Source organism: Orcinus orca, chromosome 3 (assembly GCF_937001465.1).
Source record: "Orcinus orca chromosome 3, mOrcOrc1.1, whole genome shotgun sequence".
NCBI classification, from domain to species: domain Eukaryota; kingdom Metazoa; phylum Chordata; class Mammalia; order Artiodactyla; family Delphinidae; genus Orcinus; species Orcinus orca.
The window spans coordinates 18,666,203-18,738,291 of NC_064561.1; the positions used below are offsets into that span (position 1 = coordinate 18,666,203).

At 40.2% G+C, this 72,089-nt stretch overlaps 1 protein-coding gene and 1 long non-coding RNA gene across 8 annotated transcripts; one reads left to right on the plus strand and one right to left on the minus strand.

The window, feature by feature from the left end:
- The first annotated feature begins 26,915 nt into the window (after positions 1 to 26,915).
- ZNF354A (zinc finger protein 354A) lies at positions 26,916 to 56,260 on the plus strand. Of its 7 annotated transcripts, none has more exons than XM_004284782.4 (5): positions 26,922 to 27,061; positions 28,118 to 28,205; positions 32,088 to 32,214; positions 33,128 to 33,223; positions 54,120 to 56,260. In XM_004284782.4, exons 2-5 carry the CDS (start codon positions 28,173 to 28,175, stop codon positions 55,682 to 55,684), a joined length of 1,821 nt encoding a protein of 606 aa, XP_004284830.1. In that variant the 5' UTR covers positions 26,922 to 27,061; positions 28,118 to 28,172; the 3' UTR covers positions 55,685 to 56,260. The 7 variants fall into 7 exon arrangements, with proteins under 7 accessions (XP_049563160.1, XP_004284830.1, XP_049563161.1 ...); XM_049707205.1 differs by lacking the exons at positions 26,922 to 27,061; positions 28,118 to 28,205 and adding exons at positions 32,383 to 32,469; positions 46,717 to 46,781 and having other exon boundaries at positions 32,085 to 32,214; XM_049707203.1 differs by lacking the exon at positions 28,118 to 28,205 and having other exon boundaries at positions 26,916 to 27,061.
- LOC125963797 (uncharacterized) lies at positions 52,440 to 53,025 on the minus strand. Its single transcript, XR_007476206.1, has 2 exons — positions 52,833 to 53,025; positions 52,440 to 52,584 (listed from the first exon to the last, which is right to left on the minus strand). It is a non-coding gene; the product is annotated as an uncharacterized LOC125963797 (long non-coding RNA).
- Positions 56,261 to 72,089: the final 15,829 nt, after the last annotated feature.

Consider the following 72,089-nt stretch of genomic DNA (forward strand, 5'->3'; position numbering starts at 1 on the left):
TACCAGATGCAGTGAAGAAGCAGTAATAAGAGGGAAATTGATAGCTGTAAAATCTATATTAAAAAAGAAAGATTTCAAATCAATAATCTAATGATACACCTTAAAGAACTAGAAAAAGAAGAGCAAATTAAATCCAAAGCTAGCAGAAGGGAGAAAATAACAAAGATTATAGGAAAATAAAGAAATTAAAAATGATAAAGGAAATCAACAAAAGCAACAGTTGGTTCTTTGAAAAGATCAAAAAAATTGACAATGTAAACAAACAAGTGAGCTTTTTGCCCACTCTGCTATGGAAAGACCAAGTACTCAGGCAATGGTCTTGAAAAGAGACTTTATTGCAGGACAGCCAAGCAAGGAGACAGGAGGCAATGCTGTGACCTGTCTTCCTGATCAGCTGTTAGTAAGATATTTATAGTGAAAGTAGAGAGCAAGAGGGGGAGGGGCTCAGAAATGACTAGGGGAGAGCAATTTATAAGTTTCAAGAATTCTCTGTATACGCTTGACTGTACTTCATGCCTCTTCATGGGTCACATGTACAATTCTGGGGGTTGTATATGTTGCGTGTGGTGGATTTTGGGCCTGTGATGTCTGAAGTTCACTATCAGTCATCCTAGTCTCTGAATGAGCCTGCATGATGCTCAGGGGAAAGGGCTATCAGCAAGTTGTTTCCATATCTGCAGTTTCCTTGGTACTCTGCAAAACAAGTTTGGTGTTCTTGATGTATCATTTTGTTGCTATTTTTTTTCCTACCTCATGGACCTTCAGTGTGTAAGGTACAGGGCATGGTTTCAACAAATCTTTAGTTAGATTGACAAAGATAAATCATTAAAAGGACACAAATTACTAAAATCAGAAGTGAAAATGGGGACACTATGACCAATTTTACAGATATAAAAGAGATTATCATAGAATAGTATGAAATATTGAATGCCAACAAAGTGGACGTAGATGAAGTGAACAAATTCCTAGAAACACACAAACTAGTAAAACTGCCTCAAAAAGAAATAGAAAATCTGAATAGATCTATACCAAGCAAGGAGATTAATCAGAATTCAGAAACTTCCAGAAAAGAAAAGCCCAGAATCATATAGCTTCACTGGTGAATTGTACCAATTATTTAAAGAAGAATTAACACAAATCCTTCTCAGACTCTTCCAAAATACTGAAGAAAAAAAATGTTCTATTTCATTCTATGTGGCCCTGATACTGATGACAAAGACTCAATAAGAAAACTACAGACAAATGTTTTTATGAGTATAGATGTAGAAATTCTCAATAAAATGCTAGCAAACTAATACCACAACATATAAAAATGATTATACACCATGATCAATTGAGATTTATCCTCTCAATGCTAGGGTAGTTCAACACATAAAAACCAATCAATGTAAAATAGCACATTAATATAATGAAGGGGAAAAATGAAACACATGTTCATTTCAATTGTTTCAGAAAAAAACTGACAAAATCCAATACATTTTCCTGGAAAAAAATACTAAAAACACTAAGAATAAAAGAGAAATTCTTCAACATTAAAAAGCCATATATGAAAACCCTACAGATAACATCATTCTCAATAAAGACTAAAATGTTTTCTCCTAAGATCAGGAATAATACAAGGATACCACTTTCACCACTGTATATTAGAAGTTCTAGCGAGAGCAATTAGGCAAGAAAAAGAAATAAATGTCATCCAAATCATAAAAAAAGAGGTAAAATTATCTTTGATGATAAATAACATGATCTTATATGCAGATATCTCGAAAGAATCCACAAAACACTGCTAGAGATAGTAAATGAATTCAGCAAAGTTGCAGGATACAAAATTAACACTAAAAATCAGTTTTATTTCTATACTTTAGCAATGAACAGTCTGAAAAGAAAATAAAATTATATCCAATAGCATCAAAAAGAATAAAATGCTTAGGAATAAATTTAACCAAGGAGGGGAAAGACTTGTACACTGAAAACTATAAGACATATCTGAAATATTAAAGAAGAGTTAAATGGAAAGATATCCTGTGTTCATGAATTGAGAGACTTAATATTGTAACAGAGAAGAACAAACCTGACTCCATATTGGATCTATTCCTTCAGCTCTAACCTTTGTGCTGTTGCCTATGCTTAGTCACGCTGGCTCTGCACCTTTGTAAAGGAATGTTGCCTATAGCCTGAAATATACATAATGGACCTTTCTCAAGGCTTTGCCTCCCAGGCTTGACCTTTAAAGCCATAACACTTTCTTATTCATATAGAGATAAAAAGTTGCAGAACAGAAAATAACATATGTCTTTGGAGGTTTACAGGAACATCATGAGCAGACCACATTCCCTTCTGGGTGACACCAAGAAGTCTGCAACAACCAGCCACAACCCCTCCCCTTTTAGTATAAAAAAAAGCCTGGATTCTAACTCAGGTGAGATGGTTCTTTGGACACTAGTTCACCATCTTCTCAGTCTGCTGGCTTTCCAAATAAAGTCACTATTCCTTGCTCCAACACCTGTCTCTTGATTTATTGGCCTGTCATGCAACAAACAACAGTAAGAGCTTGGACTTGGTAACAAGTGCCCAGAAATAAACCCTTATAAAAGTAGTCAATTGATTTTTACTTTTAAAATTTTTTGCCTTCTGCACCCAATCACTCTCCTGGGCCACTGCCTCCTCAGCAACTTGTACGTCTCCCATCAGACTACTTACCCCTATCAGACCCACACGGCTGCCATGGTATAGCAGCCAAAATAAGGCTGGCCCTTTTTGCCCTTCTCTAGAACCTGCCTATAGTCAATTGATTTTTTTTTGTTTTTTTACAAGGGTTCCAAGAATGAGGAAATAACAGACTTTTTCAATAAATGATGGCTATATATTCATATGTCAAAGAAATAAATTGGACCCTTACCTTCTACCAAATCAACTGAAAAACAATCAAAGACATAACTATGCATTCATCAAAAACCTAGAGAATATACAACACAAACAGTGAACCTTACCGTTATGGGCTGAATTGTGCCCATCCTCCAAATTCATATGTTAAAGTTTTAACACCCAGTACCTCAGAATGTGAGTGTATTTAGACATAAGGCCTTTAGAGAGGTAATTAAGGTAAAATGAGGACATATAGGTGGGCCCTAATACAATATGCCTGGTGTCCTTATAAGAAAAGATTAGGACACAGGTGTGCGCATTCACAGAGGAAAGATCACAAGAAAAGAAAGGGAAAAGATGGCCATTTATAAGCCAAGGAGAGAGGCCTGAGAATGGAACTTCTAACTTCCAGAACTTAAGCCACCTTGTCTGTAGTATTTGTTATGGCAGTCCTAGCAAAAAATAAAATACACTTACGGGCTTCCCTGGTGGCGCAGTAGTTGAGAGTCCGCCTGCCGATGCAGGGGACGCGGGTTCGTGCCCCGGTCTGGGAGGATCCTGCGTGCCGCAGAGCAGCTGGGCCCGTGAGCTATGGCCGCTGAGCCTGCGCATCCGGAGCCTGTGCTCCGCAACGGGAGAGGCCACAACAGTGAGGGACCCGTGTACCGCAAAAAAAAAAAAAAATACACTTACTATATGTAAGTATGTTTTTAAAAAAATAACCAGAACGACAGAGGATTCCAGGATGGAATGCAGACTCTGACATGTGAATCTCAGTGTTTTACATATATATGATATAACCTCACTGAAGAGAGATGAGACAAAGAGCTGTCATAAGTAAATTTGGAAAAAAGTATTTTAACTGGATATTATAACACTAAAGACAAAGGATTTGTACATTAGCACTGAATTGCAAATAGTAAATTTGTTTCTTACAGGGTGACAGTTTAGCAATTCTGAAACTACTTTACACATATATTTGGCTTGAACAATAAGTAAATTAATTATAGATAATGGAAATAAGGTTTCTCACTGTCAAAGAAGTTATAAATAAACAGACATTGAGAGAAGGCTAGAATAAACATTATAGTGCTGGATTAAAATAGAGATGCCAGCATGAACTCACATTAATTTAAATTTAGATAGATGGATAGATAACATTGGTTAGTATACATACATTTATTTCCTTGTTCAGTCTACTAATAGGGTCTAGAAGCAGTGACATTCCAGTATCAGTAAGCATATCCAGTGCTCAGATATTGGTTTCTAAATCCTGTTCTCCTTGGAAAAATGGCTGATTCTAGGGGTAGGGCAAGAAAAATAGATGATCAGCCTGAAGCATCTTGTAGTGCCACAAAGTATAGAAATGCAAAAAAAAAAAAAAAAAAAATGTATGGAGCATGTCAAAAGGATATAGGAGCCAGCTGAAATAGTTCACAATGGCCAAAGCTGGAACAATTTGAGCCACAAGATGATTAATGACAGAATTAGATTATAAGCCTAAAATAAATATTCATGATTATATACTGGTATTAATAAATCATTAAATAAAAAATGAATTGGGAAGAAGGAACCAATCTTCCTTATGAAGAATTCCCAATAATATGTTTAGATACTATCCTCCTCAGGGAGGTGAAGTTTAACTCTTCTCCCCTTGAATGTCAAATGGATTTAGTCAAATGGATTCCACTTGCAAAGAATAAAGTATGCACAGAAAGAAATAGTAACTTTACAGTGGAGAAACCTAGCAGACACTACTTTAACCAAGTGATCAATGTTAACATCATGAGTGATAAGTCAGGTTGATATTCTATACCGTTTATATGCTGTGCTGAAAAAGGGATCTTACTTCCATGGTGCTCTTCCTCAAAAATTTATAACTACCATCTGATCATGAGAAAACATCAGACAAACTGAAATTGTGGGACATTTTACAAAATACTTGACTACTTGAGTTAAGCACAAAATACTTGACTAAAAACTGTCAAAACAAAACAAAATGAAAAGGACATTTGTGGGAAAACTGGTCTTTGGTTTAATTAATAATATTGGATCAATGAGAATTTCTTATCTTTAACAAATGTACAGTAGTTATGTAAGATGTTAACATTAGGGAAGTTGGTTGAGAGGTATATAGGAACTCTGGACTATATACTGTATATAGTCCAGTCTGGACTATATAAAAGGACTACCTTTTCAAATTTCTGTAAATCTAAAATTATCCTAATTTTTTAAAAAACAAACTACAGTGGTTATGTTAATATCAGACAAATTAGATTTAAGATTAAAGAATATTGTCAGGGTAAAGAATTTTATTTCAGGGCTTCCCTGGTGGCGCAGTGGTTGAGAGTCCGCCTGCCGATGCAGGGGACGTGGGTTCGTGCCCCGGTCTGGGAAGATCCCACATGCTGCGGAGCGGCTGGGCCTGTGGGCCATGGCCGCTGGGCCTGCGCATCCGGAGCTTGTGCTCCGGGGCAGGAGAGGCCACAACAGTGAGAGGCCCATGTACCGCAAAAAAAAAAAAAAAAAAAAAAAAGAATTTTATTTCATAATGATAAAAGTACCAGTTAATCCAGAATACAAGAAGATATTAAAGTATTATATATCTAATGAAGCAAAAATTGGTAGATCTGCAAATAGAACTAGACAAATCCATATATATAGTCAGAGATTTCAATACTCCTCTCTCAATAATTGATAGAATATGTAGGCAGAAAATTAATAAGGATATAGAACATTTAGACAGCAAATATCAATCAACTAGACCTAATTGACATTCATAGGAAACTCCATCGAAAAAGCAGAATACACATTCTTTTCAAGTGCATATGAAACATTTACTAAGATAGACCGTATTCTGGGCCATAAAATCATTCTCAAATTTTAAAGGATTCATGCCATACAAATTCTGATCTTTAACTACAATGGAATTGAATTAGAAATCAATAGCATGATGATATCTTAAATATCCCCATGTATTTGAAAACAAAATAACATACTTTTAAATAACCCATAGGTCACCGAAAAAAATCAAACAGAAAATAGCAGTTCCTAAAGGGAAAGTTATGGCACTAGATACTTCTAATAGAAAAGAAGAAAGGGGTCATATCAATGACTGACCTCAACTTCTACCTTAAGAAACTAGAAAATCTAAGCTGATTAATCAGAATAAAGAGGAAAAGACACAAATTAACAATATCCAGAACAAGAGAGGCTGTTACTGCAGATTCTACAGACAGTAAAAGGATAATCACATAGTATTATGAACAACTTTATACCAATAAATTTAACTTACATCACATGATAAACCTCTTAAAAGACACAAACTACTATAATTTACTCAAGAAAAAACTTAAAGTCCAAATAAATTACCTTCATAGTTAAAATCCTTCTCATTAAGAAAACTTCAATCCCATATGGATTCACTGGTGAATTCTACCAAACATTTAAGGAAGAAATAACATCAATAAACTCTTCCAGAAAATTAGAGAAGATGGAGTACTTCACAACTCATTCTATGAGGTCAACATTACTCTGATGCCAAAAGCAGATAAAGATACTAGAAGAAAAGTAAAGTAGACCCCAATGTCCCTCCTGGACATAGATATAAACATTCTTAGCAATATTTTGAAAAGCCCACAGCTAACATCATACTTAATGGGACAGACTGAATGCTTTTTCCCTAAGATCAGGAATGAGGCAAATACATCCACTTACATCTTTTCTATTCAACATTGTACTAGATATTCTAGCCAGTTCATTAAGGAAAGGACAAGAAATAAAATTCAGCCAGATTGGAAGAGAAGAACTAAAATTGTCTTCTTTTCATAAATGACAATCACCGACATGAAAAAGACTATGGAATCTACAAAAAACAAAAACAGTACTAGAACTTAGCAATGTCATGTGGGACACAAGATTAATATTTTAAAAATCAATTGTATAGACCAACAACAAATAATTGGAAAGTGAAATTAAAAAATGGGACAATTTACAATAGCATAAAAAGTATGAAATACATAGGGATGTATCTGGCAAAAGATGCATAAGACCTGTAAACTGCAGACTAATGCCAAGAGAAATTTAAGATTTACGTAAAGAGATATACTGTTTTCATGATTAGGAAGACTCATTATTGTTAAGATGTCAATTCTCCCCAATTTATTTATAGGTTCAATGCAATCATAATAAAAATTCCAACAGTTTTTTTGTGGGATTTGACAAGCTAATTCTAAAATGGATATAGAAACGTAGAAGGGCCAAAAGAAAAAATTTGCAGGATTAACAATATCTGACTTCAAGGCTTACACTAATGCAAAAACACAGTATGGTATGGGCATGAAGAGAGACAGATGCATAAATGAAACAGAACAGAGTCCAGAAAAAAAGCTCACACATATAAGAGCAATTGTTTTTTTAACAAAGCTGTAAAGGCAATTCAGTGTAGAAAGGATAGCTTTTGCCACAAATGGTACAGGAACAATTGAATACCCATAAGGCAAAAAAAATTTTTTTAAAGTATTTCCATCTATATTTCATACCACATATGAAAATTAACTTAAAATGGACTACAGATCTAAATGTAAAACCTAAAATTATAAAACTTCTAGAAGAAACATAGGAGTAAATCTTTGTTGCCTTAATTTAGACCAGGTTTGAGGAGGTATGGGCTACTGACCAAATATAGCTATGGCCTGTTTTTGTACAGTCTGTGAGCAAAGAATTGTTCTTACATTATTAAAGGGTTGTAAAAGCAAATAAAAACAAAACGAAAAATGAAAAAAATGCAACATGTAACAGACACAACATTGTATATGTGGCCCTTTACAAAAATATTTTCCAACCACTGGGTTAGACATGACACCAAAATCATAATCCAAAATAAAAGTCAAAAACAAGGAGAAGTTTGTTTCCAAATCACCCACCTGACAAAGGACTTGTATACACAATGTATGAGAAAATCTCAAATCTCAGGAGTAAGAAAACAAACAGCTCAATAAAACCAGGCAAAAGATTTGAAAATACACTTTCCTGAAGAAGATACTTGGATGGCAAATAAGCACATTAAAACATGTGCATTATTAGTTAATAGGGAAATATAAATTAAATCTAGGATGAGCTACTACTAAAATGTCTAAAACAAGAAACAAAAAACCCAGGAATACCGGGCTTCCCTGGTGGCGCAGTAGTTGAGAGTCCGCCTGCCGATGCAGGGGACACAGGTTCATGCCCCGGTCTGGGAAGATCCCACATGCCACGGAGCGGCTGGGCCCGTCAGCCATGGCTGCTGAGCTTGCACGTCCGGAGTCTGTGCTCCGCAACGGGAGAGGCCACAACAGTGAGAGGCCCGTGTACCGCAAAAAACAAAAAACAAAAAACAAAAAACAAACAAAAAACCCAGCAATACCAAGTGCTGGCTAAGATGTAGAGCAAATGGAGCTCTCACATGTTGCTTGTGGAGATGCAAAATGGTACAGCCACTCTGGAAAAGTATTTAGCAGTTTCCTATAAAGTTAAACATGGGGGCAGAGGGGAAGATGGCGGAAGAGTAAGACGAGGAGATCACCTTCCTCTGCACAGATATACCAGAAATACATCTACACGTGGAGCAACTCCTACAGAACACCTAATGAATGCTGGCAGAAGACCTCAGACCTCCCAAAAGGCAAGAAACTCCCCACGTACCTGGGTAGGGCAAAAGAAAAAAAGAAAAAACAGAGACAAAAGAATAGGGATGGGACCTGCACCAGTGGGAGGGAGCTGTGAAGGAGGAAAGGTTTCCACACACTAGGAAGCCCCTTCGTGGGCGGAGACTGCAGGGGGCGGAGTGGGGAGCTTCGGAGCCGCGGAGGAGAGCACAGCAACAGGGGTGCAGAGGGTAAAGCGGAGAGATTCCCTCACAGAGGATCGGTGCCGACCTGCACTCACCAGCCCGAGAGGCTTGTCTGCTCACCCGCCAGGGCTGGCGGGGCTGCGAGCTGAGGCTTGGGCTTTGGTCGGAGCGCAGGGAGAGGACTGGGGTTGGAGGCGTGAACACAGCCTGCAGGGGTTAGTGCACCTCGGCTAGCCGGGAGGGAGTCCGGGAAAAGGTCGGGAGCTGCCGAAGAGGCAAGAGACTTTTTCTTCCCTCTTTGTTTCCTGGTGCGCAAGGAGAGGGGATTAAGAGCGCTGCTTAAAGGAACTCCAGAGACGGGCGCGAGCCGCAGCTAAAAGCGCAGACTCCAGAGACGGGTGCGAGCCGCGGCTAAAAGCGCGGACCCCAGAGACGGGCGCGAGCCGTGGCTAAAAGCATGGACCCCCAGAGACGGGCGGGAGACGCTAAGGCAGCTGTCGCCACCAAGGGGCCTGTGTGCGAGCACAGGTCACTATCCACACCCCTCTTCCAGGGAGCCTGTGCAGCCCGCCACTGCCAGGTTCCCAGGATCCAGGGACAACTTCCCCGGAAGAACGCACGGTGCGCCTCAGGCTGGTGCAACATCACGCCGGCCTCTGACGCTGCAGGCTCGCCCCGCACTCCGCGCCCCTCCCTCCCCCCCGGCCTGAGTGAGCCAGAGCCCCCGAATCAGGGGCTCCTTTAACCCCGTCCTGTCTGAGCAAAAAACAGACGCCCTGCAGTGACCTACACGCAGAGGTGGGGCCAAATCCAAAGCTGAGCCCCTGGGAGCTGTGAGAAAAAAGAAGAGAAAGGGAAATCTCTCCCAGCAGCCTCAGAAGCAGCGGATTAAAGCTCCACAATCAACTTGATGTACCCTGCATCTGTGGAATACATGAATAGACAGCGAATCATCCCAAATGGAGGAGGTGGACTTTGAGAGCAAGATTTCTTATTTTTTTTCCCCTTTTTCTCTTTTTGTGAGGGTGTATGTGTATGCTTCTGTGTGAGATTTTGTCTGTATAGCTTTGCTTCTACCATTTGTCCTAAGGTTCTATCCTTCCTTTTTTTTTTCTAAATAATTATTTTTTTAATTTAATAACTTTATTATATTTTACTTTATTTTATTATACTGTATCTTCTTTCTTTCTTTTTCCCTTCCTTCCCTCCTTCCTTCCTTCTTTCCTTCCTCCCTCCCTCCTTTCTTTCTTTCCTTCTTTGCTTTCTTTCTTTCTTCCTTTTTTCCTTCCTTCCTTCCCTCTTTTCTTTCTTTCTCTTTCTTTCTTTCTTTCTTTCTTTTCTTTCTTTCTTTCTTTCTTTCTTTCTTTCTTTCTTTCTTTCTTTCTTTCTTTCTTTCTTTCTTCCTTCCTTCCTTCCTTCCTACCTCTACTAATTCTTTCTCTAATTTTTCTCCCTTTTATTCTGAGCCTTGTGGATGAAAAGCTCTTGGTGTTGCAGCCAGGAGTCAGTGCTGTGCCTCTGAGGTGCGAGAGCCAACTTCAGGACACTGGTCAACAAGAGACCTCCCAGCTCCACATAATATTAAATGGCGAAAATCTCCCAGAGATCTCCATCTCAACACCAGCACCCAGCTTCACTCAACGACCAGCAAGCTACAGTCCTGGACAATCTATGCCAAACAACTAGCAAAACAGGAACACAACCCCACCCATTAGCAGAGAGGCTGCCTAAAATCATAATAAGTTCACAGACACCCCAATACACACCACCAGATGTGGACCTGCCCACCAGAGAGACAAGATCCAGCCTCATCCACCAGAACACAGGCACTAGTCCCCTCCACCAGGAAGCCTACACAACCCACTGAACCAACTTTAGCCACTGGGGACAGACACCAAAAACAACGGGAACTATGAACCTGCAGGCTGCAAAAAGGAGACCCTAAACACAGTAAGATAAGCAAAATAAGAAGACAGAAAAACAAACAGCAGATGAAGGAGCAAGATAAAAACCCACCAGACCTATCAAATGAAGAGGAAATAGGCAGTCTACCTGAAAAAGAATTCAGAATAATCATAGTAAAGATGATCCAAAATCTTGGAAATAGAATAGACAAAATGCAAGAAACATTTAACAAGGACCTAGAAGAACTAAAGATGAAATAAGCAACGATGAACACAATAAATGAAATTAAAAATACTCTAGATGGGATCAATAGCAGAATAACTGAGGCAGAAGAACGGATAAGTGACCTGGAAGATAAAATAGTGGCAATAACTACTGCAGAGCAGAATAAAGAAAAAAGAATGAAAAGAACTGAGGACAGTCTCAGAGACCTCTGGGACAACATTAAACACACCAATATTCGAATTATAGGGGTTCCAGAAGAAGAAGAGAAAAAGAAAGGGACTGAGAAAATATTTGAAGAGATTATAGTTGAAAACTTCCCTAATATGGGAAAGGAAATACTTAATCAAGTCCAGGAAGCACAGAGAGTCCCATACAGGATAAATCCAAGGAGAAATACGCCAAGACACATATTAATCAAACTGTCGAAAATTAAATACAAAGAAAACATATTAAAAGCAACAAGGGAAAAACAACAAATAACACACAAGGGAATCCCCATAAGGTTAACAGCTGATCTTTCAGCAGAAACTCTGCAAGCCAGAAGGGGCTGGCAGGATATACTGTAAATGATGAAGGAGAAAAACCTGCAACCAAGATTACTCTACCCAGCAAGGATCTCATTCACATTTGATGGAGAAATTAAAACGTTTACAGACAAGCAAAAACTGAGAGAGTTCAGCACCACCAAACCACCTTTACAACAAATGCTAAAGGAACTTCTCTAGGCAAGAAACACAAGAGAAGGAAAAGACCTATAAAAACAAACCCAAAACAATTTAGAAAATGGGAATAGGAACATACATATCGATAATTACCTTAAATGTAAATGAACTAAATGCTCCCACCAAAAGACACAGACTGGCTGAATAGATACAAAAACAAGACCCATATATATGCTGTCTACAAGAGACCCACTTCAGACCTAGAGACAAATACAGACTGAAAGTAAGGGGATGGAAAAAGATATTCCATGAAAATGGAAACCAAAAGAAAGCTGGAGTAACAATTCTCATATCAGACAAAATAGACTTTAAAATAAAAACTATTAGAAGAGACAAAGAAGGACACTACATACTGATCAAGGGATTGATCCAAGAAGAAGATATAACAATTGTAAATATTTATGCACCCAACATAGGAGCACCTCAATACATAAGGCAAATACCAACAGCCATAGAAGGGGAAATCGACAGTAACACATTCATAGCAGGGGACTTTAACACCCCACTTTCACCAATGGACAGATCATCCAAAATGAAAATAAATAAGGAAACACAAGCTTTAAATGATAAATTAAACAAGATGGACTTAATATTTATAGGACACTCCATCCAAAAACAACAGAATACACATTTTTCTCAAGTGCTCATGGAACATTCTCCAGGATAGATAATACCTTGGGTCACAAATCAAGCCTTGGTAAATTTAAGAAAATTGAAATTGTATCAAGTATCTTTTCTGACCACAACCCCATGAGACTAGATATCAATTACAGGAAAAGATCTGTAAAAAATACAAACTTATGGAAGCTAAATAATACACAACTTAATAACGAAGTGATCACTGAAGAAATCAAAGAGGAAATAAAAAATACCTAGAAACAAATGACAATGGAGACACGACGACCCAAAACCAATGGGATGCAGCAAAAACAGTTCTAAGGGGGAAGTTTATAGCAATACAAGTCCACCTTAAGAAACAGGAAAAATCTCGAATAAACAAGCTAACCTTGCACCTAAAGCAATTAGAGAAAGAAGAACAAAAAAACCCCAACGTTAGCAGAAGGAAAGAAATCATAAAAATCAGATCAGAAATAAATGAAAAAGAAATGAAGGAAACAATACCAAAGATCAATAAAACTAAAAGCTGGTTCTTTGAGAAGATAAATAAAATAGATAAACCATTAGCCAGACTCATCAAGAAAAAAAGGGAGGAGACTCATATCAATAGAATTAGAAATGAAAAAGAAGTAACAATTGACACTGCAAAAATAAAAAAGATCATGAGATATCACTACAAGCAACTCTATGCCAATAAAATGGACAACCTGGAAGAAATGGACAACTTCTTAGAAATGCACAACATGCCAAGTCTGAATCAGGAAGAAATAGAAAATATGAACAGACCAATCACAAACACTGAAATTGAAACTGTGATTAAAAATCTTCCAACAAACAAAACCCCAGGACCAGATGGCTTCACAGGCGAATTCTATCAAACATTTAGAGAAGAGCTGACACCTATCCTTCTCAAACTCTTCCCAAATATAGCAGAGGGAGGAACACTCCCAAACTCATTCTACGAGGCCCCCATAACCCTGATACCAAAACCAGACAAGGATGTCACAAAGAAAGAAAACTACAGGCCAATATCACTGATGAACATAGATGCAAAAATCCTCAACAAAATACTAGCAAACAGAATCCAAGAGCACATTAAAAGGATCATACACCATGAGCAAGTGGGGTTTATTCCAGGAATGCAAGGATTCTTCAATATAGGCAAATCAATCAATGTGATATACCATATTAACAAATTGAAGGAGAAAAACCATATGATCAGCTCAATAGATGCAGAGAAAGCTTTTGACGAAATTCAACACCCATTTATGATAAAAAAAAAAAACCCTGCAGGGCTTCCCTGGTGGCGCAGTGGTTGAGAGTCCACCTGCCGATGCAGGGGACATGGGTTCGTGCCCCGGTCCGGGAAGATCCCACATGCCGCGGAGCGACTGGGCCCATGAGCCATGGCCGCTGAGCCTGCGCGTCCGGAGCCTGTGCTCTGCAACGGGAGAGGCCACAACGGTGAGAGGCCGGCGTACCGCAAAAAAAAAAAAAACAAAAAAACCCCCCCAAAAACCCTGCAGAAAGTAGGCATAGAGGGAACTTTCCTCAACATAATAAAGGCCATATATGACAAACCCACAGCCAACATCGTCCTCAATGATGAAAAACTGAAAGCATTTCCACTAAGATCAGGAACAAGACTAGGTTGCCCACTCTCACTACTCTTATTCAATATAGTTTTGAAAGTTTTAGCCACAGCATTCAGAGAAGAAAAGGAAATAAAAGGAATCCAAATTGGAAAAGAAGAAGTAAAGCTGCCACTGTTTGCAGATGACATGATACTATACATAGAGAATCCTAAAGATGCCACCAGAAAATTAGAGCTAATCAATGAATTTGGTAAAGTTGCAGGATACAAAATTAATGCACAGAAATCTCTTGCATTCTTATACACTAATGATGAAAAATCTGAAAGTGAAATCAAGAAAACACTCCCATTTACCATTGCAACAAAAAATAAAATATCTAGGAATAAACCTACCTAAGGAGACAAAAGACCTGTATGCAGAAAAATTATAAGATACTGATGAAAGAAATTAAAGATGATACAAATAGATAGAGCAATATACCATGTTCTTGGACTGGAAGAATGAACATTGTGAAAATGACTCTACTACCCAAAGCAATCTACAGATTCAATGCAATCCCTATCAAACTACCACTGGCATTTTTCACAGAACTAGAACAAAAAATTTCACAATTTGTATGGAAACATAAAAGACCCCGAATAGCCAAAGCAATCTTGAGAACGAAAAACGGAGCTGGAGGAATCAGGCTCCCTGACTTCAGACTATACTACAAAGCTACAGTAATCAAGACAGTATGGTACTGGCACAAAAACAGAAAGATCAATGGAACAGGATAGAAAGCCCAGAGATAAACCCATGCACATATGGTCACCTTATCTTTGATAAAGGTGGCAGGAATGTACAGTGGAGAAAAGACAGACTCTTCAATAAGTGGTGCTGGGAAAACTGGACAGGTACATGTAAAAGTATGAGATTAGATCACTCCCTAACAGCATACACAAAAATAAGCTCAAAATGGATTAAAGACCTAAATGTAAGGCCAGAAACTATCAAACTCTTAGAGGAAAACATAGGCAGAACACTGTATGACATAAATCACAGCAAGATCCTTTTTGACCCACCTCCTACAGAAATGGAAATAAAAACAAAAATAAAGAAATGGGACCTAATGAAACTTCAAAGCTTTTAGAGAGCAAGGGAAACCATAAACAAGACCAAAAGACAACCCTCAGAATGGGAGAAAATATTTGCAAATGAAGCAACTGACAAAGGATTAATTTCCAAAATTTATAAGCAGCTCATGCAGCTCAATAACAAAAAAACAAACAACCCAATCCAAAAATGGGCAGAAGACCTAAACAGACATTTCTCCATAGAAGATATACAGATTGCCAACAAACACATGAAAGAATGCTCAATATCATTAATCATTAGGGAAATGCAAATCAAAACTACAGTGAGATATCATCTCACACCAGTCAGAATGGCCATCACCAAAAAATCTAGAAACAATAAACGCTGGAGAGGGTGTGGAGAAAAGGGAACACTCTTCCATTGCTGGTGGGAATGTGAATTGGTACAGCCACTGTGGAGAACCGTATGGAGGTTCCTTAAAAAACTACAAATAGAACTACCATATGACCCAGCAATCCCACTACTGGGCATATACCCTGAGAAAACCACAATTCAAAAAGAATCATTCAAAATGTTCATTGCAGCTCTATTTACAATAGCCCAGAGATGGAAACAACCTAAGTGTCCATTATCGGATGAATGGATAAAGAAGATGTGGCACATGTATACAATGGAATATTACTCAGCCATAAAAAGAAACGAAATTGAGCTATTTGTAATGAGGTGGATAGACCTAGAGTCTGTCCTACAGAGTGAAGTAAGTCAGAAAGAGAAAAACAAATACCGTATGCTAACACATATATATGGAATTTAAGGGAAAAAAATGTCATGAAGGACCTGGGGTAAGACAGGAATAAAGACACAGACGTACTAGAGAACGGACTTGAGGATATGGGGAGGGGAAAGGGCGAGCTGTGACAAAGCGAGAGAGAGACATGGACATATGTACACTAACAAACGTAAGGTAAATAGCTAGTGGGAAGCAGCCTCATAGCACAGGGATATCAGCTTGGTGCTTTGTGACCGCCTGGAGGGGTGGGAAAGGGAGGGTGGGAGGGAGGAGACACAGAGGGAAGAGATATGGGAACATATGTATATGTATAACTGATTCACTTTGTTATAAAGCAGAAACTAATACACCATTGTAAAAGCAATTATACTTCAATAAAGATGTAAAAGAAATTAAAAAAAAAACTAAACATAGAATTACCATATGACCCAGTAATCCCACTACTGGGCACATACCCTGAGAAAACCGTAATCAAAAAGACACATGCACCCCAATGTTCACTGCAGCACTATTTACAATAGCCAGGTCATGGAAGCAACCTAAATGCCCATCGACTGATGAATGGATAAAGAAGATGTGGTACATATATACAATGGAATATTACTCATCTATAAAAAGGAACGTAATTGGGTCGTTTGTTGAGACGTGGATGAATCTAAAGATTGTCATACAGAGTGAAGTAAGTCAGAAAAGAAAAACAAATATTGCATATTAACACATGTATGTGGAACCTAGAAAAATGGTACAGATGAACCGGTTTGCAGGGCTGAAATTGAGACACAGATGTAGAGAACAGACGTATGGACACCAAGGGAGGAAAGTGGCAGGGGGCAGGGGTAGTGTGACGAACTGGGAGATTGAGATTGACATGTATACACTGATGTGTATAAAATGGATGACTAATAAGAACCTGCAGTATATATAAAAAAAAATTGTGGTGGAAGCTGTGTATGTGGGTAAGGTAGGAGGTGTATGGGAGCTCTCTGTACCTTCCACTCAGTTTTGCTGTGAACCTAACACTGATCTAAAAAAATAAAGTCTGCTAAAAATGTTGGTAAAACTGGTTTGGGAGAGAAGATAAAACATCCAATTTAAAACATACTAAGTTTGAGATACCTAAAAGAGACACTTGCTGAGAGGATGAAAGAGATACTATTAACTCTGTGACATAACACTACGTTTGATGTGTTAAATACTGTCATACTATTATTTGGTAGAAAATTTCCTATAAAAATATTATGGATACTAAGAAGTCATTTTGATCAAAAAATCACCTAATTATTGAATAAATAAATTGGTTGTTAACGGCCTATTTTACAATATAAGTCCTGGTGACCAAGTATATACTAACTTGTCTTCTTTTCTGTATTAAAAAAGCTAACAAGCACATTATTGTACTATAGTTTTGCAAGATGTTGCCACTGGGGAAACGGTAAAGTATACACAGGAGCCCTGTGTGTTATTTCTGACAAGCGCATGTGAATCAGTAATGATCTCAAAATACAGTTTAATGAAAAAAAAATTAACCAAAGAACAAGGGGACAGGTGATAGGTAATAAGATAAGGAAATCCTTTCTTTTCTCTGTGAAAGAATTTGACCTTGGAATAGCATTTTAGCTCTGTTCCCCTGGTAACCACCCAAGAAAGTATGTCAACTGTGTTTCTGAACAATCTTATTTATGGTTCTGACTGCCCTGGTAACATGCTCAAAAGATCCATCGGCTGCATAATGAGGCAACATTGCTTAAGATAAAAATGACTCCTGATTGGTAACGTGTATTTACACTGGCCAAGTCCCTTGGAAACTAAGCTATTCTCATAGGCTGTTACAAGATACATTAGATCTGATAGGGCCTAGGGCTTCAAAGCCATCATGAGTCTTGCTTCCCTGTACCTGAGCTATCATCTGAAACATCTGAGGAGACAACTGCTGAATAGTTGTATGCACCTCTGAAAAGACCACTCCCACTGAAGGGAAATAACTGACAAAGACCAGCTGGCACACTGCACTCCTTCAAAACATAAATGAAACAATTAAATGGTGTGAAGCCAGCTGAAATTATGGCTGCTGGGCCAGAAGATACTTCTGGACACTTGGAAGATGTGGAGGATAATGGCCCAAAAGTTACACCTATCTAATCTTAGCTACATATTCTTGAATAGAAGGTATAAGATCTAAATTTTTCTGTATGTTAAGATGTATGGGTACGTTTATTAATCATAATTTTTTACCTTTCCCTTTTGGGACAGAAAATGTGCACTTCAACTTAAAGATTATTCTCAGGTTTGTCCTTCTGTGTGGGCCATTGTTACCTGGTGTCTGGAGGCCTTGAGAACACAAAGAATCACATGCCTTATGAGCATAGTGCTTTAGACACAGGAGGATATCTGTAAGGGGTATCTTGAAATCTTTACAAAATATATTCTATGGTAGCAAGAGATTAATATGCCACAATTTGCTGCTACTTGATGTTTGCTAAACAAGTTATTGCTACTTGATTTTTGTGAAGGGGGCTCTTAGGATTCTTGTGAATTTTTCTTCTTTAAGATATTGTTCTGCCACCCATAAGATTATTAGAGGTGATTTACGACTAGAATTGTTTGCTGATATTTGCACCACTAAGTCACATTTCTTGGGCTGATGTATTGCTGAGCCAAGAAATGAAAGAAAGTATTAATGTAATGTCATAAATAATGTGAGTGAGAATAGAATAAGTGTGGATTACTTGTTAGAACTGGATCAATTTCAAATGTTTCAAAATATGTGCTCCTTAAACCTAGCCAGTGATTTTAGTCCTATAGGACAAGATAAGATTTGGGTTTCAATGTTATTAATTGGTATAGGTATAATGATATGCAGTACTGATTACACATACATGTTATTATGTATTAGACAATTCATTAATTAAACCTCTTATAGGAAAAATTTTAAAGATGATGTAAGGATTGGAACCATGGGGATGACAGGCAGTGTGACCCCTTAAAGTCTACTGGTGGTAGAGCAAGCAGTGTGCTTCCAACTGGGGTCATCTGAAGACACAAAACTTTGCCACAGCTCCGGTACACAGCTGAGCAATGATGAACATAGCATATAGCGAGAATGTAGAGTCTGTGCTCAGGATAAAAGTTCTTTTTAAAAAAATTTATTTATTTTATTTTATTTATTTTTGGCTGTGCTGGGTCTTCATTGCTGTGTGTGGGCTTTCTCTAGTTGTGGCGACTGGAGGCTACTCTTCATGGCAGTGCCCTGGCTTCTCATTGCAGTGGTTTCTCTTGTTGTGGAGCACGGGCTCTAGGCACATGGGCTTCAGTAGTTGTGGCTTGTGGGCTCTAGAGTGCAGGCTCAGTAGTTGTGGCGTACAGGCTTAGTTGCTTCGTGGCCTGTGGGATCTTCCCGGACCAGGGCTGGAACCTGTGTCCCTTGCATTGGCAGGCGGATTCTTAACCACTGTGCTACCAGGGAAGTCCAGGATAAAAGTTCTTAACAGCATGAAATAACTGAACTGAGTTTCATATCAGTTTTGATATGAATTTTATCAATTTAAGTTTGATAAAATTCAGCCAGTCCTTCCAGAGGCACTCCCTACCTACAGAACCATTGTTTGACACAACTAAATTCACCAAGGAATGTTTAAGAGCAGCTAAATTAAGTTACTGTGACCAAAAGGCTAAGGGACAGTTTACAGCATCTAGAGGTTTAGTAAAAGTTAATTTATGGCTGGGAGAATAAGAAAAATAGTTCTGATGGAGGACATCCCACATCACTGAAATTCCTGACTCCCTTCAGATCTGCTTGTACCCTTTGGTACCAAGTAAATCATATTTCACAGAGAACTTGAAAACTGTGATAGTGACTTGAAAGAAACTTGAGCTGATACTTCACAAAAGAACATATACAAATGGCCCATGAGCACCTGAAAAGGGGCTCAAAATCATTAGTCTTCAGGGAAATACGAATTGAAAGTACAAAGTACAATGAGATGCCATTATACACTCAATAAAAGGCTAAAATGAAAGAGATGACAGTACCAAGAGTTAGTGAACATGTGGGAATTCTCCTACATTGCTCCTGGGAGTGTAAAATGATAAAACCAATTTGGAAAGCCATTTAATAGTTTGTTATAAAGTTAAACGTCACCTACTGTTATGGACTGAATGATTGTGTTCCTCCCAAAATGCATATGTTGAAGTCCTAACCCCCAGTGGATGGTATTTGAAAATGAGGCCTTTGGGAAGTAATCAGGGCTAGTTGAGGTCATGAGGGTGGGGCCCTCCTGATGGGATTAGGGCCCTTATAAAATGAGACACCAGGGATCTTGCTCTCTCTCTCTCTCTCTTTCCTGCACTCATAAAGAGATCGTGTGAGCACACAGCAATACAGCAGCTGCCTACAAGCCAAGAGAAGAGGCCTCAGAATAAACCCTACCTTGCTGGTGCCTTAATCTTACACTTCTCAGATCAGAACTTCCCAGGACTTTTTAGCCTCAAGAACAGTGAGAAATAAATTTCTGTTGTTTAAACCACCCAGTCTGTGTATTTTGTATTACTCTGCAGCCCAAGCAGAGTAATACACTTACCCCACAATCAGTTGTTCTAGTCTTAGGTATTTACCCAAGAGAAATAAATCTATGCCCACCAAAAGATTTGTGCACCAATGTTCATGGCAGCTTTATTCATAATAACTTAGAAACAATCCAAACGTCCATCAACAGGTGAATGCATAAACACTGTTGTACATTTGTGCAATGAAATACTACACAGTGGGACTTTCCTGGTGGTCTAGTGGTTAAGAATCCACCTTCCAATGCAGGAGACGTGGGTTTGATCCCTGGATGGAGAACTAAGATTCCATATTCAGCAGGGCAACTAAGCCCGTGCAGTGCAACTACTGAGCCTGCACGCCACAACTAAGAGAGCCTGTGCACAGCAACTAGAGAGAAGCCCACATACCACAATGAAGAGCCCACGTGCCACAACTAAGACCCGATGCAGCAAAAAATAAAATTAAATAAAGTATCGATACACAGACCATAATAAATTAATCTCATAAATAATATGATGAGGGAGAGAAGTGAGACACAAAAAAGTACATACTATAAGATTCCATTTATATGAAGTTTTAGAACTGGCAAAACTAATTTATAGCAAAAGATATCAGAACAGTGGTTGCTTCTGGATGGGTGGTTTTGAGTGGGAAGTAGTTTGAGGGAACTTTCTGGGATAATGAAAATGTTCCATGTTTTATTTGGGGTCAAACAAATTTATCAAAATTGACGAAAATGTACACTTAAAAATCTGCATTTAAAAAAGAGAATAAATAAAAAGACAAGAAGCATCATTAACATGACTGTTTCAAGTTGCTGTTTTGGCCAGTTTGTGATATTGTGATTTATAACAATATATATATGATCTTCAACCAGTTTCTGGCACAGAGCTCCCCAAACCCTTGGGATTTCCTAAGTGGTAAGAGTGATAAATGTGTCTTTTGATATTCATAACAAGCTCTTTTCAACCACACCAGACCTTATGTTAATGAAATAATTTTTGGAAAACACCTAGGATGGGGGCAGGTTGCCAGGGAACAAACCATGTTATTAGAGGGTTGAAGTAGCCCCATCCCCACTCCCCAATATCAGGGAGGGAAGAGGGGCTGGAAAGCTGGAGATTGAGTTCAATCATCAATCATCATTTAATCAATCATGCCTATGTAATGAAGCCTCTATAAAATCTCAAAATGACTGGGGTTCAGAGCATCCAGGTTGGTGAACTTGTGGAGGTGCTGGGAGAGAGGTGCTCAGAGAAAGCAAGAAAACTCTGCATCCTTTCCCCATACCTTGTCCTATGCATCTCTTCCATTGGGCTGTTTCTGTATTATATCCTTTTATAGTAAACTGGTGATTTTGTAAGCAAAATGTTATCCTGAATTCTGTGAGCTTCTCTAGAATATTAATCAAACTTGAGGAGGGGGTGCATAAATCTCTGATTTATAGCCAGTAGGTCAGAGTCACAGGTAACAATCTGAACTTGAGATTGGTGTCTGAAGTGGGGGTGGGATTTGGGGTGGTGGACAGTCTTGTGGGACTGAAGCCTTAACTTGTGGCCTCTGATATCATCTCCAGGTAAACTGTGTCACATTCAGTTAACAGCTTGGTGGTGTTAGATAAAATACAGGTTGGACATTTAATGCGCCCTCCTGTGGATGAATATGGAGCAGAGCTGAAGACAAAGTTGACACATCAGTGAGTAAGCCCATTAAGTTTCTCCAGTTGGCATCCATTTTGAAATACTTTTCACATCATCTCTTGCAGAATGGTGCTTGCTTTAAAAAAAAAAAATGTGTGTGTGTGTGTGTGTGTGTGCCATTTTAATCATTCAATATTTTCTTTACCAGAGCCCTAATTGCATTGTTCTCACCATACACTCTTTCTCGAAAGCAGTACATTATTTGACAGATTGTTGACTAGATGATAAGGGACAGTTAAACTACCACGACTCTCAAATGGTTGAAGTATCTGGTCTCAGAGCCTGCTAAGGGCCTATGTATCCCATTTCTAACAGAAATGTTACTAAAGACAGGGAAGCCCCATGTGTGGGGTCTTTCATTAATCAGAAAAGAAGTCTTCCTAGAAAAGACTCATTTCAGTAGTCCTAGACTGTGGTACTCCAGAGAGTTTGACACCATTGGGCACTGCACCATTTTAAGAGTCCTCTGGTGAGTGGGAAGAGGGTTATTTGAAGGGAATGAAAAGAGGAGAGAACCTTCCTTGCTCAGGAGAACACAAATGGAAATTGTGGCCTAGACATTCATTCCCTTACAACTATCAGTAACTATGCACTCCTGGAAAAGTCTTAATTATTCACAGGTATCTGCAAACTCTAGAAAAGCTCATGTGAAGAGGTACATCAGCATGTACAGAATATTTATAGCAGCATTTTTTCCCAAGAAATTTTATTGTGGTAAAATACACATAAAATTTACCATCTTAGCCATTTTCAAGTGTACAGTTCAGTGGTATTAAATATATCCACAGTGTTGTGCAACAATCACCACCATCCATCTCCAGAACTCTTCATCTTGTAAATCTAAAACTCTGTACCAATTAAACAATAACTCCCCGCAGCACCTCCCCCCAGCCCCAGGCAACCACCATTCTGCTTTCTGTTTCCATGATTCTGACTATTCAAAGTACCTCATATAAGTAGAATAATAGAGTATTTGTCTTTCTGTGACTGGTTTATTACAGCAGCATGTTTTTTAAAGCTACTATTACTCTTACTTGAAAATGAAAAACAAACAAATAAAGCTTGAGATAGTCTATTGTGAGCCATTTGATTAATGAGAGAGAAAGGATTTTGTTTAACCTTGTTTTCTGTTTCATGTTTCTTGTTCTGCTTCTCTTCTCTGGCCTTCTCATAGGTTACTTAAACATTTTTTAGACTTCCACCTTGATTTATATAGTCTTCTTCAGTATATCATTTTGTATAATTTTTTAGTGGTTGCTCTAGGTATACACACATAACTTAGCAAAGTACAGAAACCTTAATTCCACTGAGGTCCCTATGTCTCCCCACTTTTTAAAATATAATTGTCTTAAGTCTTTCCTCTGTATACATTGGGCACCAATCATGCTATCATTTTTGCTTCAACCATCACTTATGTTTTAAGAAACTCATAGGTAAGAGAGTCTATTTTAGTTATCCCTATTTTTACCACTCTGATGTTCTTTTTTTTTTCTCTCTGCAGTTCCAAGCCTTCTTCTGTTATCATTTACTTTGTTTAGAATACTTCCTTTAGTTATTCTTTAAGGGTAGTTCTGCTAGCAATGAATATTCTTGGTTATCCTTTGAGAATGTCTTTATTTCCCTTTTACTCCTGAATTGTATTTTCACCAGATATAGAATTCATGGTTGACAGTTCCTTTTCTTTCCACTTGAGAAAAACATGCTGCTCCCTTTGGCTTCCACAGTTCAGATGGGTGGGGGGCGGTTTCCCACTGGTGTTTGGTTACAGTAAGGTGGGTGTTACCAAAAAAGTTCTCTGTGTTAGGCCACCTTTTTCCCCAGTTTCAACTAAGGGAAATAGGCTTTTCTTAGAGTTTTGTTTTTGTTTTTTTTTTTCTTGTCTGGTCTGTTGTTGGTTCTGGCTTGGAAGCTTCTGCAACATCCTGGCTGAGAGATACAGGAGGTGATAAGGAAAACAAGGGAATTTACCACATGTCCTTCCCTGGCTCTAAAGTTCTCAGTTTGCCTTCTTCCTTCCACATTTCAGAGTCTTCCTGTGCTTGTTTGTTGTGTTATGTCCATGGATTTTTAATTGTAAAAGGGATGACATGCGAGGAATGGGGCTACTCCATTTTGGGTCAAACCCCAGGTATGGAGTTTTCCTCAACATTTTATTATGAAAATTTTCAAATACAAAGTAAAGTTGAAAGAATTTTACAGTGAATGCCCATATATCATCACCTAGATTCTACCAATAACATATTACTAAATTTGTTTTATCACGGTTCCTAAAAGATAAAACTTGGAAACAACATAAATGTCCATTGACAGTATAATAGGTCAAGTTACCTGCAATAATGGGGATAAAGCTGACAAAATGTTTGGAGAACAAAGCACACAAAAAATACGATTATATGACTCTATTTTATAAAGTTAAAAACAAGTAAAACTATTACGTAAGGATGTATGAGTAGGTAGTAAAACCATAAAGAAAAGCAAAAAAAGGTCTATCTCAAAAGTCATGATAGTAGGTGATTAGGAAGAAGGTACTGAGTGTTAGTAGGGGGCTACCTCTCAAGTTGGGTAGATGTTTACAGGGGTGATCTCTTTATAATCATGTGTTACACTGGATTATATGTTCTAATTAGCTTTCTGTATGTATAGTTTACATTTTTTAAAGTATGAGAAATATGATTCTATTTTTGTTTCATACACACAAATGTGTGTATGCACATACAACAGCATATATGAATAGCATATAAACGTAATCAATGTTTCTGTTGGATTTATTTCTTTATTACGTGTTTCTTTATTCCATATACTGTGTGTAAATTTTTTTAACAATGAATGCATTATTTTCATAGACAGGATAAACAACAAAGCACTTTTCTCTTTAAAAAATTGTGCATATACAGTATTTCAAAATGATACCAAAAATTTTAACATTTCAATAGGAAATGGCCAAAGTACCCATACAGGCAATTAATATACCTGAATGGTTCAATAAATATGATATTATATTTAATTTCAAATTAAATATAAAAATTTTGCTCTATTAAATAAAAAAGAGCATATTTTTTAATCATTAAAAAGAAAAAAACCCAGAGTGGGCATGAGTGTCAGAAACTGCTTATGGAAATATAAATTGTTAAATCTTCCTGGAAGGCAACTAGGCAATGTACTTAGAAATCTACCAGTCCTTGATCCAGCAATTCAACTTCAGGGAATTTAAACTAAGAAAATAATTTTCAGGCTTCCCTGGTGGTGCAGTGGTTGAGAGCCCGCCTGCTGATGCAGGCGACACGGGTTCGAGCCCTGGTCTGGGAAGATCCCACATGCTGCGGAGCAACTGGGACCGTGAGCCACAACTACTGAGCCTGCACGTCTGGAGCCTGTGCTCCACAACGAGAGGCCGAGATAGTGAGAGGCCCGCGCACCGCAATGAAGAGTGGCCCCCGCTCGCTGCAATTAGAGAAAGCCCTCGCACAGAAACAAAGACCCAACACAGCCAAAAATAAATAAATAAATAAATAAATAAAAGAAAATAATTTTCAAAGATATAGCTATAAGGATATTAATGGAGCAAAAAACTAGGAAAAATATAACTAACAGTAGGGGTAAAATATTAGGTAAATACATTTAAATAAATAAGTTTAAATATGTTTAACAAAAAAATTTATTTAAATGCAATAGAATGTACTGAAGTCACTGAAAACGCTACTGACGGATAATATTTTTTGGCAAGTTCAAATATTCAAGGAATATTCTTAAGTGGGGAAAAAAACCCACACATAATTGTAACCAACATAGGTTACAATTGCTATCTGCAATATTCCATTTTGTTAAAAACAGATTGGTGTGACTATCAGAGAGATTAATATGGAGTTCAAAGGGCTGCTAAAAGATGTTCACCAAAATGTTAATCATTTATTTTTGTGTGGTGGTATCAACTGCATCTTTCTTTATTTTATTTATCAAACCTTCTAAATGGGACATGTGTTTCTTTACAAAGAAAAAAAAAATTTGTTGGCTTCTCAGTGCCTGAAATGGCCCTCCTCTCCTGCACTGCCTCTGACTCTTCCCTCCAATCTCACTCTCTCAGTGAGGCCTGTGAGGACCCACCCTACTCACATTCCCAAATGAGCCCCAAATCCCCACCACACTGCTCTCCTTTCACTTTTTCCCATAACACTTATCTCCTAAAATGTTATATAATTATATTCATGGCTTATTGTCTGCTATCTACCTCCTTCCCCCACCCCCACCTCCCAAAACAGTTCTCCAGAGCAATGATCTCTCTTTTGCCCACTGAGGTATTTCAAATCCTTTACAATGGGGCTTGGCACATAGCAGGTGATCCATACATTTTTTTTCTAATATAAATTTTTCTTTCTTTATTTTTGGCTGTGTTGGGCCTTCGTTGCTGCTCACAGGCTTTCTCTAGTTGTGGTGTGAGCAGGGGCTACTCTTCGTTGAGGTGCGTGGGCTTCTCATCGCGGTGGCTTCTCTTTCTTGCGGAGCATGGGCTCTAGGAGCACAGGCTTCAGTAGTTGTGGCACATGGGCTCAGTAGCTGTGGCTCGCCGGCAGAGCACAGGCTCAGTAGTTCTGGCACACAGGCTTAGTTGCTCCAAGGCATGTGGGATCTTCTGGGACCAGGACACGAACCCGTGTCCCCTGCATTGGCAGGCGGGTTCTCAAACACTGCGTCACCAGGGAAGTCCTCCATACACTCTTGTTGAAAGACTTAAAGGGAAATAGGTTTGTTCCTGGCGGTTGTCTACTTGCCTTGCTATCATTTACACAGATGCAGAGCTACAAGTCACTGCCCTGTAGGAACCTCTGTTTCCTCCTGGAAGAACTGGGAACCCAGGAGCCAGCAGCCCAGTGAGCTCGACCACGAACCCAGAATGGAGTCTGGACAAGTGACAGGCTCAGCCGGGGCTCTCCTCGCAGACAAGCTCGAAAAACTACATTTCCCAGGATCTTTTGTTCTCGCTTGGACTACATTTCCCAGAGGGGCTCGCGACTGTCCTTGCCCCGCCCCTCCCGGACCTACGTGGGGCGTCGGGCGTTTGCCGCTGGCGCGAGCTGATTACCCGCCAGAGGTCCGCCCAGGGGGCACCGCGGGGAGTCCCCAGCGGAGCTGCTATCCGGCCGTGGCAGTTCCGGAGCCTCCAGCCTGCGGCCCGCGGTACCCCCGAGGCCTGGGCGAGGTGAGCGGCGGGGGGTAGGCAGGATGTGGGAGGGAGGACCGGGCTTCGGGAGGATGCGTCGCCGGGGCATGGGGCACAGGCCCAAGAGACGCGAGCCGGGCCTTTGTGGGGGCCGGCGGGCCGAGAGCCGGGCACCCCTGGCTCTGTCCGCCTGTCGCCCCCAGCCGTCCCACTGACGTGCCCCTGAACGAGACAGGTCGGGCACTTCGTCCCCATTGGCTGGACCCAGCCACCCTCCTGCTTCTTCCCGACCAGTTCCCAGCGCGCTACCTGCCCAGCGCCTGCGGGCATTTGAATTTGTTTCGGGCCGGCAGTGAACGTGAGAAAATTATTTCCTCCCTTTATCATCACCCCTGCACTCCCGAGTGACAGGCTTGTTTTGCGCGAGAAGTGAGTCGCCGGCTTCCCCCAGTGGCAGAGCCAGGACTGGACCCAGGTCTTTGGTTTTCTGTGCCCTTTCCTCAAGACAGCAGCTCTCTCCCCGCCATAGGAGAGCTGATGTTTTCCCTTTCCGAAACAGCTTTCTCTAGAAATCTGGAAATTGTTTACTTGACAGGAGGGGGAGGAATTGGGTGGGAAGGCTTGAAGTGGAGAAAAGTTGTCACATGCACGCAGGGAAGTTAGAGCAGGTGCTCTGGAGCCTGCGGTGCTTGGAATCCTGGTGCCACCCTCCCTGGCTGTGTGGACTGGGGCAAGTTGCTCCCACTCTGCCCTCAGTTTCCTGATCTATAAAATGGGGTGCTGACAGTGCCAACTGTGCTGTGGGACTCGATGATGTATTGATAGGTAGTGCCTGGCACGCGGTGAGGCTCAGGGAGTTGCTGCTAGTGCTGATGGAGTCCTAGGACCTTTTCCTCTGAGCCAGGGAAAGAGCTGGGCCTGGACCAGGATGACCCAGCCCTTCTCTCTGGTCCTGTCTACCCCTCGTTCCTTCTGACTTCCTTCTCTGAGGGCACTTGGCATCATTTTCAAGTGATATAAAGGTTTCAGAGCTGCTGATTCTGAGGGGTGGAAAGCAGAAGGGGCTTCCTCCTGGCTCCCTTTTTCTTCTCTCAGATCTGGCTTCTGGAGACTTCTCCCATCCTAAGGGGAAACTGCCCAGAAAGAGGACATGGCTACTGAACAGAGGGAAGCAAGGTCTCAGGTGAGTTCATTGCCATCTCAGGTCTTAGAGACAGATGGGTTTTTTTGGTTTTTTACCCTTAAACTGACGTTTTCTCCCCAGTACAGTCTTCGCCAGAATTTGGAGCCAATGTCCTTCTCCCTTGGAAGAGTTGGTCCACCCTGGTGGATGGTAGATTGCGTAGGGAATGCTTGCCTCCAACCCCCCAATCCATGGCCTGTGTTTCTCTTTTTTTTTTTCTAATAGACACTCTTTTATTCATTAATCTCAATTCACTGTATGATTACTGAATTGATAGATAAGATGCCACACGTCTTATACCACTTAGGGTCAGAACAAACAAACGTGCGCACTTGGCAGAGTTCCTTTCTGGCCTGCCTCCTTTGCTCAGTCATGTCCCCCTCCCTACCCTTGGCCAGAATGCTTTTCTTTTTCTTTCCGCCCGTGAGAAATCCTCATGATACCTTTGCCAGGCTTTTCCCAGTCCATAGTTTTTAGTTTTTTCTCCATCTTAACTTTCTGGATCATGTGCCTTGCTTCTGTCACTCTCTTGAAAACTGATATTGACCTGCCATTTTCATCTTTATGTTGTGAGAATGAGGATGGGACCCCATCCAGGTGAGCCACTGTGTGAACAAAGGATAGCCATGTTGGTGGGGACATAGATGGAGAGGTCTCTTGACTCCCAAGAGCAGGGAGAAGACTCCTCAGGAAGCAGCAGTGAGAGTTTCATGGGATATTGGTAGTGGAGAGGCAGTGTATACGGTGATTACTCAGTGGGGCTTTTGAGCCAGATGGCCAGGTTTGTGCCCATCTCCTCTGTTGCTGTTAATGGGTCTTGGGCAAATAAGTCCACCTCTCTGTGCTTCAGTTTCTTACCTCTGTGTGCCTCAGTTTCTTCACCTGTAAAATGAATACAACAACCGGGCCTACCTCAAAGGGTAGATGAGAGGATCCTGGGAGTTAGTACATGGAAAGCGTTCATATCAGGGCCAGGCACATAGTAGATGTTCAATATGTGGTGCTTGTGGTAGCTAAACGATATTATTCTAGTTCATGATGTCTATCTATCTACTGTTGGTAGATAGAAATGACTGTACAGTGTCCTTCCTTTACTCATCCTCATCTAACAATAGTAGTTAACGTCGCTGGGGAATATCCTGAGGGCTTCACCTTTGTTCTCACTCTCATAGCGAAGCAGAAGTTATTACCCCCATTTTACACTTGAAACTGAGGCTCAACGAAGTCAGGTAACCTGAAATCAAACCCAGGTATGTCTGGCCTCTAAATTTATGTTAGTTATCATCCAGCCTTTCCTCTGGTATATCTTTCAGAACACGGGACAGGCCTGGCCCCCAAATTACCAGAGTTCTCTGCAATGTGATGTTGTGTATCTTTTGGACCCATGAAATGTGGTAGTGGTTGATCTTCTGAGACTGTGGCTAGGACCTGCCTCTGCATATTTGGGCTACTTTTTTCTAAGCCTTTCCCATTCCATTCCAACAGAGCCAGGCTGCTCTCTTACCCAGAATCTTCTCCATCCCTGCTTGTGAGTCCTATGTGACATTTCTCCCTAACCTCACCTGCTGCCGATACATCAGTACCATGTGGACTTGTGTGTAAAACTCAGTGACAGGACATTTAAGACCAGAGAGAGAATATACCCACCAAGTGCTGGGTTAAAAGAAAACTTCAGTTATCGTCTTGTCTCTGCCATTGAAAAAGTATGTGACCTGGTATCTTAACTGCCCTGGACATTGTGTTTCTCATCTCTAAAATGAGGATTGAACCAGGAAATGGCATATGGTCCTGTCCAGCGCCACTTTTCTTGTTCAGATTGTTTCATGCGTTTTTCTTGTCTGCCAGTTGGATTGTAAATTCTTTTGAGGGCAAAGATCATTTCTTGTATTCCCCGCCGTGTGCCAATAAATTATCTTATACATGCACTGCATGTTAATGTTAAAAATTTCAGAGAATAAAAAAGTAAAATCACTCTTACCCCAACATCTTGAGATAATCACGGTCATACCTTTGGTATGCAGCCCTCAGAATAATTTTCTGTGCATCTTTATTTATTTGTTATTTATTTATGTACATGTGTACATATGTATGTATGTATTTTTTTATTTTATCATTTTAACTTTTTATTTTGATAAAATATACATAAGATTAAATTTACCACTTTAACCATTTTTGAGTATATTGGCATTAAGTACGTTCACAGTGTTGTGCTACCATCACTACTCTTTATCTCCATTGTATGGATTATCATTTATTTCTTAACCCTATGAGATAGGCGTTGAGAGGCAGTTCCTTGGATTGCAATTCTACCTCTACCACTGACCAGCTGTGATATTGTGATTCATAATATTAAATATATATTTGGTCTTTGTCCGTGTTCCTGGCACATAACTTCCAAAACCCTTGTGATTTCCTAAGTGGTTAGTAATATATGATTTTTATCCCTGAAATTACTTCAGAGCAATGAAGGCAAAATTGGTGTGTTTTGTATCCACACCAGAGTTTATGTTAATGAGGTGACTTTTGTACCCCACCTAAGGATGCAGGCTAATTGCCAGGGGAACCAACCTTGATTAAAGTGTTGGAATTTTCAGTCCTGCCCCCCGATAACCCCTCTTATCCATCTGTCGCCACCCTAGGAGATGAAAGTTGAATCAGTCACCAATGGTCAGTGATTTAATCAATCATGCCTATGTAATGAACCTCCATAAAAACCCAGAAGTGTTCAGAGTTCTTCCAGGTTGGTGAACATGTAGAGAGTCGGAGAGAATGGTGAATCCCGAGAGAGCATGGAAACTGTGCACCCCTTCCCTGTGCCTCTCTTTCATCTGCCAGTTCCTATATCTTCTTTTATAATAAACCAGTAATCTAGTAAGTAAATGTTTTCCTGAGTTCTGTGAGCCACTCTGGCAAATTAATCAAACCTGAGGAGAGGGTTGTAGAAACCTCCAATTTATAGCCAGTCAGTCAGCAGCACAGGTAACAACCTGGACTTGTGATTGACATTGAAAGAGGGCCAGTCTTGTGGGAATCTGACACTATCTTCAGGTGTCAGAATTGAGTTTAACTGTAGGACACTCAGCTGGTGTCCCACAATTGCTTGGTGTGTGGAAAAACCCCACATCTGGTGTCAGAAGTGAAGTAGTGTTGTATTAAGAGTAGAGGAGACATGCAGTAGGAGTGAGTTTTTCCTTCATACCAGTTGTGTGACTTGGATAAATTTCTCTTCGTTTTCTTTTGTGTAAAATGGACACAATAATAATACCTTCTTCATGGGGTTGTTGTGAAGATAAAATAAAGATATACACTAAAGTTTAATATAAAGCTCTAAGAATAGTACTTAGCCTGAAAAAAGCATTCAATAAATTATAGCTATTTTAATTTCCATTATTACTGTCCTCAAGCTTTAGGGAGCACAGAGTGCCTTATTTACACTAGTCTCTCTCGGTGATTATTGAGGTTGTTTCCATTTCTTTGCTGTTACTAACACCATGATAAATGTCCTTGCATGGGCATTTTTGTTCACTGTTCATTATAAAACAAATATAGTAATTGGAGAGTTAAAGAGTATGCACATTTTAAAGCTTGTAATGTATGTTATCAAGTTGCCAACAGGAAGATAATTCTAATTAACACTCCCACTAGTGGCCTTAATACCTCCACACATCTCTTGTAGCAGTTAACTCGGGGCCTGGTTCATACTTCATGCTACTCAATATATATTTGTCATTGGTCAATTGTTCATTAAACAAATGACCTGGAACCTTCAGAACCTAGAATAATATAGAAGCATTTCATGGTAGCCCGTCTACTCCCCACTGCCGCCTTTTTCACCCGGTGTGATGGATGGTCCTGGGTGAGCTGGGATGTTTGTCTCTACAGCTGTCAGTGACGTTCGAAGATGTGGCTGTGCTCTTTACGCGGGATGAGTGGAGAAAGCTGGCTCCTTCACAGAGAAACTTGTACCAAGATGTGATGCTGGAGAACTATAGTAACCTTGTCTCATTGGGTAAGGAAATTTCCCCTGTAGATACAGAATTCAGAAATTGGGATACCTCAGCATCTGATTTCCTGGATAAAAGCCCTGGGTCATTAAAAACTTTAGCTGAGTTTTGCCTTAGCAGTGTACAAACTGGATCTCCATAAATAAACCTGAAAACCTTTTTCTCCCTCGTAGGTATGGAATTGCCCCATGGATGGGACAATCTACAGAGCTGCACATTAGAAATGTGACTGCAGTGACTGCAGGCAACATTTTCCCACTGTGATTGAACTATGATGTGTTTGCTCATCTCTTAACAGAGAGTATCCCTCAACCTTTTTCTCTGACCCAGCACTGGCTTTTTTCAATTCTCTTTTACAGGGGTCAGCAAACTTTTTCTGTAAAGGGCCAGGGAGTAAATATTTTCAGCTTTGTGGGCCACATATAGTCTCTGTAACATACTCCTTTTCTTTTTTTCAACCATTCTTTGCTCAAGGGCCATGCATAGACAGCGGCCTAGATTTGGCCTATGACCCATAGTTTGCTGATTGCTGCCATCTTTCAAAGGGAGTCAGATAGTGTTTTCTCATTTTAAACAAGCTACTTGGTACATAATCCTTTCCACAGATACCTGTTACAAATATTAATTTAATCTGTACATTTAACAGTGTATACATATTCCCTCTTGTATAGAAAGCTATTAGCACCCTGTTAATCAAGTCTGCATGTTTATCATACTTCACTAACATACAACTAAATGTTGTATTGCCCCTTGCTTTTACCCTAACACACCCCTCACATTGTGGGGGCACAACTTGAGCATCCCACAGAAGTTCTCTGTATCATCCTTTGAGTTTTCCGCTCAGATCTCAGATACCTCTTTGTGTCAAGGCAAAATCAAGTCTTTTTTTTCTTTTTCTTCTTTTTGGTCTATGAGCAGGACTCCCATTTTCCAAACCCGAGGTGATCTCCCTGTTGCAGCAAGGAGAAGATCCCTGGAAGGTAGTGAAAGAAAGCCCTGGAGGCTCCTCTCTAGGTAAGTGGGTGGGGAATCTCTGCAGGCAGCAGTCTGGTAAATGAGTGCATGTGCAACTCGGAGATGTTGGTCAGGGAAATTTCTGCAGGTTTTCAGTCCTCTAGAAGTTGTGGAGAAGGGACGCTAAGGCCCCGAGTCACAAGCTTCCTCTTCTTCTCTGATAATTACTGCACAGGTGAATCTCTCAGGATCTTTTTTCTTGTTATTTCCTGTTGTTTCAGAGGAGGGCTACATTGTCATGCATTCATTCAGCAAACTTAGTGCATTTAAGGAACTGCAGATAATTCATTCAGACTGAAGCTCAGGGTATATGGGAAAAGAGAGAGATAAGGAAGGAAATGAGATTAGAAAGCCAGGTGGGGGCCACACTATGAAGTGCTTTGGTACAGTTCTTAGGGATGGGAACTGTCCATGGATGACTGGAAATAATTCAAGAGTTTCAAGCAGAAGAGTTGTATGGTTGTTGATATTTTAGAAAAAATAGTCTGAGTCTGAGATACTTTAAACGTCCTTCAGTAAAGACTAAAGAAGCTGAGGTGGGTCCCTACACTGGCACAACAGCACCACAGTCAGAAAGCAGCAGCACTGGTGTGGGCGGAGCTCCAAGCTACGTGAAGGACTAAAGCTAGTTACGGTGCATTATTATGACATGCTGCCATTTATGTGTAAAGAAAATTATGTGGGTGTTTGTCTATATGCATAATATGCGTGTAAGTGCCGAGAGAAAGGTCGGGGGACACCTGAGCTGGTAGCTAGTTACATTTGGATTGGGATTGAGAATGGGCATTGATGAAAGGGGACTTTAGTTACATGCAATGTTATTAAAATTTTCACGGAGAATATATTCATGAAGTCCTTATTACGCAATTTCAATTAAATAAGAATGGTCACTTTGGAAACACTGTTGGTCTTAGATTTGAAGTGAGGAAAAACTAGAGGTGGGAACCTTCTGGAGATTATTGCATAATGTAGGCAAGACGTTACCTGGAGGAAGGCATGTGCAGTGAGTTCAGGAAAGAGGAGAGGTCCCTTCATTAAGGGTATAGGACAGGTTCGGTGTGGGATGGATTTCATTTGAAATGTTAGTGAAATATGGGTAGAGGTCACCAGTGGACAGCTGTAGAAGGTATACAGGGTTGGAACTCAACAGGGAGGTCAGGGAGCCATCAGTGCAAAGGTGGCATTTGAAGCCTTGAGCTGAGAAGATGAGGGAACGGAGGAGAGGACAGAGTCCCAGGAAACCTCAGTGTTTATGAGGTGGGTTAAGAAGGAAGAATCTGTGGCTGAGCCTGAGAAGAAGTCACCAGAGGAGAAAACTGGCAGATTCGGCTGTCATGGAAGTTGAGGACTGAGAGCTGTTGAATTGGGGAGGCCAAGGCTCTGGGGGAGCCAGGTTCTAACCCTCGCCCACTGCTTTCCTGTCCCGTGATAAACAGCAGTGCAACCTTGGACAGAAGGACGCAGGTCCTGCCCTGGCGGAGCTCAGTGGAGGGGGAGGCTAAGCGCACACAGGACTGTGGAATGACAGACTGGTGAGGACCTCGGGGGAAGAGCCGCAGGTGCTGTGAGAACGTGGAACAGGAGGGGTGCTGTGGGCAAGGCTTCCCGAGGAAGGGCCGGATCCCACGTTGTGAAAAGCGTTCAGGCACAGGAAGAGCATGTCCGAGAGTCCAGACAAAGGAAGCCGGCGTGTGGAGACGGGAGCGGGGAGAGGGGGCCGGGACCTGAGAGCCAGGCACAGCCTCTGAGGAGTTGAAGTACCCTGGCCACGGGCCCAGGTTTATATTCTGCAAGGATCAGCCTGCAACCAATGTGGAGCCACCTGGCATAGACGTGGTAGGACTTGTCTGAGGTTGCTGTTGGGTCCAGACGAGTCAGTGATGCCCCCACACAATGGGGGCCCAGCAGAAGGGCTGTGGGACAGGCTGTCTCGATCCCTAAAGTGCCCACACCTTTAGTAGAGCTCATTCTTCCCTGTATAAGGTGAGATCTTTTGAGGTGGGAACCACACTTATCTCTCCTTACATCTTTTAACTGTCCCTTGGGAGAAATATTCTGATTTTGTGGGAATTGCTAGAGACCACCACAAAGTAAACAGAGAACACAGGCAGCAGGGAACCAGTGGAGAGTTTAGGAGGGGCGTCAGGTGTGGACTGAGTATGGCGTGGAAGACCAAAGGAAGAATTGTTCCCCTTCCATTTTCCATTTCAATCAGAGCCTTGGGAGCCTCTGATCCATGAGGAATCCCCCTTCCTGAGTGAAGTGTTAGTTGGATTAAACTGAATAGAAAGTATGACTGGAGTCGAAAGCTGTCCAGAGAGACCCTGAAGGCACCTAGTGGTGACGTCAAGTCCTTCTCAGGTTTGGGAAGCTGTCCCTGAAGGAAAACTCTGAGTGGGTATCTGGAGGAAGTAAGGACATCAGAGCCAACCAGTGTGTGCGTTTCTCTTGATGGGATGAACCTCCTCTCTTTGGTCAAAGGTGACAGTCAGATGGAGCGTCCTGGGAGTGCTGGCCTGTGGTTGTGTCTCTCCTGCACCCCTGGCGAATCTCCCATCTACCTGGACTAAAGTGCCCTCGGAACAGTTTCCCTTCCAAGGGGAGCTCACTTCCCTGTGAGCTCAGGTGAAGGACCTGGATGTTCTTAGAAGCACCTTGATCATTAACTCTAGACCAGAACCAAAAACCGACCCTTTGAACAGTCACTTCCCTCAGTCTCATCTGAGTCTCTTACTTAAGAAATGAGTCCAAAGTCTAATCACTATTCTGGCATATTATGTATATAAAATATATATATATATAAAATAAGAATAATGTGATTAAGTCAACTTGAACGTCTCATGAGTTTGGTTTACACCTAACATGAAAACATTCTTTTATTCAAAAATTTAAAAATCCAGGGATGATCTAGGTTAACAGTTACCTCCAATGTAAAGGTGTTTTTCTTTCTTTGTCTTTTTCTCTTTCTTTGTTATATTTATACAAGAATTCAGGGCAGACTGAACCTGGAAGGGTGGTCAGCTGAGGGGTTGCTTGTGGGCTGCCTTCCACTCACCGAGATTTGCTGGGGCTGCATCTGCACAGAGAGTAGGGGTCTTTTTCTAATTTGCAGAAAGGTGCTATAGGGGTTATAGCGGCAGCCTAATGAAATAACATGCAGTAATTTTAAAGAGTGAATTTCTTACAAGGTGAAAGTTGAGCCCAAATGCTCTGTAGCCCTGTTTACTATGTTTGATTTAGTCTTGTTCTCATCCCCTGCGCTCCTCTCCTGCCACCAACATCTACTGTCCTTGTAATTGCCAGAATGGTCTATTTAAAAGATAGATCAGGTCATCTCACTCCCATGCTCAAAACCTCTAGTGGCTTCTATCACATAGAACACAATCCAAAGCCCCCAGCGTGGCCCTCAGAGGCCTTTGTGGTCTGGCCCCAGCTACCTCTTCGCCTTCACCTCCTTCCTCTCTGCCCTTCATAGGAGAACTCTAATCACCCTGGCCTCCTTGTAGTTCATCAGGAAGGCCAAGCAGGCTCCCACCTCAGGGCCTCTGCACTTGCTTTTTCCTCTCCTGGACCATTCTTCTTCCTGACGGCCTGGAGCCCACTTGACTCACTTCCTCACACTATACAGGTTTCTGCTCAGATGGCACTTTGTCAGTTAGACACAGCTCATCCTTTGTCCTTTGTCCTCCACAGGACACAGGTCCTTTGGCCTCCACATTCTTTATCCCCTCACCATGCTTCATTTTCTCTCAGAGTACTTATTACTGCAAAATAGTACATATTTATTATCAGCTCTTCTCTGGATTGTAAATTCCCTCATGCTGGGTTGTCTGTTTCATTTGTTCCCATGTCCCCAGTACCTAAAATAGTGCCTGGTCAGAGTCAGCTTCCAGTTAGTGAATGTACGAATGACTTGGTTAGGTAGTCGTGATGGAGACAGAAAAAAGGGAACCAGTTGCAGAGATATTTGGCAGATAAAAGCAACAGGACTTGGAGATGGTTTAGATATGGAAGATAGAGGAGATGGAGTTGTCAAGGATGCGTGCTTGGTTTGTGGCTTGTTCTGGGATGGACAGTGATATCATTCACTGAGATAGTGGTGCTAGGAGATCAGATTTGGGGGATGGTATAAATATGGTTTTGGATGAATTAAATTAAGTTGTCTTTGGTTGACCCAGTTATTCAAGTGGAGATGTCAAATAGCCTGTTTGATTTGGAGTTCCACCCCTTATAATATACCCTGGGCATTAAATGTAAATTTGGGAGACCCTGTCACTAAAGATAATTGAAACAGTGGTTGAGTTTGAGTTAGCCTGTGGAGTGGATTCAGAGTACAGCAAGAGCAAGAAAGAGCCTAGGACTCAGTCTTGAGGAACTCTGGCATTTCATGGCTAGGCAGAGAGAAATGAACCCGTAGGGAAGACAAGGTAAGGTGTACTGTAGAAGGAAACTCAGGAGTCTGGTGTCATTGAAGTCAAGTCTCATAAAGGATGGTATCAGTAGAGGTAGGTAAAAGTAGATGAACTTGAGACATATTTAGATGGCAGAACAAACAAGTCTTGGTAATTGATTAGCGGAGGGAGAGGTGTGAAGGATGCCTTTTAAAGTTTCGATTCAGAACTGGTGCCAATTACAGAGACAAAAAGGTTATACAGGTTGGGGGAGGAAATAATCATAAATTCAGTTGAGCTGTCTTTGAAACATGTAAGTTGCTGTTTTGAGCAGGGTGTTGTATAATTAGGTATGGAGAGTGAGAGAAGTCTTGCCTAGAGTATGTTTATAGATGAAGCTGGCCTGTGGAAAGGGTACAGAGTGAAAAGAATCAGGGGCCTAGGACTCAACCCTATGGAACTCCAAGGATTAAAGATCAGGTAGAGGAAAATGAGCGCACAAAGAAGATTGAAAAGCCGCAAAGGAGATTGAAGGTGGTGGAACATGAGAGGAATTCGGAGGCAAGTTCAGGGTCACTGTAGCTTAGGTAGTGAGCATCTGAAGGAAAATGAGGGGTCACTATCAGATGCTGCTGAGAGGTAAGTTAGGTGGGGACTGAAGAGAGCATCTTGCCTTTGTCACATGAAGGTCATGGTTGCCTTAGAGAGAGTAGTGGTAAGGACAGAAGCCAGAATGGAGCCCATGAGGGGTGAGTGAGCAGGAGGACATGAATACGTGTGGGATACGACAAAGTAAGATGTGACAAGGAGGCAGTAGCTGGAGAGCTCTCCTATGCAAATATAAACAAATATTTCTTTTTTTTCCTCTGTCCACTCAAATTATATTATACAGCACACATTATTCTGCCCCTTTCACTTGATATATATTGAAACTCTTTCCATGTCAGTACATAAAGAGCTTCTTCATTCTAAGGAGTAGTTCTACAGCCTTCAGCTGGCTCTCTTCTTGGCTGGCAGAAGAGGTGATTTTGGTTGTATGTGGCTTTGGATAATGTTAGCCCAGTGGGTCCAGTTTGGGCTAGAATTTTATAAATGCTATGACTTCTAATTAGCAATATGGATATTGGTTTAAAGCTGTACCTTTATTGTGTACCCATATGATGTCCTGGTGTATTACAGTTAGAGTTAATCCAACTGTCCATCAAAGGAATCTGGTTGAATAAGCTGAGGGACATTCTCACAGTGGAATTCTCACTGTAAAAAGGAATGAGGAAGAACTCTGTAAATTCCACTGTGGGGTGATAATATTACTAAGTAGGGGAAAGTGCAGAACAGAACAGTGAGAGTAGGACTTTTATCAAAGAAAGGAGGAAATACCAAAAAATAAAAAGTGTATTAAAAAAAAAATAGAGAAGCCAAAAAAAAAAAAGGATAAAAGCAGATTTATAAAAATGGTTATCTATAAGGTGAAGGAAGAAAAAGAAAAAGGATTGAGAGAACAAGGATAGAATGCAGAATTTTTTAAGGTACATTGTTTTTATAATGTTGACTTTGGAACCATAAAAATGTTTTATAAATTATAAAACAAGATTAAACAAAAATGAAAAAGTGTTCCATAAATATTGAAAGCAAAATGAAACAAATGACCCTAATTTTGTTTCAGGTTGCTGGCTTAGTCACATAGAGAAAAATTATCTCAAATGCTTTTAAATCACAGCAGCTTGAATAAAGATCCTTAGTGATTTATATAAATATTATGATTTATAATAAGAAATATATATTTGGTACAGAGCTCCTAAAACCCTGGGAATTCCTAGGTGATGAGAGCCACAAAGGTGTCTTTGTTATGTTAATGAGGTTTCTTTTGGACCCTACCTTAGGATGGGGCCTGGTTGCCAGGACCAATCATGTGATTAGAGGGTTGAAACTTAGTACCGCCCCTTGACCTCCAGGGAGGGGAGGGGGACTGGAGGTTGAATTAGTTGCCAGTGGCCAATGATTTAATCAATCATGCCTGTATAATGAAGCCTCCATAAAAACCCAAAAGGACAGATTCAGAAAGCTTCTGGGTTGGTGAATATGTGGAGATCTGGGGAGAGTGGTGTACTTAGAGAGGGCTTAGAAATTCCATGCCCTTTCCCCATACATTGCCCTGTGCATCTCTTCCATCTGGCTGTTTCCAAGTTATATCCTCTTATAATTAACTGGTGATGTAGTAAGCAAAATGTTTCTCTGAGTTCCATGAGCCACTGTAGCAAATTAACCAAACCTAAGAAGGGGGTCGTGGGAAGCTCTGATTTATAGCCAGTTGGTCAGAAGTACAGATGATAACCTGGGCTTGTGACTGGTGTCTGAGGGAGGCAGGGGGCAGTCTTGTAGGACTGAACCCTTAACCTGTGGGATATGATGCTATCTCCAGGTAGATAATGTCAGAGTTGAGCTGAATTGTAGGACACCCAGTTGGTATCCAAGAATTGCTTATTATTGATGTGGAAACCGCCCCCCCCACCACATTGGAATTGGGTGAAGAACATGTAATTAGTACCTGTAAGGCAAAAATAACTTCAAAAATAATGTTGATTTTGGTGGGTATAATAAAAATATGTGGTTATGTTTACAAATAGAGTTCTTATCTTTGAGAAATGTGTTCTGAAATATTATTGATGAAATGATATAATATGGAATTAGCGTACTTTAGCATATGCTAATGAAAGAGACGTAAGGGAGTTGTATTAATTTTCTCAGCCTGCTCCAACAAAGTGCCACAAACTGTGTGGCTTTAAACAACAGAAATTTATTGTCTCACAGTTTTGCGGGACCATGCTCCCTCTGAAACTCCAGGTAGAATCCTTCCTTGCCTCTCCCTACCTTCTGGATGTGGCCAGTGGTCCTTGTTCCTTGGCTTGCAGCTGCATCACTCCAGTCTCTGCTTCTCTTGTCACTTGGTGTTCCCCTGGAGTATCTTGACATGGTCTTTCTGTGCTTGCCTGTGTCCAAATTTCCCTTTTATAAAGACACCAGTCATATTAGGACCTACCTTAATCACCTCATCTCAACTTGATTGAATCTGCAAAGTTACTATTACCAAATAAGGTCATATTCTAAGTAGTTGGAAATTAGGACTTCAACATATCTTTTTTGGGTGATGCAGTTCAACCCATAATAAGGTAATAGATGAAACAGCATTAGTGATTGTTGATGCTGGCTTGGCAATTCATTGTACAATTCATTCTACTTTTGTACATGCTGAACATTTTCCATAATAAAAAGCTTTAAAAATTAGAATTACCAACAACAGAATTTCTAAAACAGCATTTCTCTTTTTCACCAACACAGGCATTCTGGAATACATTTACAGATGTGTAGTTCTGCCCCCATGGTGGTGTTGTGTGTAATTCTCAGCATATAGCTCCCTCAATTCTCTGACTCTAGAAAACCTTATGAGACTGCAAATGCATGTGACATTTTTATAGGAATAATTTTGAATCTGACCACCTGTAGGATAAGGTGGGAAGGATATAGGTCTGGAAAGTTGGCTTGGGTTCAAAGATTTTGATGCTGCCTTTAGCCCTCACACTATCCCTCCATCTAATCTATGGCTAATCCTTTAAAATCCCATTTTAAACATTCCTTCCCCCAAATTCTGGCCACACTTGTACGGCTTCCCAGCTTGCACTTGCTACTATCTGAGGGTAGTTTGGATGTTGTTGTAAGCTCACATTTTCATCCATTTCTGTCTTGTGTTTTTGTTGTATAAATTATCACACTTCTCCTTTTTTGTCTCTTATGCCAAACTGTGAGCTCCTTAAAGAAGTTAACTGTTTCTTTTCATTACCAGATCTGGAATGTTTTGTGGATCACATGCCTAGGATAGAGGCTGACATATTGTAGGTGCTTTTTAAGTATTTGATGAATGAATTAAATAAGGAGCAGTCAATGCTTTTTGAAATAATAAGAGGAGTTCTATACAGTAAGAAGGTTAAATTCAGTGGGAAGTAATGCTAGAAAGGTGAGAAACGGGTCAAAGGATCAAATTGAAGGTCAATAGCAATAGTCACTATTGAGTAAGGAGATCCTGAACTTGGATGTATTAATGATGGTTGTTAGAGACATCTTAGTGAAGAGATTCAAGGGAATTTGATGACTGACTAGACTTGGAATGCAGGGGAGAGAAGATTCTGAGATGAAACTGAGAATTCATGGCAAAGGAGCTGAAGAAGTTATGATATAATTCATAACTCAGAAACACAAAAAAGAGTTTGAAAGGAACGCACTGGATTCGGCTTTGGACAAGCTGAATTTGAAGAAAAATACTCAAATGAAGAGTCTAGCAGGCAGCTGGAAATACCTCTGTAAAGTGTTTTGAGGGTCAGGATAGTCATTCAGATAGGAGGTGTGGGAGTGGATGAAATCATCTAGGGAGAGAAGGTTGAAGAGAGACTCACAGAGTTTCATAAGCACCAAGGGAGGAGAATCTAGACCTAATGACAGGAACTAGTCAGGGTGGTGGTCATTGGCAAGATCACCTGGTCTCTAAACTTCTGACCTAAGTCATAACCTTGTTCATGAGTTAGCTCAGGCCCAGGCTTGATTCTGGGAGAGAGCAAAAGTTGAACTGCACTTCAGGAGACATATCTTAGACCTACAGAAAACTTTAAGCAGACCATAAAGAACAGTTAGGATGTCCATAATCCAGGACTCATGTCCCCTTCATTGGGAAACATGACTGTTTTAAGTTATTAGTCCCATTCTGGACTAAGGCATTGGCACTTGAAGTAGAGTTGAGGTGAGTTTCACAGTATTGGTATGGACCCTTGTAGCTATAATTACTTCCATTAAAAAATGAAAACTCCCCATGTCCTGTTTCTCTATTCTCCTTTAAACAGAACTTTTCAAAAGCATTTCTATACTTGATGTCTCCATGTTCTCACCTCCCATTGTTTCTTCTGTGCACTCCAGTGGGGCTTTCTTCCTTACTGTTCCATGAAAAGCAGTTATTAAATCCCAGACAGTCTCCATCTTGGCACAATCAGGGTTAAGTTTTTAATTCTTAAATTGTTTAACAAAGTTGATCATTGCCTGCTCACTGGAGTACTTTCTTCCTTTGGCTTCTGAACCACCATACTCTTCTGCTTTTCTTCCTTTTCTTGCCCTCTAGTATTACAGTGCCTAAGTGACTTTTTCAGTTCTTAAGTTTTTTTTTGTTTTTTTTTTTTTGGCTGCGTTGGGTCTTTGTTGCTGCGCGCGGGCTTTCTCTAGTTGCGGCAAGCGGGGGTTCTTTGTTGCGGTGCGCAGGCTTCTCATTGTGGTGGCTTCCCTTGTTGCGGAGCACGGGCTCCAGGTGCGCAGGCTCAGCAGTTGTGGATCACAGGCTCCAGAGCGCAGGCTCAGTAGTTGTGGCACACGGGCTTAGTTGCTCCTTAGAGCAACTAAGTTGATCTTCCTGGACCAGGACTCAAACCCATGTCCCCTGCATTGACAGGCGGATTCTTAACCACTGCACCACCAGGGAAGCCCAGTTCTTCAGCTTTAAATAAAACTTACCTACTGATGACTCCTAAACACCTGAATGTAGCTTTAACCTTTTCCAAAATAATCTAAAAATATCTCCAAAATAATACATAAAAAATGTTTCAGTATCTTCTTCAGTGTCTCTTAAGGCATTTCAGCCATAATGAACATATCTGAAACAGAATAACCCCTGAGACTTGCCCTTTTCCTAGTCTTCTTCTCAGTAGCTTGTGCCAGCATTCATCATTTTCAGGCTGGAAACCTAGGAGTGATCCCTAACTCTTTTATTCCCTCTCAGCACCCCACATAGAGTCCTCCAGCAATTTCAGTTCTGTTAGTATGTGATAAGGATGCAGTCACCATATATCTCTAACCCATTTCTCACCTACTTAACTACAGGAGCCTCCTAATCTTCCCTGCTTCCACTTGTGCCCCAACAGTCTGTTCTCTACACAGTAGCCAACTTGAGTGAGCATGTAATTGCCTTGTGACTTCCCATGATACTTAGAATAAAATTCCAGAGTCCTTACATGACCTGTGAGGCCTTATATGACTTGCCTCTACCTATTCCTCCAATGTTATTTACTATTTTCTCTTTTGCTCGCTGCACTCTAGCCACACAGCCTCTTTGCTGTTCCTCAGAAGTCACCACACTTTTGTGTTTGCTGTTTTCTTTGCCCAGGAAGCTCTTGCTTCACACATCCATATGGTTGTTTGTTTACTTATTGTCAGTCCATCCCTCCCTCATACACACACACATACACACACACACACACACAATACACATACACAAAACCAAGGTATAAGCTCCTCAAAGACCGGAACTCTGTCTTATCACATTCTCTGCATTCCCTAGAACATTACCTGGTCCATAGTAGGCAGTTAATAAATATTTGTGAATGGAAAGGATGTCTCCAGCATATGCAAAGATAACGAAATAAGATAAAAACATGTAGTGCTCCAGAAACTGCATGCAGTTCAGCATACCTGGCAAGAAACCAGGGTAGGGAGATGAGTACCGAGGTGAATGAAGGTCAGATCATGAAACACCTTGTTGACCATGTTAAGTACTCAGGACCTTACTTATATACAAATCATTGAAGATAAGTTGGAGGATCTTACAGAAGTTTGCAACATGGTAAGATGTGGATTTTAGAAAGATTACTGTGGCTACAGTGTGGAGACTGAATTGACAGCAAGATACGAGGTGGGGAGACTAGTTAGGAGACTACGGTGGAACAGTAAAGCATGAGAAACAGAGTACCATTTAGGTACCCGAGCCCAGTGCTCAGGGCTCTAGTAAAGTTGTTGGTTGTAAGACTGCAGTTTTTACATACAGACCTAAGGCAGGGTCTCTAACTTTGCCTTATAAACTACAATCCAAAATTTCGGAATCTTGCTATCTTCTTCCCAGCTCATGTAGTAACCTAGAACCAGTGACTGATGTTCACAGGGAAAGTACTCCATTTTTGCCACTGCCTCCCACACTTCTGCCCAAATAATGTTATTGAAATTTGGATCACTTAAGCAAGACTTAGATGGACAAGGAAATTGAAAGGTGTTGAACAGAAAATAAAAAACTCCTCTTTCTGTTACAACAAATAGTAAAGATTAGAGAGCAGATAGGTTTTGTGATTGGCTAAGTGAAGAAGAGCTATTACACGAATGCACATTATGGGCTCTTCCAGAAGATGTGGTTCCTAATTTAATGAGTGATTTATTGATACTTATCTATATATGTATTTTAAAATGAGTCTTATTCTCACTTGCTCTGTTTGGCAAATATCAGTGCCTTAAAAAAAAATAGTAAAGATGGGTGCATATAAAATTAGAGAGGGTCGGGCTTCCCTGGTGGCGCAGTGGTTGAGAGTCTGCCTGCCGATGCAGGGGACACGGGTTCGTGCCCCGGTCCAGGAAGATCCCACATGCCGCGGGGCGGCTGGGCCCGTGAGCCATGGCCGCTGAGCCTGCGCGTCCGGAGCCTGTGCTCCGCAATGGGAGAGGCCACAACAGTGAGAGGCCCACGTACCGCAAAAAAAAAAAAAAAAAAGAGAGGGTGTGTAGAGTGGGGGAAAAAAACCCCAAACCTTAGGGAAAGCAATTTTTAAAGTGGAAATAGAAAAAGTTACCCATGAAGGAAACTGAGAAGTTAACACTTGTAGAAGAAAAGAGAAAAGCAGAATATATTATGTTCACCAAGCAGAGAGAATCTGTATACAGGTGAGATAGTGAATGTCAGATAGGAATCTCAAAATACAGTGAGTTGCAAAGGAGCCCTTTAAATGGTTACTCTAGCCCAGGAGAAAATGCCAAACTATATGTGTACCTATTCCCTGACAGAATTTAATATTCAATGAATTGTGTCCTTACCCCATTTTAAAATTTATTGAATTTAATTCTGTTTTTTACCACCTTATCATGTTAGCCCTTTTTACCTTTTTATGTTTATTCCTGTCTTATTGATCTTTGACTCTTTTCTATGCCACTTGCATAGCATCTCCTGCTTGATGCATGAGCAAGGCTGCTTTCTTATCTTGCAACTTTTGGCTTCATGCCTACCTGTTGGCACCTCTGTAGATTAATTCAGTAATTACTTCCTGTTTGAACTGGCTCTGAAACCCTTCCATTGCTTGTATAATGTACTGTCCTGGAAGGCAACTTCTCATACAAGTGCTTGAATCCTGTGTGTGTGTGTGTGTGTGTGTGTGTGTGTGTGTGTGTGTGTGTGTGTGTATGAAATTAATATAAAAATAAGAGATTATTTGACATTGTTCAAATTAGGTATATGTAAGTTATTAAGGAAGGTTAACAAAACAAACATTTTGTGTATAATTCAGATGCCATTAGGAGGATCTGTAGGTTAATAGGGCATGCTAATCTGCTTGCAGAGAACATTAGAGTAGAAAAGGAAGGTGAAAAATATTTAGATATAGATAAATATAATTACATATATAGAATATATATATATATATTTTTTTACACTGGTGAGTGCCTGTAATAAGAGAAATGCACTCTGGAAACTCACAGTCAAGAAAGGACTCAGTTAACTTTTGAACTGAATCTGAAGGATACAAAGGAATTTGGCATGAGGGAAAAGGGATGAAGACTTTCCAGATTAGGAATGATTACAGAAAGAAGAAAAATGTCATGAAGAAAATTTAGGATTCTATCATGGGCTTTGGACTCTGATCCCAGGCTGCCTTTTCCAATTCATGGATCCCCTTTGAATCCCTCTTCTCCATTTTCCATTAGCCAATTCTTCTGATCACTCTTACACTCACCCTCTTTAAATGGGTTTGTTTAATCTTTTCTTCACTCTGTTCTTCTCAACTCCTGTTGATTGTTTCTCTGTACCACTTAAATCTCCTGAAATTTTCTTCTTACTATTTTTGGCCATATACCAAGACCTTATTTATTTATTTATTTATTTATTTTTATTTTTAATATCTTTATTGGGGTATAATTGCTTTACAATGGTGTGTTAGTTTCTGCTTTATAACAGAGTGAATCAGTTATACATATACATATGTTCCCATATCTCTTCCCTCTTGTGTTTCCCTCCCTCCCACCCTCCCTATCCCACCCCTCCAGGCAGTCACAAAGGACCAAGCTGATCTCCCTGTGCTATGTGGGCTGCTTCCCAGTAGCTACCTACCGTACGTTTGGTAGTGTATATATGTCCATGCCTCTCTCGCGCTTTGTCACAGCTTACCCTTCCCTCTCCCCATATCCTCAAGTCCATTCTCTAGTAGGTCTGTGTCTTTATTCCTATCTTACCCCTAGGTTCTTCATGACATTTTTTTTTCTTAAATGCCATATATATGTGTTAGCATACGGTATTTGTCTTTCTCTTTCTGACTTACTTCACTGTGTATGACAGAATCTAGGTCTATCCACCTCATTACAAATAGCTCAATTTTGTTTCTTTTTATGGCTGAGTAATATTCCATTGTATATATGTGCCACATCTTCTTTATCCATTCATCCGATGATGGACACTTAGGTTGTTTCCATCTCTGGACTATTGTAAATAGAACTTCAATGAACATTTTGGTACATGACTCTTTGAATTATGGTTTTCTCAGGGTATATGCCTAGTAGTGGGATTGCTGGGTCATATGGTAGTTCTATTGGTAGTTTTTTAAGGAACCTCCATACTGTTCTCCATAGTGGCTGAACCAATTCACATTCCCACCAGCAGTGCAAGAGTGTTCCCTTTTCTCCCTCTGCAGCATTTATTGTTTCTAGATTTTTTGATGATGGCCATTCTGACTGGTGTGAGATGATATCTCATTGTAGTTTTGATTTGCATTTCTCTAATGATTAATGATGTTGAGCATTCTTTTATGTGTTTGTTGGCAGTCTGTATATCTTCTTTGGAGAAATGTCTATTTAGGTTTTCTGCCCATTTTTGGATTGGGTTGTTTGTTTTCTTGTTATTGAGCTGCATGAGCTGCTTGTAAATTTTGGAAATTAATCCTTTGTCAGTTGCTTCATTTGCAAATATTTCCTCCCATTCTGAGGGTTGTCTTTTGGTCTTGTTTATGGTTTCCTTTGCTGTGCAAAAGCTTTGAAGTTTCATTAGGTCCCATTTCTTTATTTTTGTTTTTATTTCCATTTCTCTAGGAGGTGGGTCAGAAAGGATCTTGCTGTGATTTATGTCATAGAGTGTTCTGCCTATGTTTTCCTCTAAGAGTTTGATAGTTTCTGGCCTTACATTTAGGTCTTTAATCCATTTTGAGCTTATTTTTGTGTATGGTGTTAGGGAGTGATCTAATCTCATACTTTTACATGTACCTGTCCAGTTTTCCCAGCACCACTTATTGAAGGGCTGTCCTTTCTCCACTGTACATTCCTGCCTCCTTTATCAAAGATAAGGTGACCATATGTGCGTGGGTTTATCTCTGGGCTTTCTGTCCTGTTCCATTGATCTGTCTTTCTGTTTTTGTGCCAGTACCATATTGTCTTGATTACTGTAGCTTTGTAGTATAGTCTGAAGTCAGGGAGCCTGATTCCTCCAGCTGCGTTTTTCATTCTCAAGATTGCTTTGGCTATTCGGGGTCTTTTGTGTTTACATACAAACTGTGAAATTTTTAGTTCTAGTTCTGTGAAGAATGCCAGTGGTAATTTGATAGGGATTGCATTGAATCTGTAGATTACTTTGGGTAGTAGAGTCATTTTCACAATGTTGATTCTTCCAATCCAAGAACATGGTATATCTCTCCATCTATTTATGTCATCTTTAATTTCTTTCATCAGTGTCTTATAATTTTTCTGCATACAGGTATTTTGTCTCCTTAGGTAGGTTTATTCCTAGATATTTTATTCTTTTTGTTGCAATGGTAAATGGGAGTATTTTCTTGATTTCACTTTCATATTTTTCATCATTAGTATATAGGAATGCCAGAGATTTCTGTGCATTAATTTTGTATCCTGCAACTTACCAAATTCATTGATTAGCTCTAGTAGTTTTCTGGTAACATCTTTAGGATTCTCTATGTATAGTATCATTTCATCTGCAAACAGTGACAGCTTTACTTCCTCTTTCCGATTTGGATTCCTTTTATTTCCTTTTCTTCTCTGATTGCTGTGGCTAAAACTTCCAAAACTATGTTGAATAAGAGTGGTGAGAGTGGGCAACCTAGTCTTGTTCCTGATCTTAGAGGAAATGCTTTCAGTTTTTCACCATTGAGGACGATGTTGGCTGTGGGTTTGTCATATATGGCCTTTATTATGTTGAGGAAAGTTCCCTCTATGCCTAGTTTCTGCAGGGTTTTTATCATAAATGTTTGTTGAATTTTGTCAAAAGCTTTCTCTGCATCTATTGAGCTGATTATATGGTTTTTCTCCTTCAATTTGTTAATATGGTTTATCACATTGATTGATGTGCGTGTATTGAAGAATCCTTGCATTCCTGGAATAAACCCCACTTGCTCATGGTGTATGATCCTTTTAATGTGCTGTTGGATTCTGTTTGCTAGTATTTTGTTGAGGATTTTTGTATCTATGTTCATCAGTGATATTGGCCTGTAGTTTTCTTTCTTTGTGACATCCTTGTCTGGTTTTGGTATCAACGTGATGGTGGCCTCGTAGAATGAATTTGGGAGTGTTCCTCCCTCTGCTATATTTTGGAAGAGTTTGAGAAGGATAGGTGTCAGCTCTTCTCTAAATGTTTGATAGAATTCGCCTGTGAAGCCATCTGGTCCTGGGGTTTTGTTTGTTGGAAGATTTTTAATCACAGTTTCAATTTCAGTGCTTGTGATTGGTCTGTTCATATTTTCTATTTTTTCCTGATTCAGTCTTGGCAGGTTGTGCATTTCTAAGAAGTTGTCCATTTCTTCCAGTTTGTCCATTTTATTGGCATATAGTTGCTTGTAGTAATCTCTCATGATCTTTTGTATTTCTGCAGTGTCAGTTGTTCTCCTTTTTCATTTCTAATTCTATTGATTTGAGTCTTCTCCCTTTTTTTCTTGATGAGTCTGGCTAATGGTTTATCAATTTTGTTTATCTTCTCAAAGAACCAGCTTTTAGTTTTATTGATCTTTGCTATCGTTTCCTTCATTTCTTTTTCATTTATTTCTGATCTTTTTATGATTTCTTTCCTTCTGCTAACTTTGGGGTTTTTTTGTTCTTCTTTCTCTAATTGCTTGAGGTGCAAGGTAAGGTTGTTTATTCGACATGTTTCCTGTTTCCTAAGGTAGGATTGTATTGCTATAAACTTCCCCCTTAGAACTGTTTTTGCTGCATCCCATAGGTTTTGGGTCGTTGTGTCTCCATGGTCATTTGTTTCTAGGTATTTTTTTATTTCCTCTTTGATTTCTTCAGTGATCACTTTGTTATTAAGTAGTGTATTGTTTAGCCTCCATGTGTTTGTTTTTTTTACAGATCTTTTCTTGTAATTGATATCTAGTCTCATAGCGTTGTGGTCGGAAAAGATACTTGATACAGTTTCAATTTTCTTAAATTTACCAAGGCTTGATTTGTGACCCAAGATATGATCTATCCTGGAGAATGTTCCATGAGCACTTGAGAAAAATGTGTTTTCTTTTGTTTTTAGATGGAATGTCCTATAAATACCAAGTAAGTCCATCTTGTTTAATGTATCATTTAAAGCTTGTGTTTCCTTATTTATTTTCATTTTGGATGATCTGTCCATTGGTGAAAGTAGGGTGTTAAAGTCCCCTACTATGAATGTGTTACTGTCAATTTCCCCTTTTATGGCTGTTAGTATTTGCCTTATGTATTGAGGTGCTCCTATGTTGGGTGCATAGATATTTACAATTGTTATATCTTCTTCTTGGATCAATCCTTTGATCAGTATGTAGTGTCCTTCTTTGTCTCTTCTAATAGTCTTTATTTTAAAGTCTATTTTGTCTGATATGAGAATTTCTACTCCAGCTTTCTTTTGGTTTCCATTTGCATGGAATATCTTTTTCCATCCCCTTACTTTCAGTCTGTATTTGTCTCTAGGTCTGAAGTGGGTCTCTTGTAGACAGCATATATATGGGTCTTGTTTTTGTATCCATTTAGCCAATCTGTGTCTTTTGGTGGGAGCATTTAGTCCATTTACATTTAAGGTAATTATCGATATGTATGTTCCTATTCCCATTTTCTAAATTGTTTTGGGTTTGTTATTGTAGGTCTTTTCCTTCTCTTGTGTTTCTTGCCTAGAGAAGCTCCTTTAGCATTTGTTGTAAAGCTGGTTTGGTAGTGCTGAACTCTCTCAGCTTGTCTGTAAAGGTTTTAAGGTTTTAATTTTTTTTTTAAGGTTTTAATTTCTCCATCAAATGTGAATGAGATCCTTGTTGGGTAGAGTAATCTTGGTTGCGGGTTTTTCTCCTTCATCACTTTAAATGTGTCCTGCCAGTCCCTTCTGGCTTGCAGAGTTTCTGCTGAAAGATCAGCTGTTAACCTTATGGGGATTCCCTTGTGTGTTATTTGTTGTTTTTCCCTTGCTGTTTTTAATATGCTTTCTTTGTATTTAATTTTTGACAGTTTGATTAATATGTGTCTTGGCGTATTTCTCCTTGCATTTATCCTGTATGGAACTCTGTGTGTTTCCTGGACTTGATTAACTATTTCCTTTCCCATATTAGGGAAGTTTTCAACTATAATCTCTTCAAATATTTTCTCAGTCCCTTTCTTTTTCTCTTCTTCTTCTGGAACCCCTATAATTCTAATGTTGGTGTGTTTAATGTTGTCCCAGAGGTCTCTGAGACTGTCCTCAGTTCTTTTCATTCTTTTTTCTTTATTCTGCTCTGTAGTAGTTATTTCCACTATTTTATCCCCCAGGTCACTTATCCGTTCTTCTGCCTCAGTTATTCTGCTATTGATCCCATCTAGAGTATTTTTAATTTCATTTACTGTGTTGTTCATTGTTGTTTCTTTCATTTTTAGTTCTTCTAGGTCCTTGTTAAATGTTTCTTGCGTTTTGTCTATTCTATTTCCAAGATTTTGGATCATCTTTACTATGATTATTCTGAATTCTTTTTCAGGTAGACTGTCTAGTTCCTCTTCATTTGTTAGGTTGGTGGGTTTTTATCTTGCTCCTTCATCTTTTGTGTGTTTTTCTGTCTTCTCATTTTGCTTATCTTACTGTGTTTGGGGTCTCCTTTTTGCAGGCTGCAGGTTCGTAGTTCCCATTGTTTTTGGTGTCTGTCCCCAGTGGCTAAAGTTGGTTCAGTGGGTTGTGTAGGCTTCCTGGTGGAGGGGACTAGTGCCTGTGTTCTGGTGGATGAGGCTGGATCTTGTGTTTCTAGTGGGCAGGTCCACATCTGGTAGTGTGTTTTGGGGTGTCTGTGGACCTATTATGATTTTAGGCAGTCTCTCTGCTAATGGGTGGGGTTGTGTTCCTGTTTTGCTAGTTGTTTGGCATAGGTTGTCCAGGACTGTAGCTTGCTGGTCGTTGAGTGAATCTGGGTGCTGGCATTGAGATGGAGGTCTCTGGGAGATTTTCTCTATTTGATATTATGTGGAGCTGGGAAGTCTCTTGTAGACCAGTGTCCTGAAGTTGGCTCTCCCACCTCAGAGGCACAGCACTGACTCCTGGATGCAGCACCAAGAGCCTTTCATCCACAAGGCTCAGAATAAAAGGGAGGAAAAGTAGAAAGAATTAGTAGAAGTAGGAAGAAAGCAAGAAAGAAAGGAAGGAAGGAAGGAAGAAGAAAAGGAAAGAAGGAAAGGGAGGGAGGGAGGAAGGAAGGAAGGAATGAGGGAAGAAAGGAAAAAGAAAGAAAGAAGGTAAAGTAAAATGAAGTAAAATATAATAAAGTTATTTAATTAAAAAAATAATTATTAAGAAAAAAAATTTTAAAAACAAAAAATACGGACGGATAGAACCTTAGGACAAATGGTGGAAGCAAAGCTATACAGACAAAATCTCATACAGAAGCATACACATACACACTCACAAAAAGAGGAGGAGGGGAAAAAATCATAAATCTTGCTCTCAAAGTCCACCTCCTCAATTTGGGATGTTTTGTTGTCTGAAGGAGGGCAGGAAGGAAAAAAAGAAGATAAAGTAAAATAAAAGTTATTCAAATAAAAAATAATTATTTAAAAAAAAGAAAAAAACAGACGGATAGAACCCTGGGACAAATGGTAGAAGTAGAGGTATACAGTCAAAATCCCACACAGAAGCAAACACGTACATACTCACAAAAAGAGGAAAGGCGGAAAAAATCATAAATCTTGCTTTCAAAGTCCACCTCCTCCATTTGGGATGATTTGCTGTCTATTCATGTATTCCACAGATGCAGGGGGCATCAAGTTGATTGTGGAGCTGTGATCTGCTGCTTCTGAGGCTGCTGGGAGAGATTTCCCTTTCTCTTCTTTGTTCTCACAGCTCCCAGGGGCTCAGCTTTGGATTTGGCCCCACCTCTGTGTGTAGGTCGCCAGAGGGCATCTGTTTTTCGCTCAGACAGGACAGGGTTAAAGGAGCCGTTGATTCGGGGGCTCTGGCTCACTCAGGCCAGGGGGAGCGAGGGGCGCGGAGTGCGGGGTGAGCCTCCGGCGGCAGAGGTTGGCGTGACGTTGCACCAGCCTGAGGCCCGCCGTGCGTTCTCCCGGGGAAGTTGTCCCTGGATCCCGGGAAACTTGCAGTGGCGGGCTGCACAGGCTCCCCAGAAGGGAGGTGTGGATAGTGACCTGTGCTTGCCCACAGGCTTCTTGGTGGCAGCAGCAGCAGCCTTAGCGTCTCCTGCCCATCTCTGGGGTCTGCGCTTTTAGCTGCGGCTCACGCCCGTCTCTGGAGCTCCTTTAAGCAGCGCTCTTAATCCCCTCTCTTCGTGCACCAGGAAACGAAGAGGGAAGAAAAAGTCTCTTGCTTCTTCTGTAGCTCCAGACCTTTTCCCAGACTCCCTCCTGGGTAGCTGTGGTGCACTAACCCCTGCAGGCTGTGTTCACTCTGCCAACCCCAGTCCTCTCCCTGCGATCCACCCAAGGCCCGAGCCTCAGCTCACAGCCCCGCCCCGGTGGGTGAGCAGACAAGGCTCTTGGGCTGGTGAGTCCTCTGTGCGGGAATATCCCTGCTTTGCCCTCCTCACCCCTGTTGCTGCGCTCTTCTCCGTGGCGCCGAAGCTCCCCCCCTCCGCCACCCGCAGTCTCCAGCCGTGAAGGGGCTTCCTAGTGTGTGGATACCTTTCCTCCTTCACAGCTCCCTCCCACTGGTGCAGGTCCCATTCCTATTCTTTTGTCTCTGTTTTTTCTTTTTTTCTTTTGCCCAACCCAGGTACGTGGGGGAGTTTCTTGCCTTTTGGGAGGTCTGAGGTCTGCCAGCATTCAGTAGGTGTTCTGTAGGAGTTGCTCCACGTGTAGATGTATTTCTGGTGTATCTGTGGGGAGGAAGGTTATCTCCGCGTCTTAGTCTTCTGCCATCTTCCCCTCGTCCCCCAAGACCTTATTTAAATACCATCAATATTCAGCCTATACATTTAGTCTCAGTAACCAAATGCTGTATCACATGAAACATCTCCAGTTTTTTCTGTCCCTTCCAGGATGGAAGAACAGTTATAAAACCACGAAGTCAACTCAAACACAAGGTTCTTCATTTCAGGAGATGATAATGAAAAGATCCAAAAGGAATGGACCCTGGGACTTCAAATCAGAAAAACCTTGCAAATATGAAGACAGATTAGAGAAAAAGCAGAAGAAAAACCAAAGTGTTCAGATAGTTTCAGTCACTCACAAAAAAATCTTCACTGTAGAAAGAAAACATAAAAATACTGAATTTGGCCAAAACTTCAGCCTAAAGTCAGTCCTTGTTAGGCAACAGATGGTTCCCAGAGAAAAAACCCCACCAAAATGTGAAATACAAGGAAACAGCTTCAAACAGAATTCCAATTTACTTAATCAACAAAAAATCAACACAGCCGGGAAACGTTATAAATGTAGTATGTGTGAGAAAACCTTCATTAATACTTCATCCCTTCGTAAACATGAGAAAAACCATAGTGGAGAGAAATTATTTAAATGTAAAGACTGTTCGAAAGCCTTTAACCAAAGTTCAGCTCTTATTCAACATCAAATAACTCATACTGGAGAGAAACCCTATATATGTAAAGAATGTGGGAAAGCTTTCACTCTCAGTACATCCCTTTATAAACACCTAAGAACACACACTGTGGAGAAATCCTATAGATGTAAGGAATGTGGTAAATCCTTCAGCAGAAGGTCAGGCCTTTTTATACATCAAAAAATCCATGCTGGAGAAAACCCCTATAAATATAATCCAGGTAGGAAGGCATCTAGTTGCAACACATCCCTTCCTGGATGTCAGAGAATGAATTCCAGAAAGAAGTCCTATTTATGTAATGAATGTGGCAATACCTTTAAGTCTAGTTCATCCCTTCGTTATCATCAGAGAATTCACACAGGAGAGAAACCTTTTAAATGTAGTGAATGTGGGAGAGCCTTCAGTCAGAGTGCATCTCTTATTCAACATGAAAGAATTCACACTGGAGAAAAGCCTTATAGATGTAATGAATGTGGAAAAGGTTTCACTTCTATTTCACGACTTAACAGACACCGAATAATTCATACTGGTGAGAAGTTTTATAATTGTAATGAATGTGGTAAAGCCTTAAGTTCCCACTCAACACTTATCATTCATGAAAGAATTCATACTGGAGAGAAACCATGTAAATGTAAAGTGTGTGGGAAAGCCTTCAGACAAAGTTCAGCTCTCATTCAACATCAGAGAATGCATACTGGAGAAAGACCCTATAAATGTAATGAGTGTGGGAAAACTTTCAGGTGTAACTCATCCCTTAGTAATCATCAGAGAATTCACACAGGAGAGAAACCATATCGATGTGAAGAATGTGGGATATCTTTTGGCCAAAGTTCAGCTCTTATTCAACATCGAAGGATTCATACAGGAGAGAAACCCTTCAAATGTAATACATGTGGGAAAACTTTTAGACAGAGCTCATCACGTATTGCCCATCAGAGAATTCATACTGGAGAGAAACCCTATGAATGTAATACATGTGGGAAACTTTTCAATCACAGGTCATCTCTTACTAATCATTATAAAATTCATATTGAAGAGAACCCCTAGAAAGTAGGTTTGCATGTGTGAAATTCTGAAACCAAAGCTCATCAGAATACATGAAAGTGATGTAATAAATGTAATGGATATGAAAAGCTATTCTATGGTTTAGTCATCAAATAATAAATTCCAAGGGTAAACCTATGTAATAGATAATGAGGAAAGTGGAAATTGTTCAGTCCTATCAGACACTTTATAATAACCTAAAATGAAGAATTCCTGACTGGAGACATTGACTTTGGGCATTTGTAAAATAATTGTTTTCTCTACAGCATCATATGCTGCATATCATATGTAATTGTTATAAACATCTGGGTGATGAAGGGAAGTGTGCACTGGATTTCCTGTTAAACTGTAAACTTAATACTTTTTAAAAAATAACTGACATTGTAATAGTATATAAAAGATGTGGTCAAAGAAATTATACATTTTTAGAGAAAAGGACCAAATAAAAGATTAAAATGAATGTAAACTACCTCTCACTTTCTGGGGTTTGTCCTTTTTCTGACTTGATGGCAAACTTTGTGCATGGATTTCATTTAAAAATAGAAATAAAAGTGTTCTCTTCCTTTGTTCTTCTAGTAATTGCTGTGAATTGAAAATTTTCTACCCAATTTTTAATTCTGTTCTCAGAATTATTTTTTTTGCTCTGAAGTCATTTATTATGAAATTATACATGCTATATACTGTGAGCTGTCATCTTAAGTATATTAAATGGAAAAATAAGTGATTTTCAAGTTTAAGGCTATTAAATGTATATTTAATATATATTATACATATATATTTAATAACATATATTCTAAATTCACAACAGAAGGGGCTGTCAAAAGTAGTTTAATGAATCTAGCATATGTGCCAAAATATTGAAAGGTACATCAATCACTTCATGAAATAAAGCGTATGTTTTTCCTACTTGGTGTTCTGTAGTGTCCAACAGTTTTAAGAAAACAAAAGGAGTAATTTATAAACAACTCAGTAGTTTGGTTGGTTGGTTGTTTGAGTCCCAGCTTTGGGGCAAGTACTATACTGCACACTGGGAATTTTAAGAAAAAAGTCACAGGCCTTCAGGAAACCATGAATGGAGGAAAAGGGATGGAGTTAAGAGACAATCAGATGAGTAAAGCAAATTATTATGTCACTGTATGTAAGTGTGGTTGTTTTAACAGGCAAATAGATAGGTTGTGACAATATGTTGCAGTGCAAGAATGTTGTAGAGATTTAGACGTGATGAAGGAGAGATTGAATGTAACCAAGGAAACCTGTGACATCAGAGAAAGCTTTCCAGGGGCAATGATGCCTGAGCCAGGTTTTGAAAGAATAATAAGAACTCTCCAGAGGATGAGATAAGCATTCCAAATAGGAGAGGTAGAGGTGAGTAATACCATGACACCTTTATGGAAACTCAAGTATAAAACTAATGAGCAGGAGAATGGCAGGTGTTAAAGTCTGAGTAGAAGGCAGAGGCCAGATAACAAAGGGCCTATTTGCCTTGAAAAGTTTGGATTTTATCCTGAAATTGATGGAGTCAGTTAAAAATGTTAAGCAAGGAACATTGTTCTGGCAACGATGTGTAGAGGGTGTATTTAGTATATATTAAAGCTGTATAGACTGATGCCTAGAAATCTGGGCTATGGTAATTCAAGTGATAGGTGAATGAGAGTCCAAACTCAAGCAGGGACAGCATATATGGAGAACAGGAGACAAGATAATGTATTAGAAATAAGACATGGTGTTCACAAGCAAACAGATGAGGTTGGTGAATGAGAAGGCTAAGCTGACTCGAAGGTAGGGTTGCCAGGTATCCTCTGTATACTGGATATGTCTCGTATTGAATGATTTTGAACTGCATCCTGTATTGATTTTGTCAGGTCACCCTTATTGTAATCAGTTGTGCTTTTACCCAATAATGAAAATCGAGCAGTTGAAGCTATTTTTCTGCTTCAATAATTGGCACTTAAATTACTTAGGTGGCAATGCTAGCTGAAAATTATATCTCCACAAAGACTGAAACAGTCCCTTATAGTCTCTCTCATATTTTTGGCTGAGGAAAGACCAAAGTTGGGGGGCCGAGTGGGGGTAGGAGAAGGTAAATGAGAATTGAAAGTCTTCTTTTCCATATTAAAGGAAAAGATTTCTTTTTGTCAAAGTCTCAAGTTGTAAGCAAGTAATCACCATTAATTAGAGATTACTTTGGATCAGTACACATGCTCTGAAAATCAACAGTGGCCATGCTTCTGACAGTTAGCAAGTTAAAGAGACTTCAGCTTCTGAAAGCCAATTTGTTACGATCCCATGCCTGTAGACAAGTCAGCAGATACCTCACTCCAGTGACCATACTTCTGAAAGTATGCCAGTCAATAACTGCCTTATTTCAGTGATCACACTAACATAATTGAAAGTCTGTCAATCCAATAAACACTCCTGCTTCTGAAAATCCACCAATCCTTGAACCAAGCTTCCCAAAACCTTGTATGAGATCAGCTGTGGCTTTCTTTGGGGAGGTTCTTCCTTGCAAATACAGCTCTCACTTGCAGCCATACATGAAGTTCACCTTTTCCGCATCACATATCAAAGTTCAATTTATTGTTAGTTTGTAACAACTTCTACAGTTCAACCCCAATTTACTGTTATAACTTTAGCCTCGTAAGTGACAAACATAATAATGATGCCATGAGACTATCAAATTCAATATTTTCAATTCCTGTGGTGTTTGCTATCATCTAGTATTTGAATCCCAAATGCAAATGTAAATTCATGATTAATTTTTAGAACATTGGTTATCTATTAAATGAGGAAAAAAATCCTTTTGAAACCTTTTCCACAGCATGAAACTGTTCATTCAATATAAAAAAGTGATAGAAAGTCATTTATAAACCAGTATCTATTAACAGCTAAACCTAAGAGATATATGATTATCTTAGCTATAAACAGATAAAATACATTTTCTAATTAAAACAAATTCGGATGAAAATAATCACAGCAGAAGTTCTAATGACTGTCCACATTGTGTATCATCATTATCAATCTTTTCAGCACAAATGACTGATCAAACATACCAGGAGTATTTTCTGATTCTAAAATTGCAAACAAATTTTAAGTGCCAGGATAAAATGCTGCAATAATAAAAAATGTAATAGTTCTATTTACTATTACAGAGATTATTAAAGATCTAAAATGCCTTGTCTTTTTACAACACAGCCCAAGATGCAAGTAATCACAATACTAAAAAAAAAATTCCCTTTGCTTGTATGTTCTTCTCGTGAAAAAGACTTGCTTAGAAGGCTGCTGCTCACTTATTGAATTAGTAAGTGTACTGCTTTTCATAGAGATAATACAAATGCAAATTATGGTGGATGTGCAAACGTGCAAACAATTTATTCAAAGTTGAATCAAAGTGTAATGGATTCTATGCAGGGTGTTGGCTATCTTGCCCATATTCTGCATTTCTGCATAATTCTGCATAGACAACCCGTGATATTCTTTCTGTTGACACTGGAGTACTTATTGTGAAACTGTTGCATTACTTCAGCATTTAAACATTTGAGCAGTTAAAGAATTTTTGTGATTTTGTTTGCATTTCATAATCTTCAACTTTCTAGCATTCAAAAACTTGTTTGGACTTCCTGTTTCAGCTATGACATGTAAACAGCTTGCAAGTGATAGCTTGTATCCTTACAACAAGAAAAATTGGAGCAGGCTGAAAATCAGTGACTTTTCTTTTATCTTCCTGAGAACTGAGGTTGGTGGGCAAATTGCAACACTGAAATCTGGAGAGACAGGCATATCCAGAAAGATATAGCTGAGATCTGCTCACCTGGAACAGAAATTACTGGAGCCATAAACTGGTAGAAATATTTAAATGCTCATTTTGATAAATTGCTGAAGGTTGTGTGGACTGTCTTGAGAGTGAGAAACTCCTGGGGGGCCACAGTCTTAAGAGTCCCCCACATTTCCATTGTCATTAGATCCAGAAACCCGGTTGGATTTGCGTGGTGGTGACCTGAGAAATATTCCCTCAGGGCTCTAGTGGAGGAAGGGTAACCATTGTGAAATACACTCAGAGTCTTCTCCACCAAAAATGCCTACTCTCCTGGGGAAAAGAGTTTCTCAGAGTCTTGTCCTAGCTGAGGTAAGGACATTCCTCCCACTTTAGCCCCCTCTAACCTTCGTGTCTCACTAAGGAGGAGAAAACAGTCAAAGAGATGGGGTTGGGGGGGGGATTCAAGGAAAAAGATTGGGAATGCTGCAACTAGAGGAGGGAATATAGGGCAAGGAGCTTGGAAAAAAGCTATACCACCCGATAAACATTTGCTCTAGACATAGGCCTACTAAGACTGAGATTTAATTGGAAGATTATAGAATCCTCCTCCCCCACCCCTACTCCCACCCCCACCCCCACAGCTTGCCAACACACCAACAACACTGGATTACAGCAGAAAGAGAGATACAGACTCTCCTTGAGAAGGAGTGTTTAGGGAGTGTTTAGTGTTTTGTCAATAGTGGAGACAAAAACAAGGATACTAGAGGAATTTGAAGTCTCTGGCACCTATGGTTGCCTAACTCCTAGCCAAGTTAACTAAATCTAGCGGGATAAAGCATCATGAACATGTGGGATTTATCCCAGAAATTGAAGATGTGTACAGCATAAGAAAAGCAATCAATATAATACATTGCATTAGTAGAATGAGGGCAAAACACACACACACACACACACACAAACACACACACACACAAACCATCTTGATGCAGTAAAAGCATTTCACAAAATGCAAAATCCAATCATGTAAAATTACTGAACAAGCCAGGAATAGAAGGGAATTTCCTTAACATGATAAAGTACAGTAATGAAAAATCCACAGCTAACATCATATTGAATAGTGAAACACTGACAGCTTTCCCCCTAAGATTAGGAGCAAGACAAGGGTGCCTGATTTTGCCACTTCTATTCAACACTGTACTGGAAGTTGTAGTCAGAGCAGTTAGGCAAGGAAAAGAAATAAAAGGCATCCCAATTAGAAAGGAAGAATTTTCTCAATTTGCAAATGACATGACTTTATATATAGAAAAGCTGAACAACTACCAAAATTCAATTAGAACTCATAAATGAGTTTAGCAGTGTTTCAGGATATAAGATCAGCATGTAAAAATCAGTTTTATTTCTATATGCTAGTAATAGAAAATTTAAAAGGAAATTAAAGCAATTTCATGTATAATAGCATCAAAAATGATAACATACTTAAGGAGAAATTTAACCAAGTGGGTCCAAGACTTGCACGCTGAAAACTACAAAACACTGTTGAAATATATTAAAGAAGATCTAGACCTAGACCTAAATAAATGGAAAGATATTTGATATCCATGGGTTGGAAGACATAGTATAGTTAAAATACTACCAAAATGATTTACAAATTCAATGCAAATCACTATCAAAATTCCAATAGCGTTTTTGCAGAAGTGGAAAAGCAGATCCTAAAATTCATATGCAATTGCAAGGGGTCCCACATAGTGGAAATAATTTAGAAGAAGAACACTTTTGGAAGAAGAACGCTTCCCAGATTCAAAACTTACTACAAAGCTACAGTAATCAAAACAATGTATTGTTTTTGTTATGTATTGTATTTGTTATGTGTTGGCATATAGAAAAACATATAGCTCAGTGGCATCAAATTGAGAGCCTACATATCTATGGTCAATTGATTTTTGACAAGACTAAAAAGACCATTCAATGGGGGAAAATATAGTCTCTTCAATGACTTGTGCTGAGACTACTGGATATCCACATGCAAAAGAATGAATCTGACCCATACCTCACAACACATACAAAAATTAACTCCAAATGAATCAAAACCTAAATGTAAGTGCTAAAACTATTTTAAAAACTATAAAATTCTTAGAGGAAACATAGGTGAAACTCTGCATGACGTTGAATAAGGCAACATTTTCATAGATATGACACAAAACACAAGCAAACAAAAATTCAATAAATTGAACATCATCAAAATTAAAATTTTTGTGTATCAAAAGACACTATCAAGAGAATTAAAAGACAACTCACAGAATGGAAAAAGATATTTGCAAATATTTTCTAAAAGCCTCATGTCTGAAATATTTTTTAACTCATAATCCAAGTAAAAAACACAATCCAATTAGAAAGGGGCAAAGTAATTGAATAGACATTTTCCTAAGGAAGATATACAAATAGCTAATAACCAAATGAAAAGGTGTCTGTCATCATTAGTCATAATGCAAGAAATGCAAGTCAAAACCACAACGAGATATCATATCACACCCATTAGGAGGCTATTTTTTTAAATAACAAATGTTGGTAAGGATGTGGGGAAATTGAACCCTTTGGCATTAATGGTGGGAATGTTAAATGGTGCAGCTGCTGTGGGAAACAGTTTGGTGGTGTTAAATACAGAATTACCATAAACCAAGAAATTCAACTCCTAGGTATATACCCAAGAGAATTGAAAACGTTTGTTCACACAAAAACCTGTTCACAACTGTTCATAGAAGCACTATTCACAATAGCCAAAAGATGGAAATAACGCAAGTATCCATCACTCAATGAATGGATAAACAAAATATAGTATATCCATACAATGAAATATTCAGCAAGAAAAAGGAATAAAATGCTGATACATGCCACAACATGGATGAATCTTGTAAACATTATGCTAAGTGAAGGAAGCCAGACACAAAGACCACGTATGATTCCATTTATGTGAAATATCCAGAATAGGCAAATCCAAGAGACAGTAGATTAGTGGTTTCCAGTGCTGGGGAACAGATGAATGGGGAGTGACTGCGTAATTGGTACAGGGTTTTCTTTGGGGGATGATGAAAATGTTCTGGGGCTACATAGTGGTGAGGGTTGTGCAAAAGTGGTTGTACTAAATGTCACCAAATTGTGTTGACTGAAAACAAATAGACTGCCAGATATTTCTCCAGAAAAAATAGGTTTATTCAGCAGAGAATTACAATTCAGGGTCTGCAACCATGGCAAGTCACATGCAAGTCCCCCAAATAGAGAAGTAGAACTCAGACATCATCTGCTTCAATTCTGGGAAATCTTTACTTTCAGGTCACCAGATGATGTGCAGGTCCAGCCAGGGTGGGAATTTTAGAGTCTTCAGTAAGACTGGGTTGTTATTGGTCCAAACCAGAGCATTCTCTTGTTATCAAAAAAATTATTGAATTTCCAATCTTGTTTTTCCTTTTCTGAGGCCAATTGTTGAAATTCTCTGGTCCAGTTTTCCTCAGTTATCATTTGGGGAAATGTCCCTTTGGACCATGACAGAGGTTTGGCTGGTTTTGGTCCCTTTAATAGCAGCATTCCTTGTGGAAATGTCAGTAAGATAAATTTCCCTTAGCTTCTAGAGAGTCAAGTTTAGAATGTCCTGAAATCTTAATGGCTAAAGTGGCAGGTAAAAGTGTTGCATCCAATAACACCTAAACATAGGGGCCATTTTAAATTTTATTTCAGCTGGAAGTAAAGAAACCATGTTGCTTCTACAACATTCCAAAAGCATGAGCTACACCAAAAGCATATCTACTATCAGTATAAGTATTGGCAGTTTTTCCCTTGGCCAAAGTACAGGCCTGTGTAAGAGCTCAAGCCTGTGTAAGCCTATTAGGCTGAATTACCCATAAGTAAAGATGCTGCCTCAACAATCTCAAAGGAAGTTGCAGTAGAATACCCAGCACGATATTTGCCACTGTCACCTTTTAAATAAGAACCATCAGTGAACCATGAGAAACCACTGTTACCCAAAGGAATTTCCTGCAAATCATCAAGTGGAGTCAAGAGGAGGTTCTTCAGGGCTTCCCTGGTGGTGCAGTGGTTGAGTCCGCCTGCCAATGCAGGCAACACGGGTTCAAGCCCTGGTCCAGGAAGATCCCACATGCCACAGAGCAGCTAAGCCTGTGTGCCACAACTACTGAGCCTGTGCTTTAGAGCCAGTGAGCCACAACTACTGAGCCCATGTGCCACAACTACTGAAGCCCGCGCTCCTAGAGCCCATGCTTCACAAGAGAAGCCACCACAATGATAAGCCCGTGCACCGCATCAAAGAGTAGCCCCCGCTCACCGCAACTAGAGAAAGTCCTTTCACAACAACGAAGACCCAATGCAGCCAAAAATAAATAAATAAAATAAATTTCTAAAAAAAGAGAAAGAGGAGATCCTTCAGCGTTAAGCAGTTGTGAGGGACTTCATTGGTGATGATGGAGGGGAAAAGAGTAGTAGTGATAAGGTTATTACAACATAAAAGAGTTATATGAGGAGCAGTTAACAAAAGGACTTCATAAAAGAGTTATATGAGGAGCAGTTAACAAAAGGACTTCATAGGAGGTGAGGTGGCTAACTGAGAAATGTTGAGTGTGATGAGAATTCAGGAGTGCTTCTCCTGCATGAGGTACAAGGATGATTAAAGGGAATCCCACAATGATTTTCTTGGTGGCCTCAACCAAAAGGACAGTGGCTCTAATGGCTCTAAGGTGTGCCACAGGGTCCACCTGCTGGCTGTAATACCCTATGGGTCAATGGTAGTCCCTGTGTTTTGGGGTGAGTATCCCAAGGGCATTCCCTTCCTTTTCATATACAAAAAAGAAAAAGAGGATCTGATAACTGAGATTCCCAAGGGCAGGTGGGTTTATCGAGTTCTCATTTAAGGCCTGAAAGTTTATGCTGTTTGGCTCTTCCCATAAAACTGGGTCAGAGTTGTTGTTGAGTAAAACATACAGAGGTTTGGCTATAAGAGAGAAATTTGACTAATAAGAACCTGCTGTATAAAATAAATAAATTAAATTAAAAAAATAGAGAAATTTGGAATACACTTTCAGCAATAACTGACTAGCCTGAGAAAACCTTGCAGTCAATGCTTAGATTGGGGTTTGGGGAAACTCAGGACACCATGAAGCCTATCTGGAACTAGGTATAGCTCTTGTTCTGATATCAGATGCCCTAAATATCAAATATCAAACCTGGGTTTGGGCAAATGGCAATTTTTCCTTGGCAACCTTGTGTCCCTTTAAGGCTAAAAGCTTTAGGAAGTGGGTGCTGTCTTCCTGTGAAGAGGTCTGAGGAGAGCAAAGAAGCAAATTGTCCACATGTTGCAACAAAATAGAACTTCTGGGAACTTTACATTATCCAGATCAGCCTTGAGAATTTTTGAAAAATAAGAACTCAGTAAAACCCTGAGGCATTACTGTCGCGGTGAATTGTTTTTCTTCCAAGTGAAGGCAAAAACGATAGACAATAGTCCATCTTCATCAACTGGAATATTAAAGAATGTACTGCATAAATCAAATTACAGTAAAAAATTTACATCCAGTGGGAATGGATGTTAGTAAAGTATGAGGATTAGGAACAACAGGGTGTGGAGGGATGACAATGTTGTTTATTGCTCTGAGGTCCTGAACAAAGCTCCACCCTCAGCCCTTGGGTTTCTTCATTAGTAAAATAAGGGTATTGCAGGTACTATTACAAGAAATAATGAGTCTTTGAGACTTGTAATGTCCTATTATGGGCTTTATGCCATTAAAGGCTTCTTTACTTATAGGATATTGATTAATTCTGGGAGAGGTTTTGAGGGATCTATTTGAATTGATGCACTGTGAATTTTGCCAATATCAGTTGGAGATTTTGCCTATAAGGGGGGTGGTTGTTGATTCAATAGGGACAAATGATCAGTGTTTCCAGAATCAGCTCAGAGACAGAGCTGATAAAAGATGTCAAAGTCATTTAATTCATCTGGTTGGCTGCTTTGATAACTACTGTCTAATTCCAAAATTATTTTCCCCTTTCAGGGGAAAGAAATTTTAGCATGATGCTTCTGAGATCCCCACTATTGGAACTGTATTAGTACTCCGAGGCAGGGGCTGCTTTACAGTAGTGGGGTTGAGCACCGAGAGTGTGGCTGCAGTGTCAATTAGGATGAGAAGAGATCCATCCCAAATCTGAAGGAATGTTTCTCCAAGCTGATTAAGAGGGAGAATTGGGAAGAGCCCCTGTAGTTCCTTGGAGCCCCACTACTGGGAATTGGGAGGAAGTTGGAAAGCCTGGTTAGAGGGCTGATGGTGACTGAAGGGCTTGAATCTGTAACAATCTCTTTTCCAATGCCCTGGCTCTTTGCTCTAATAGCAGAAACTAGGAGGTTTTTGTTTCATTTAGGGAACTTTATTTGCTGAAGTTTAAGATTAAGAATTTTGGCAGTTTTCCTTTTAGGTGACTCATCTAGAGTGTGAGAGAGCTGGTTTGTAAGATTAACTAAATCTGGAGTGGACATCATTTCCCATTCCATCCTGTTCTTTTTTACTAGAAAGGAAAGACCCTGGTTCAGACCATTAATAAATAGAGTTAAATCTACCTGGGTGGGATCAACATCTGAAGGAAGACCAGAATTTTCTTTAAAATAATCTGAAGTTGATTGTAATAGCTATGAACAGATTCATCAGCTTTTTGTGTGTAAGCCTGAATTTTATTCCAATCAGTAGGCTTTGGAAAAGCCCTAGAAATTGCCCAATGAAGTCACCTAGCAATTGCCTTGGCCTGACCATATAAGTTAGCAGGTTGCTTTCCTTGTTGTAATTCTAGAGACCTTTCAGGACTTTCCCAGTCAGCAATTTTCATCCAGTGCTGGGCGTGGCCTTCACCAACAAGCATATGACCTAGCTGATGTAAGTCAGAGAACAAGATTAGTAAGATTGTTATATTAAATTCCTCAGCAAATCTGTGAGGATCTTTGGTTACTTTGGGAAACTCTTTAACTATGGATCGCAGTTCAGTTTTAGCCCAAGGAATATTTAAAATTAAGGGTTTAACCTCTGGATCCTCAGAAAGCTAAATTCTAAAGGGACAGGTTCTGATAGATTCAGAGGAAAATGGGGTGAGGAGATTTTCAGGGGAAAAGGGAAGTTCAGCGAGAGAATTAGTGTGGAGGAACTGAGGGTACAGAGGAGGAATAGGCAGTATAAAGGGGAAGGAAAAAGATGGCCCTGAAGGCAGGGCCTGAGCACAGGGTCCCAGAGGAAGGGAACAAGATGGTGCTAAAGGCAGAGCCTGAGACAAAGAGGCTGCAGAAGAAGAATGTGAGGCTTCAGAAGCTATTTTATCCTTCTTTAATCATTTGTTTGCCTCAATTAATCTTAAAATCTTATTTTGCAGAGAGGCAATTTTAGGCTCCTGATAACATTTGGAAACCTCAAAATACCAATAAAAATAAGTGTTTTGTTCAGTTTTAGAAGTTTTATAGGTAAGGTTGTCCAATTGGGTTTTAAGAAAGGTAAGTTTGGGGATTTCAAAGGTTTCCCGTAACTGCCTTTGGTTAGGTTAGTCTAATTTCAGAGTGCAGTGAGTAGCAGCTGGAAGCAAGACCATGATTGAACCCTGATTGCGGCGGTGAGAGTGCCAAATCTTAACCACTAGACCATGAGGGCCAGTGGATAAATTCTGAGCCCCATTTCTTGTCTGCCTTGAAAAAAATTTTGACAAGGAGACAGAAGGTAGAGAGGAAAGTAGGCGTATATTAGAAAAGCAGAGTACATGCCAACAGAGGCAAGGTTGATTTCAGAGAAAAGTCACGCCTCTGGGAAGTTTAAATCATTTTTAAGGGGGCAGTCTTCCAGGTCTTTGTTTTTCTCTGGCCAGTCATCCTGCTTTGTCCTTTGACTCAGGGCCCGCCCCTATGTGCACACGCATACTTTAGCCAAGATGGATTTTAGCACAAGGACCTTTGGGATGTTAGTAAAACTTAGTATAGTCTGGTGTCCCCTCCCTTTTTGACCCCCAAGGATCCTATCTGCGCATGTGCGGTCAAGATCTCCCTGATCCCAAGGATGAGAAATATGTGACCTCTTGATCTTTTGCCCAGGCAGTGCTTAGCCTATTCCTGTGGTTATTTCTATCTTGAAGTATAAACAGGAGGCTGGCTGTAAATGTCTAATCTGGAGCCCATCTATACCCTGCCTCAAGAAATATGTACAGGAGGCTAGTTGTAAATGTCTGGCCTGGGGCTCATCTATCTCCTGCCTCAGGTCCACGTAGAAATGCACATGAGGAAGGACCACAGATTTTAAACATAAAATCAGCCAGGGTCCCTGTGGTTGAGGGATGGGGGGGAAATGCTCCTTCAAAATGTTTAGATAACTGGGATCCTATTTCCCAGAGGTCTTTCTCTAGAATAGAAGGATAAATTACAAAAAACCTTAACAGCTAAAACAGCCTGCAGGCCTAACACCAGCCAGTTCCAAGGGCACGGCCTAGTTCTGAAAGACTCAGGCCGAATGCTTAACAGCATAGATCCAACAGAAGAGCCCCTGTTCCAATGGGAATCAGGCTGAAGGCAAGGGCATTCCAGTTGGAGCAGCCTGATTTCAAGAGCCGGGTCAATGTGCCAAATAAACAAGGCTTTAATCAGAAAGGACAAAGCCTTAATATAGATCCTGAATAAAACCTGGAGATCCTCAAAGCAAAGAGGGCAGAAGCTCAGATCCAGGAGAAAGACTTACCCTCAAACCCCAGAGTCCCAGCAAGCATCAATGAGGTTAGGGTTGGTATCACACTTGTTTGCTTGCCCACCTTCCAGTTGTTGGGGGTCTTCTCTGGGTCCCTGTGGGGGCCAAAAATATTGACCTTAAATAGACTGCAAGTTATTTCTCCAGCAAAAATGGGTTTACTCATGATCATCAAAGAACTGCAATTTGGCGTCTGCAACCATGGCAAGCCACATGCAAGTCTTTCACATAAGGAGAGAGGGGAAAAGGAAGTTGGGAGGGTTTTAGTAAACAAAGAGTTCCTTGGAGGAATTGAGAATTAAGAGTATAGTGACTTCTCATTGACTGAATTGTGACAATCGTTCGTTGGCTGAGCTCTTGCCAGACAAGAGGAGGAAGTCTTCCTTTGGGGTTCCACTATGGTTGTAGAGTGTGAGAGCTCCCCCTTCTGGCCTCCTGGCTCTATTTTAGTTGAGGTTTCTGTTTATTAATTTTTTTTAAGATTTATTTTTTTTTTGGCTACGTCGGGTCTTAGTTGTGGCATGTGGAATCTTTGCTTGGGGCACGTGGGATCTTTCGTTGCAGTGTGCGGGCTCTTCGTTGTGGTGCGCGGGTTTCTCTCTAGTTGTGGTGTGCGGGTTTTCTCTATCTAGTTGTGCATGGGCTCCAGGGAATGTGGTCTCCGTAGTTTGCGGCACGCTGGCTCTTGTTGAGGTGCATGAGCTCAGAAGTTGTGGCATGCGGGCTTAGTTGCCACGCAGAGTCTGGGATCCCAGTTCCTCAACCAGGGATCAAACCCGCGTCCCCTGCATTGCAAGGCAATTTCTTTACCACTGGACCATTAGGGAATTCCCCTGTTTATTAATTTTTACAGGCATCATCATCCTTTGATTGAGCATTACTGGGCCTCCTGTCCCTCTTGGCAAAGTTGCAGCCGGTGCTTCTTCCTTCACAGTTTCTTTGACCATCATAACATAACATAATAACATGTTATTATCTCTGTGTCTCTTTCATTGCTTTCTGCACATGTCCTAGGAGGTATTTGTCAAAAAGAAAACACTTCTCCTCTGTGTCGATCCCACTTTCACAAGTCTTCCTCTTAACTTTTACTGTCATTCACACACACACACACACACACGTGCACACACACAAACATGTCACTTTATTTTCACTTTTCTAACAATAAAGAATATAAGGCAAAAAATATATGAGAATTGCATCACTTGTCCAATATTGCTTTCCAGGGGAGATTATGAGCTTTGTGAGAACTTCACTTGAATGTGTGGCCAACTATAGGGTTCTATTCACTAATCCTGAAGGTGAAAAATCCTTCGAGGAGGTCGAGATCTTTGGGCTTGTTTGGGAAATCCCAGGTGATTGGTGGGGCTCTGCCAGGTCCCTTGGGTGTGTGCCAAGGACACGTTGATAGGCCACTTAGGAAAGTGTAGTCACTGGCATACCAAGATGTGGTTGTAGCACTCCAACCTGGGCTCAGTGGCCCTTCCCCATGGGACTAACTCTTGGTGCTGAAGGGAGCCATTGTGCCCTGAGGTAGATGCCCAAGAGCTCCAGATCCCCCAAGGATGCCAAGATCTTCAGTGGCTCTCCTCCAGAGAGCAGACAGAAGAAGCAGACCCAGGCTCACCAAGGGCTCTGGGGGCTGCCACTGGGGTTTTCATCTATGGGCAGGGAGCTTCCTGGGATGGAATGACCCTAACCCTCATTCCCCCTCTCCCTGTTCCCCATCTGCCACAGGATGTTAGCAACAACTTCACACTGTTTGAGGGCATGGAAGTCTCCAGGAGCCTCAGTGGAATACCATGATGCCCTGTTGGCATGATGACCCAGAAGTCAAGGGCACCTCTTACCCCACATTCCCCCAGAAACCAGTCAGGGGAGTCAAGATGCCCTAGATTTTAGGATGTGTCTCAGGAGCAGCTGACCTATGCTCATAATTTCCTCTATCCTGTACAAAGGAAATAGTATATTTATAACTGATGTATAAGGCTCTTGTCTAATTTGGTCATCAGTGTCTTCTCTGGATATGCGTCTATTGATTAATTTATTCTTGTTATTGTTGGAACTGAAGTATTTTACTTTTGAACTGAGACAATGCTGTCAATTTTAATTATTTTTTAAAAATTCATGTATAATAGCTCAGAGGAAGAAGGTTGTCATCATGAACCTTTATATATGGTGAACCCCCAAAACAACCATTGAACTTGGGGAAAGAATTTATTTGTCCATTTTTTAACAGAATTCAGGGAAAAAATAAGACATAACTATAATATTTTTTAAATCCTCATTGCCCTTTGCCTCTAGGTTTCTTTCTATACATTGAACAGATCATCTTCATACCACTTCAGGACCTATGCATATAATATCACCTGTCCTTGGAATGTTCTCCAACAAGAAACTTTTTTTTTGTTAATTTGTTTGTTTTTAAAATTTTTATTGGAGTATAGTTGATGTAAAATGTTGTGTTAGTTTCTGCTGTACAGCAAAGTGAATCAGTTATACATATATCTGCTCTTTTTTAGATTTTTTTCCCATATAGGTCATAACAGAGTACTGAGTAGAGTTCTCTGTGCTATATAGTAGGTCCTTATTAGTTATCTATTTTATATATAGTAGTATGTATATGTCAATCCCAATTTCCCAATTTGTCCCCTCCCCCATTGCCCCCTGGTAACCATAAGTTTGTTTTCTACGTCTGTGACTCTATTTCTGTTTTGTAAATAAGTTCCTTTGTACCATTTTTTAGATTCAACATATAAGCACTACCATATGATATTTGTCTTTCTCTCTCTGACTTACTTCACTCAGTATGACAATCTCTAAGTCCATCCATGTTGCTGCAAAAGACATTATTTCATTCTTTTTTATGGCTGAGTAATATTCCATTGTATATGTATACTCTATCTTCTTATGCACTCCTCTGTCAATGGACATTTAGATTGCTTCCATGTTCTGGCTATTGTAAATAGTGCTACAATGAATATTGGGGTGCATGTAACATTTCAAATTATGGTTTTCTCCAGATATATACCCAGGGGTGGGATTGCTGGATCATATGGTAGTTCTATATTTAGTTTTTTAAGGAACCTCCATACTGCTCTCCATAATGGTTGTACCACTTTACATTCCCACCAACAGTGTAGGAGGGTTCCCTTTTCTCCACACCCTCTCCAGCATTTGTTGTTTGTAGATTTTTTGATGGCCATTCTGACTGGTGTGAGATGACACCTCATTGTAGCTTTTTTTTTTTTATTGGAGTATAGTTGTTTTACAATGTTGTGTTAGTTTTACTGTACACAGTAGAAGTGTAGAGTTCCCTGTGCTTTACTGCAGGTTCTCATTAGTTCCTCATTGTAGTTTTGACTTGCATTTCTCTTATAATTAGTGATGTTGAACATCTTTTCATGTGGTTTTTGGCCATCTGTATGTCTTCTTTGGAGAAATGTCTATTTACATCTTCTGCACTTTTTTTTTTTTTTTTTTGCGGTACACGGGCCTCTCACTGTTGTGGCCTCTCCCGTTGCGGAGCACAGGCTCTGGATGCGCAGGCTCAGCGGCCATGGCTCACAGGCTCAGCCGCTCCATGGCATGTGGGATCTTCCCGGACCGGGGCACGAACCCGTGTCCCCTGCATCAGCAGGTGGACTCTCAACCACTGCGCCACCAGGGAAGCCCCTGCCCATTTTTTTTGTTTTGTTTTGTTTTCCGGTACGCGGACCTCTCGCTCCGGACGCGCAGGCTCAGCGGCCATGGCTCACGGGCCCAGCTGCTCTGCAGCATGTGGGATCTTCCCGGACCAGGGCACGAACCCGTGTCCCCTGCATCGGCAGGCGGACTCTCAACCACTGCGCCACCAGGGAAGCCCCTGCCCATTTTTTGATTGGGTTGTTTGTTTTCT

Bases quoted from the DNA above. Each gene is read 5' to 3' on its own strand.
- ZNF354A (XM_004284782.4), top strand. From the start codon at position 28,173: ATGGCTACTGAACAGAGGGAAGCAAGGTCTCAG. The intron at 28,206-32,087 runs GTGAGTTCATTG...TTGTCTCTACAG, and splicing joins AGAGGGAAGCAAGGTCTCAG to CTGTCAGTGACGTTCGAAGA. The intron at 33,224-54,119 runs GTAAGTGGGTGG...TGTCCCTTCCAG, and splicing joins CCCTGGAGGCTCCTCTCTAG to GATGGAAGAACAGTTATAAA.